The 71,867-nt window shown below is 45.0% G+C and overlaps 1 protein-coding gene and 1 non-coding gene across 4 annotated transcripts; one reads left to right on the forward strand and one right to left on the reverse strand.

Moving 5' to 3' along the window:
• Nucleotides 1-3,679: 3,679 nt before the first annotated feature.
• Nucleotides 3,680-47,389, forward strand: KY (kyphoscoliosis peptidase). Of its 3 annotated transcripts, XM_049775958.1 has the most exons (12): nucleotides 3,680-3,818; nucleotides 7,042-7,104; nucleotides 7,229-7,234; nucleotides 10,947-11,003; nucleotides 18,836-18,910; nucleotides 20,791-20,853; nucleotides 22,645-22,727; nucleotides 34,265-34,373; nucleotides 36,458-36,575; nucleotides 42,699-42,887; nucleotides 43,806-43,996; nucleotides 46,381-47,389. In XM_049775958.1, the coding sequence occupies exons 1-12, from the start codon at nucleotides 3,680-3,682 to the stop codon at nucleotides 47,298-47,300; spliced, it is 2,013 nt and encodes a 670-aa protein (XP_049631915.1). In that variant the 3' UTR covers nucleotides 47,301-47,389. The 3 variants fall into 3 exon arrangements, with proteins under 3 accessions (XP_049631915.1, XP_049631917.1, XP_049631916.1); XM_049775960.1 differs by lacking the exons at nucleotides 7,229-7,234; nucleotides 10,947-11,003 and having other exon boundaries at nucleotides 18,836-18,916; nucleotides 20,782-20,853; XM_049775959.1 differs by lacking the exons at nucleotides 7,229-7,234; nucleotides 10,947-11,003.
• A 13,298-nt stretch (nucleotides 47,390-60,687) lies between these two features.
• LOC126012913 (U6 spliceosomal RNA) lies at nucleotides 60,688-60,794 on the reverse strand. The gene has a single exon (XR_007497257.1). It is a non-coding gene; the product is annotated as a U6 spliceosomal RNA (small nuclear RNA).
• Between the last annotated feature and the right edge of the window lie 11,073 nt (nucleotides 60,795-71,867).

The raw sequence follows: 71,867 nt of genomic DNA on the forward strand, positions 1-71,867 counted from the left end.
AGTCACATGGAAATGTGCTTATCCAATAGAAAGAACTCATTATCCTCATTATTTCATACACACACCCATACCCACAAACACATAAACTTAGCCCCAAATAAACATTTGTTGCCAAGGGAATAAATCAATTTAATTGTGATTATCAGGATTAAATGCTGTGAATGCGTTCAAGGAGGGAGATGCACAGGTCCAACAAGATTACAAATAGGCACAATCTTTCTGGAAAGTAATTTGACATTTTATACTATATCTCAAGCCTTAAAATAGTTATAACCTTTGACTTGGTAACTCCACTTCCAGGAATCTATTCTAAGGAAATAGCCAGATACATGGTCAAAGGTAGAAGCATGCAGATTTTATTATCTAGTTATTTATAAAAAAAAAAAGTAGAAAATGCAAAGCAAACTAAAAAGCCCAACAAAAAATGTAAAAATGAACCATGACACAGCTGTGTCCCAGGTCACCCTATTCTGAAGTGGAGTTCAGACCCACATTGACTCAGAGTAACTTCCCAGTGTGGATTGACAGGTTTCCTGAATCCAAGTAGTGTGTTTGCAGTGCAGGATCAGTCTTACAAGTTATGTTAGCTTCTGGTATGGCTCAAAGGTAAGACACTCCAAAAACAAAGGGGGCAAGGCCAGCTTCAGATTAGAGGTAAAGGCACAAGTCTGACGCTGAAATAAAAGGAGAGGATCCCAAAGAGGCTGATCAGGAAGTGGTGACAACAGCAACCACTTCCAAGGTTGGTCAGCAAATCACGAGAAACCTGCCTGCCTGCCTGCCTGTGGAGAAGGCTTCTGGGGAGAGTTCTGGTTTCCCATTTCCTGTCCCCCTTCACACTGTATTCAGGGAAGAAAATGTGTACTGTGGACATAGACCTCCAAACTCAGCACTCAAGTCTTGGCAGGGAACAAGCCGGCTTCAGGAATGACAGCTTGTGTCGATCCCCAAGGAGTGAATGAAAGGCACCATGAGGTTGAGCATGGGAGACAGTAGAGATTGTTCTGGCAGGGGGCAGTTATTGGATGACAGACTATAGGGGTACAGCATCAGGATCCAAAAACCTCTGCCTGTGCAGAGGAGAGAACATAGCCCCAACTCCTGGGCTTCTGTGAAAGCAAGGCTCTGCTCTCATTATGATTTTGTCTCCCACATAGCACTGAGCTGTATGCCAGTAAGGAGGGGTCACCTGTATGGGGCAGAGAAATGTCTTCCTATGCCTGCAGGTTCCCCAAGGACAGAGAGATCTGGAGAATCTTGGGGAAGCCACAATCTTAAAGTAGTTTGGACACATCTTCCCAGATTAGGCAAGGCACCTGGGAATAGAAAGCTGCCCGGGTGCCTACAAGTTCCAGGGACTCGTGATGAGCCCCAGTCCTCACTTCCCAGCCAGTCTCTGCCTACCTTGCTGTTGTTTTAATATACATTAAAGAGTCCTAGAGTTGGTATGGGGATGGTGAGGCCTTTCTCAGCTAGGCCCAGCTCCTGGAGCCCCTTTGGCCTGGCTGATCTGAAGGTTGCCAGTGACTGGGGAGAAACGCACAAAGCAGTCAGATGAAGTTCCAGGAGTCAGCTAGCTTTATTTCACAGTCCTAACCTAATATATACATTTCCTCACATGGCATCTATGATAAGCCTTTTCCTACCACTTACTTCTCTACTTCTGACCTCTGTCTAGGCCTCAGTCTCCCTTTCAACTGCTTCTCAGGCGTCCTTGCTGACTAACTCCCCTTGCTGCTGCTGAATCTGCTGCTGAATCTTTCTATTGAATCTCGCTGTTGATTCTCACTTCTGCCACATTTCTCTAACTCTCCTTCTTATCCCCTCTCCCCCCAGTTAGCCTGCTGTACCCACCCATTCCAGGTGTGTGTGGTTCTGATCATTCGGGTGGTATAAAAGAGCAGTTGGGAGAGGGGATATCCACACCTTGCCAGTGTTTCCTGCGTGTGGAGACTCACCATCCCAGATGCCAAGGGAGTGGGGTGATGAGGGGGCAGAGAGGAGTTGAGGGGGCAGAGGAAATGATAATGAAGAGACAGAGGGGGTTATGGAGTGAGTGGGGATAATTGGAATCCAGGGGGTGATGAGGGACAATGGAGTGATAGGGGTACCAGGAGCTGGAGAAGGCTGATAAGGGTCAGGTGGGTGGTGAGGGGATCAGTGGGGGGTGAGGGACAATCTTTATAAGAAACCTTTTGTGAGCCCTAATCCACAGAAAAGCTCTGCAGAGTTTAGGGTGCTGCTATGTGGCCCTAGCTCTCCCTCTGATACCACTTCAGGTCCGTTCCTCACCCTTCAGACAAGTTAGGCCTTCAGCCACTACCTCCCACACACTCTTTTTAAAATAATAGTTTATTTAATGAAAGTAACCAAGTTGGTGATAGTTGCCTAGTGTAACAGAAGCCAAAACACCTGTTCCCCCATTGCTTCCCTTCCTCATCTTCTTCCTCCCTGTCTTTATGTCTTCCTTCTCTCTCCTCCCTAAGCTCTGGAGTCAAGGGCGAATCGGATACACCCACCTCTTCACTACTTGTATTTCCTCATCATTACCCCTGCACATTCTTATCTCGCCTACTGTGAGATTCCCAAGAAGAGCAGAAGCCCACGGGACGTGAACTGTGGACGGTCACCTGGCAGTGCAGGCCAGAGCCGTGCTGGGCATCCAGGCATGGAGAAGACCATGGGGTCCCCTGGGGTCACGCTAGCCTTCCTCCTTCTAGGAGGAGGTCCTAGAGCAAAGGCCAGTAGCCTTTGTAGGGATAGAGGAGTTAGAGGTTCTGAAGTTAGGGGTCCATATGCCATGGGCTGCAGGACAACTAAATACCTTGTAAACACTTCTGCGCCCTAGAGCCAAAGACAGCGCTGCTGGGCTAAAAATAGGCGCTTCTCAGGTCCGTCTCCTGACCGAGGCAGGCAGCGGGCCGCATCTCTCCAGCCTCCCCCTCTGCTGCCCAACCGGGCTTCTAGAAGGCACAGGGATGTTAAGACTTTCACTGCAGGCCACGCGTGTTGATACCTATGGAGTGTGCTCCAAGTTCCAGGCGGGGAGGCACAAAGTGTGGGCATGAGGGAGATCCTGGGCCCGACCCCCCACTATATTTCTCCAAGGAACTGAGGTGACAGCTTGCAAACACCACGGAGGGAGAATGTAAGGTGGGGCCAGCATCTCCCCAGTATTGGGCAAGAAGCACCAACTGGGCCAGTCCCTCTCCAAGGCTCCAGTCCCCACTCCCGGAGTTCCTTGCTCTGTTTTCCCGAACTGGCCTCCGCGAATGACAGACAGACAGCGCCTGGTCTGGTCTCTGTCCTTCGCGGTGCGCTCCGGGACCCCCCAAGCCCCCCACGCTGGCGGTGCCTGGCCGCGGCGCTGGGGCTGGCGACTGCGCGGCGGGTGCAGGTCGGGTCTTGGCGGGGATTTCCTTTCAAAGGTGACTTAGAGCTCTCCGGGAGGGAGCGCCCTGGCGGGCAGGCCCTAATGGCGTGTTTGGCAGAGTCAGCGGAACGCGGCGCCCAGCGGCGGGCGGCGGGGGAGCGCCCTCGCCCTCGCCCTCTCCCGCGCCCGCGCCCGCGCCCGCGCCCTCCCGACTCCCGCGCCGGCCCGCGGGCCGCTCCGGGCCATTTGAGGCGGCGGCAGCCTTGCGAGCGGCCACGCGCGGCGGCCCCGGAGCGCGGCGGCCTCATGGAGCTCCAGAAGGACAACCCGTCCGTGGCCATCGACATGCTGCTCATCGTGCAGTCCGAGAAGCGGCGCGCGGCCCACGGCCCCGACCTCGCCGACGGCCAGGACGAGCCGGGCGCGCTGCAGCCGCGCGCCGGAGGTAACGCGCGCCCGCCCCGGACCCGGGACCCGGGGCCCGACCCCCGGGCTCCCTTGCCTTCCCGACGAAGCCCGGGAAGGCCGGCTCGGTCCCCACTCTGCCCGCGTGCGCCCCGGGTATCCACAGCCACCCTGGCGTCCCGTAGCAACGCGCTCGCTCCTGCGCCCTGGGGTGGTGACTCGCGCGCGAGCCTCGGGGTGTTCCTGGCACCCGACAAGAGTCGACCTCCTCCCACCCACCTACTCTGTGTTGGGTGTGGATCTGGACGGGAAGATTCTCTGGAGGAAGGAAGGGGTCCTGAACCTCAGCCTACCTCCCTGGGCAGGCTCTGTGTGTGGGATGCTCTGTGCGGCTCCCAAAGGCAAGAAGACTCTTGCAGGTTGCAGAGAACTGGAGGGAGGGAGGGAGGGAGGGAGGTAGAGGTCAGCATGCTGAGTTGGGCTTTAAGAGGGGGGACTGACTCCCTTGGTGTTTTTGCACAGTTCGTGCAACTCCGGCCTCAGTTTCCCCCTCTCTGAAAAGGCTTACGACAGAAGGCATACGAAAAATGAAGGAGAGAAATTGAGGAGGGGTACACTTGAAATGGGCTCCCCCAACTCCTCCTATCACATCATTGGTCCTGAACATTCCCAGCAGGGACTGAGGCTGGTGGAGAAGTAGCCAGTGTTCAAGTAACTGTGTGAGGCAGGTTCCAGGCAGTAGATATGGGGTACGGGAGGTAGAAACCACCCCTCCAAAGAGTGAAACTTGTAGTAGGGGTCCTTGGGCTGAAGAAGCCCTGGGAAGCCCTGCACAGGTGGAGTCGGGGTGCCCAGGCAGCCGCTGCACTACTTTAGCAATGTGCTGGACAGCCGGACTGAAAGGGGGTTCTGTGTTCCCCTCTATTAGCAGCACCAGGCCCTCCTCCTGGCCTGAGGCCTGCAAGTCAAAACTACTATGTGTTCTCATTCACTGTACGACCTGTAAGTCATACTTATTCACGCCGTAACAAGTATTTATATGCTCGAAGAGCACCCACCTACCCATTGAGTTCAAGAGGGACTGGCTCTTCCAGCTGAAGCTGACCCAGGAGCTCCCTGTGACCTCTGTCTGGGGAATAGCAGAGCAAAGAGATTCTCAGTCCATACACTGCTTCTGGGCCCCTCCTTGGGGAATGGCCCAGCCGAGGAAATTGACAGTCCATGGGCCCCGTGATAGAAGTAAAGCTGGAAAGGTAGTCCAGGGCGTGCGACCTTGCATACCGCAGATCTAGGTTCAATCTGTGACTTCTCCTTTGGTTCCCTGAGCCCCACTAGGGGTGATCCCTGAGTGCAGGACCAGGAGTAAGTATTGAGCACAGTTGGGTGGGAGATAAGAAGGAAAAAAGAGGAGAGAAAGGATAGAGGAGTGAAGAGAGGAGAAGACAAGACAACGCAATAGAAGGGGAAAGAGAAGGTGAGAAAAAAGAAGAGAAACAAAGAAGCCCCTTAGAACTCCAGCCTGCAGGGCCCTTCATGGTCCATACTTAGGTTAGTTAGCCCAGGAGATTCATGGAGATTCTCCTCCCTGCCCCCATCACACCTCATTCCTAAGGACTCTGGCACTAGAATGAAGTAGAAGAAAGAGATACTTGGAAACACATTTAGTTGTCCGCTGAGCCCACATTTTGGGCCCAAAGCACTCCAGGCACTTTGGCACACTCATGACAATAGCTTGGTGAAAGAGAAAGCCCCTGCTCATGGACCCCAAGCAGCTACTTCTCCTTGGAAGCCCCTGATGATAGTCTCACAGTTTTGTGGCACTAGCGAGATATGTGTCACTCTTGCCCACCAGACTTGCACCACCCGGTAGGCTCTAGCAGGGACACCGCAGAACATTGCTAACTTCTTCAAGGCCCAGAATACAGATTACATGGCCCACTTCTAAGCAACACTCATAGTTCCTTCTCACTCCAGATCCCCAGCGGGGAAATCTTTCCTTGGCTCTGCAGAGCAGGGCCTGTGCTCAGTGTCAGGAAAGAGACGAGTGCAATTCTGAATACAGGTCAGAGCACTTAGTGAAACGATGACCAGGAGGCTCCTCTACTGTGTCCTAGTAGTAGGGAAAAAAATCAAGGGACAAAGAATCCAGGAGCATGCACTCCCATGTCCCCAGGATTCTGACTACAAACAGGTGTTCTTGCTCCATTACAGTCCAAGCATTTTCCCAGCCATGTGCTTAAAGCAATGGTCCCAAGACACTATATACAACTTCTCCCCAACTCTCCTGTCCTGCACCTGACCTGAAGGAACATAAACATCTAAGGAATTATTTTCTAAGTCAATGTGACACAATGGGGCATGAGCATGACCCTTCAACAGTCCCAGATGCTAATGCAGGAAAGAAGGGTAAGAAGGGCCTTGGGGGCTCTGGGTGAACTAGAGAATGAGATGGGGACTGAATACTTTGGAACAGTTATACACACACACACACACACACACACACACACACACACACACACACACACACACGTGCGCGCGCACCTGCAGAAGCTGCAACCAGGCAATTATCTGTGCCTCTTCCATACCAGGTCCTTGATTTTATTGCAGCTACTCCAAGTGCCAGAGTGTAAGCCAGCTCTGGACCAGTAAATCAACCTTACTGCACCACTTCTCGCTACTGTCACAGGTGGGAAGCAGGGTCCTCCAGTCTTTATTACCTTTTGCATTATCAGGTCCCAAGATAGAATGGGATGCGGATGCATCTGATGGGCCATTCCTGGACCTCATGTGCCAATGTTTAAGCTTAAAGGGAGGCTTCAAAGGCCATTGTTTCCTCAGCATCAGTTACGTTTGTGCCTCCCCACTACTACCACACATTATACCTCAAGACAAGTGAGAGATTCACCCTTCACAGAAATAGACAAAGTGAGTGGCAAATGTCTTCTGGAAGAATGCTCCCAGATTTGTGTGCTGGGAATGTGGGTGTTAAAAAAGGAGCATCTATTGCAAACCTCTCCGGAAGATCCTGTTCACCCACCTATCACTCTTGGAAATGAATGGTTTTACTTTCCAGTGTTGTATAATGTTGGGGTTGCATTCATCCACCTTTCACTCACACTCCCAGACCATCTTATTCTTAATAGCCTCCCTCAGAGGACACTCCACAGTTCCCTGATCACCAGATGCATTTGCAATGAGTGGTCCTTGGTTGATCAGGTTCTCTCTACCCAACAGACCCTCACACCAACCTTGTTATTTCATAGGACTCCAGAGTGTTGCCAGTGGAATCCAGAGATGGCAGAAATTAGAAGGAAACGACCCACATGGTAAATTATCTTTTTACTTTCTTTTACTTCTTTTTCCATCCCTGGAACTCAGCACATTGGAAGCTGGCTGGAAGGATTGAGGCTCTCTGGTTTGCAGATTGGTTCAGGGCATGTGATCACTCAGAAAATAGTGCCTTGGCCAAGCCTCCTAGGCCACGATGACCCTGGGTGAATTTTCTTGGCATCTAGTCCCCAGATATCCAGGAAGCTATGGGCAGAACAGTACCATAGACTCAACCACCCTCTAGGGAAAGAGGCATATAATTGGGAGCTGAGAAGGCTTAAGCACTCCTGCACGCAGGGAGCAATGCCTGCCCATCATGTGAAAATATTTCCAAACAGAGAGGACATGCCTTCTCTGCCCCCACACTGCCAGCTGCAGCTCCTGACATCGAACTGGCCAGGTTCTAGCTGTGGAAAAATCTACTTGGCCCCCACCGCCTTCTGGCGATAGTACAAAGACCTACCATGAGACAGCCCTGCACAGGCCCAGAAGGATTTCCATCAAGATATCTGTGGCTTCCTGCTATTTTTGAGACCCCCATAACCCAGCTTATGGTTTCTCTTCTCTCAAGCCTCTGGGGCAAAAGGGAGAGCAGAAAAAAGGAAGGGGGGGGAGGTGGTGTCTGTACCCAGCCTCATTGTCTGTCTTAGAGGGAGTCATTTATCCAGCGCTAAGGACAAGGGACAGTGAGAAGTATTGTGGGCATGTGCAAATGCTAAGAAGAATCATACCTCACTCCCCAGTAGTGAGGGCTCAGTCAGATTATGACTGTGTGAACTCAACATCAAAAAAGTGGTGCAAAGACCAACATGAGGAAACCTTCCCCCCAGGTAGTGAGCTCAGAGTTACAATAGAATCAGACTTAGTACTTTGTGTTAATAATAAAGTGAGGTTTGTGCTACCTTCAATTCACTAAATCAAGTCTATGCATACTTGCTTTGTAACCAGCCAGATGCAAACTGTTGAAACAGACACAGAACAAGCCCAACAAGACCCTTGCCATGCTAAATTGCTCGTTGGGGCCAGGGAAGTAGCACAAACCAAGGGAACATGTTCTGCATGTGTGGGACCAAGGTTCAGTCCTGGGCACTGTATGGTTTCTTGAATTCTACTAGGTATAATGCTGAAGACCCCAAGTACCACCAAGCCCTTTGTGGTCCCCAACTTCACAGAGTCCATAGAGTCCCCATCCTCTGCATTGTGCAGACCAGGTGGTCAAGTATCATAGAGATTGGTTCCCAAAAACTCTAAGCACTACTGGGAAGGCCCCTAAAATCAACAATAAAATAAAATAATCCTAACCCTAAGTGCCACTTACTTCCATAGTCTCCATACTCTGGAGGGGAGGCACTGTCTGCATCTCTGACCTGTGCATGTCAGGTCCAAGTTATCCTCAAGATGCTCCCTTGAGCAATTCTGAGTCCTGGCAAGTGGACATGTATGGAGGTATCTTCCTGTCCTTATTTCCAGGGACAGCAGACTTCCAGACCAGTTCTAACTCTCTAGAGCAGGGGTCTCAAACTCAATTTACCTGGGGGCCTCAGGAGGCAAAGTCGGGGTGATCCTTGAGTGCAAAGTCAGTAGTAATCCTTGAACATTGGGGAGTGTGACCCAAACAACTAAAACAAAACAAAACAAAAAAAGATTCCTCTAGGGCAGGGCCACAAAATGTTGTACGAAGGGTCGTTTGTGGCCCGCTAGCCGCGAGTTTGAGACCCCTGCTCAAGAGGTTGATGCCAAAGTGAGTGAAACTCTACTAGTGGATGTCATAATACAAAGCATACCTGCAGTCTCCACTCAGCCCTAGAGATACCCAGAAGCTCCTTGTGTGCAATTAGGTCTGCCTGAATGTGTGTGAGTGGTTGAGAGAACAGCAACCATGTCTGAGGATGATGGGAGATTCATTCAGGGACCCTTGGGCAGTTTATTTTATCCAGAAAGGATTAAAGTGTGCCAAATCTCACCCATTTTGATTTTGGGTTGGGCATAAGTTAAAGAAAAATAAAACGACACAATAACTATTACAGGAGTTCCCAAGAAGGCAAGTGGGGGTCTTAGGATGGTGTATGAGTTAATAAGATATAGATTCCTTCTTGCAAAGTCAGCTGGAGAGCTGAGTTTCAAGTAACACAGGGTCAGATTCTGACTTTCAGAGTTCTGGATCCAGGAAGAAGGGCTGGTTTCCTTAGACCAGTTGTAGTTATCCTGCAAATGGCACACTGGATGCCAAAATTAAAATGACAGCTTCTTTGTGAGTTTTCTGCTGCCTTGTGAACACCCAGCCTTGGAAACAAGGAGGCTTTCCTCTGAGAAGGAAGAGCATTGGTGGAAGAAGCATAAAAGAAGCACAGAGGAGGGGTCCAGAAAGGCACTTTTTCCACCACTTGCTGCCCTGTGAATTCTTGGGATGTTGGGGGAGCCTGGAGCATTTCAAACTTTTCTAAGCAGCAGGTGTCCTGGCTGAGCCAGACCCCATGCTTGCCTGGCACTGGGTTTGGCCTACTATGATTGGCTGCTCTTCCTGGTCCAGGCTGAAGTCTGCCTAGTAGCACGGTGATGCCACAGCTACAGGGAGTGCAGTGGTGCAGCCCCAGCTATAAATACCCACCACATCCCTGCCAGCCAATCATCCTCAGGGAGAATTCCCTTCCATATCCTGTTTCCTCCCTTCGCCAACAAGCAGACATGCAGCCAGCTGTGCCCATAAGAGGTGCCTCTAGGCCAGGATCACAGCTCAGCAAACCACATAGGCCTGGGTTGGCACACAGAGGACCTGGCCCTCAGCCCACAGGCCGTCCACAGTCTTGAGGGTCCTGGGTCTGGCTGCACCTGTTTTAAAGCATGGTCAGAATAAATTGGTATCTCCAGAGCAAAGTCCTGCAAGGGACTGGAGTCTAGCACAGTTCAGTGCCCTGCCAACCCACCTTGATTGGCCCCTGGTGGACCTAGGTATGGCAGGCATCAGTGGCACATCAGTTTGGGTATATAAGGACATGGTTTGGTTTGAATGGGACCATGATTGGGGACCTTTGGACTTCTGTCCAAAGGTTAGTGCAGTTTCTTGCTTTAAACCAGTAGGAGACAGGGGAGAAGCTAGTAGCCAGGTTGGTGGCTGGTAGGAACTTTGTGTCTTTCTAACTCCCACTCTACCCTCTGAAGCTGAGGTTTAAGAGCAGCTGCAGAAAAGACAACTCAATGATCTGAACACATGCATTGCATGTTGAGTTCAATTTCCACCTCTACCTGACCCTAAGCACTGTGCCCTCCCCCAATAAGAGCAATCTTAATGGAAAGTAGCAAGAAAGACGATGCTTCCCACACAAGAGAGAGGAAGCAGGAGCTTCCCCTTATGATAAAACTGGGCTTTAGCACAGTAGCCAGAGCCAGTACAGGCTCTGGAGGCCTCTTTGCACCCCTGAGACCTAGAAGACGATCTGGAGAGAGGGCCATGCTCTTGTGACATGAAACCAAACAAAGGGCCCTCCACTCCTAACCAGGGGTCATTAGATGGGGTCTGGTCGCAGGCCTCACCCTTTCCTGCAACTTAACGAAGAGCTGCATGAAACACTGCAGGAAGGGAAGCCCCCATTCCACATCACAAAGAGGGAGCAAACCACCAGTCATTCTATGTGCATTAGCGATGTGCAGTTCACTGATGGTGAAGTCCTGAGAAGTTAGAAAGTGGAGCAGTAAGGGAATAACACTCGGCTGTGCCATGTGCTTGCACGTGACTGTGGGAGTCATACATGTGCAGGGTGCTGAGTACATGCTCAGGTCAGGACCAGGGAAAGCCCCCAGGTCTTCCCTATGCAGAGGGCTACATCTTTAATGGGGTCAGTGGAGGAGAGGTCACACCTTCAGCTGACTCAGGTCATTATTTCCTATGACCAACAAAGTAAGGGGTCCCACTAATCATGGCCTCTTTCCAGCCAGACAGCAGGGTTCAGAGAAAGCTCAGGTAGAGGGAAATGGGGTGCTCTCTACTATGGCTGTCGGCACCCTGTAATATCACTGACCCCCCATTCTAGTCCACATCTGGTGCCAGCCCTGGACCAGACACCCACCAACCACTCAACGTAATGTAGCTCAACGTGACTCCACAAAATTTGCGCTTGGGCCAAGGATTGTACAGCAGCTAGGGCTCTTACCTTGCAGGTGGCTGACTTGGGTTCAATCCCAGGTCCCCCAAGCCCACCAAGAATCATCCCTGAGCTCAGAGCTAAAAGTAAGCCCTGAGGGGCCAGAGTGATAGCACAGTGGTAGGGAATTTTCCTTGCATGCAGTTGACCTGGGACAGACCCTGGTTTGATCCTTGGCATCTCATATGGTCCCCTGAGCCTGCTAGGCTGGATTTCTGAGCACAGAGCCAGGAGTAACCCCTGAGCACTGCCAGGTATGGCCCCCAAAAATTAATAAATAGATTAAGTTAGTAAGCCCTGAATATTTCTGGGTGTGGCCCACAAACTAAAAAGAAAAGAACTCTTGACAGCAATCTAGTGTAATGGGTTCTCTTACCCTCTTCATTTTACAGTCAAGTAAACTTCTGCATGGGTAGATTGTCCCACATGGCCCCCCAGCAACCAAGGTCACTGGATTCCCAATCATGTTGGAGGCCTCTTTCTTCTCAGAGTTCAGCTTCTGGAGACCCCGAGGCCACCTTGTCCTGTGAGGCTCAGGGCAAGCAGTTGTCACAGGACAGAGAGTGAGCTCAGCAGCTATCACAGTACACAGAGTGGGCTCGAGCCCCTCACAGAGTCAGATTCTTGGGGACCCTTCTCTGGAGGACACTTCCTGAACTGCAAGGAGAGCAAGCCTGGGAAAATGCTGGGTCAGCCTCCATTGCAGAGAGCAATCTTACGAGGGGCCCCCAATTCACCCTGGTCTTTTACTTTGGGGAGTCACTTGGCACTGAGAGCAGAGGTGGTGAGAAAAGTCAGCTGTGTGCAAAACAATAGGTGGAGCAGCACTGGCCCTGACACAGGCCCAGCAGAGAGCAGGCCAGGCAGGCTGGAGGGGAGTCTTAGCCAGAGTCTCCTGCTTCCAAGTGGGCAGCCTGCAAAGGGAGGCTGCTTTCTGGAGTCCACAAAGCAGAGCTCTGGGGGGTGGTTGGGATATCCAGTGGTCTTGGCTCTGACTATTGCCAGCCAGTCATGTGGGACAATGTACCCAAGTCTCAGTTTATTTGACTGTAAATGAGACTGGTAAGAGAACCAGCACACTGAATGGCTGCAAAGCTCAGTCTTGACCTGAGTTTTCATGTTAAATGGCTGATGGGTACCTGGCCATGCTGGCCCCCAACAGATGTGGAGGAAAAGGGGGGTTAAGGTGATGGCACAAAGACCAAGAATCTTGACTTTCATTGGTATAAGAAGATAGGTGTGGTGGGAACTGTGAGCTCACCAGAGCCCATATAGAGAACCCCTGTAATTTCTAGTTCCAAAGTCATTAAGGAACCAGGTTTCCCTAATGTCCTCCAGTACATCCTGGGTCCCTGTCCCCAAGCAGATGCTGGTCCCCTCTTCAATCAGACCACACTGGGGCCTGAGGAACCTGCTCTGCAACTGAAATCCTGAACCTAGCTCAGGGTCCCTCTCAGAACCTCAGGCCGGAGCTCTAGCACACATAGTGTCACCTCACAACAGTGCTGCTGAGCGATGTCAAAAAGGGTGCATTGAGCTGTCTATCCCACCACTACCCCACAGGCTGCCTGAGCGGAGCTCTGCCATCAGATCTCGAAAGCAGAGCCCCACTTCCCATGCCGAAGCCTCAACACTTCTCTTTGAATACCTCACCAGGGGGTGCCTAGAGAGGGGGATAAATTACATTTGCTGTAGCTGAGGTTTCCAGCTCTTAGCTGCTGTAGGGGGGAAAACCAAGGCAAAGAATTTGGTTGTAAATGTGGCTGCCAGCTATGGAGAGTCATTGAACACTGAAAGCAGGAATGCTGGCCTGAGGGAGGGACACACACACACCACTCACATACTCAGACATACATACACATATTCAGGCACTCACATACCAAGATACACACACACACACACACACACACACCCCAACACTCAACACACACTTGAATACACACACCCACACATCCATACACTCACTCAGGCCTGACAGTCTTGCTCATGTGGCCAGCAGCCCAAACTGCCCCTTCCAATCAGCCACTGTGAAGGAACAACACAATATCTTTTCCAACTTCACAGCGAGTCTCAGGAGCAGTTAAGCCTTTTGACAGATCCTGATTTAGACGTGAAGAGACTGGTAGAGAAGCTGCCAGGTGAAGATCGCACTAGAGTGGTAAAGGCAAGTCCCAGGCAGGGCACATGGGTGCTGGCCCCACCTACTACCTCTGCATTGCCCAGAGAGGAGGAAAGAGACAGGCCAGGGAGTCTAAGTGGTGTGGGAACCACTCCTCAGAGGCCCTCAGGAACGGTCACTAGGACCCTTCACTGAGATGACCAGACCCACATCCTCTGATACAGCATTTATTTGTGTGACATGTGGTAGAATTGGGGTGCAGAGCATTGAAAAAGACAGCTATAGCCAAGGACAAGTTGTAGACAGGGCCTCCTCTGGGTGGCTTCAGACCTGGAGAAGGTTTTATATGACAGCATTTAGTATATAGATATGATGGCATCATGTTCCTTTCTTTCTCATTGGCAATTGGCTGGATGCACTGTTTGTTTATTTTGGTTTGGTTTGACAGATTCAGTTTGGTTTGAGAGAGGAAGGTCACAGTCTTGTTACTTCTGGCTTTAGGCAGCAGGGACTAATCAGGAAAGCTGCTCACCTGGACACAGTAGGTGCCTAAAGTCTGAGCAGACTTCTGCCCAAGTGACCAAGAGAGATACTGCCTAGAAGAGGCTGGCATGGACTGTGGAGGCAAGTGAGTGACATTGGGCTCTGATTAGAAAAAGTGGGATACTATTTCCATGAGGGGCTTCAGAGACCAGGAAGTAGGCCTGGATGATGCTGGGCAAGCATGGGTCAGGAGAAGAGGAGGCATAGAATGGTAGGTTCAAGTCTTCAAGTTCTGAGGCTACCGTGACACCCACCCTGCAAAGGGCAGTAATCAAACTCATCTGTCCTTTAACAGTACTATGGCTGAACTGGAGAGGTTAGAAGTACTCATGTGGGGCTAAAGAAAATACAGCAGTTGGCCTTGAACACTTGCATTTGCACAAGACCAACCCAGGTTTGATCCTAACATTACTTATGGTCCCCCAATCTCTGAGAGGTCTGATCCCTAAGTGCAGAGCCAGGCCATGAGCACCACCAGGTGTGGCTCAAAAATAATAACAAACATAAAAGGAAGTATGGGAATATTATGAAATGTTGGGGGAAAGATTGGTGGTTCTTGATCATGGAACCAATGAGCTGCAACTTGTCTTCCTTTTTCACAGCATGTTGGACCTTGTAAATCAAATCCTTTGCTCACTCCCATGAAAGTCTTGTACAGGAAGATTTAGAAATAAGAGAGTGTGGACATGTTTCTTCAACTCTTTCATGAGGATTCTTGAAGCCAAGTACAGCTTGGCACCATGTTGAAAAACATCTCATTGTTTCAGGTGGAGGGCAGAATCCCATGCTTCATGTGTCCTGGGGAGACACTTGAAGCATTTTCTGCTGATGACAGTGGTCCATGTCTTCTGACCAGAACTGAGCTATGCTTTGACCTCTAAAAATTTTAAAGTCCTAATTATAAAGTCACTGGCTGATTTGTTTCTTGATAATAAATGTATTAGAAAATGCATTTCGAAATGAGGGTTAACCCCTTCAGAACAATGCCTTGGAGGCCATGATGTATCACTTAGAATTATTTTCTTTGGCAAGCAGAGCAAGTGTATGAAGAACACAAGAACGTGGAAAACAACTGCAGCCCATTTTGCAAACAGTAGGTTCATTTAAAAAAGACCTCAAGAAATAGGAAAAACAATGTGTCAATCAAAAAACAGGCAATTTGCACAGTAAGATTTTAAATAGCCTATAATTATATAACTTATATATGACTGTTTATATATATAATGCTATACTAAATAAAAATGTAAATGCTCTGATATGGCAATGAGCTATCATATTCATTTATAAAAATGTAAAGCATTAATTAAATAGTCAATGAGATCTATCTGTGATCTATTACAATAGTCAAACCACAATCAGTGGCTTACAGCTGGACTCAGCCTTCTTGGCTGAGCCACACTCAAGTCTGGCTGATGCTTTCTCCTGGCTTTGTGGCCAGTTGGTGGGGACCAGATGGCCTGGAACGGCCTTCACCTGAGCTGGATTTGCTCAGCTCTAGGCTGTCACTTCTCCAGCAGACTTACCTGGTGTCACTGTATGACCACTGTGGCCAGAATTACAAGAATAGTAGTAGAAATTACAAAGGCCTTTGAGTTCTTGGCTCTGGACTGGCTCTGCATCACTTTTGCCTCATGCATTTAATTGAGCAAACAGATAATAATGCCAGCCCCAATTAAGGAGACAAAAGACCTCTCATTGTAAGAGAATACAAAGTATTGTGGTCAATTTTGCAATCAAACACAACAGGAATGAGCACTATTGATATGACCATAAATGGAGAAGTCATCCATGGGGAAAGTTTACCAGTATATAACAAAAATTCATCAACATCTCCATAGCCTTTGATACCACAAATTTACGAGTTTGTGAAACAAGAGTTTTATCATGTGTAAAATGCTATAGGTTATTTAATATACTGGAGCACAGAGTCACTTATAATTTTCCAGGACTTGGGCTATTTTCTCTAAGTTGTAGAATTTGTATGTGTGTAGTTGTTTGTAACATACATTATTAATCTTTTTTCAGGCCACACCGTTTGATGCTCAGGGGTTACTCCTGGCTAAGTGCTCAGAAATTGCCCCTGGCTTGGGGGGTCCATATGGAACGCCGGGGGATCGAACCGCGGTCTTTCCTTGGCTAGAGCTTGCAAGGCAGACACCTTACCTGTAGCGCCACCTCACCGGCCCCAATTAGTGTTTTAATATATGTTGGGTCTGCAATGAAATGCCCCATATCATTCCTCATGTTGCTGTCTTGATTCAATCCCAACAGTGCCCAGAGTCCCAAAACTATCTCTGGCAGGGTTCACAGCACCAGAGAACAAACTCAGAGTTTCACACATGCTAGGTCTGTATTTTGTCACTTGAGCCATTCCTGCAGCCTGCTGGTTGGGTTCTTGATTCATAATTAGTTTGAGGGTGTGTGTTTGGTGTGTGTGTGTGGGGGGGGGGTCATGCTAATTAGAGATTTATCAACTCTTCTGGCCTTTTTTAAAAAACAAAACAAAACAGCTTTATTGATTATTTTCTGCACTGCTCTATTTCAAGACTCCTTTCTCCTGCGCCCCTTTGGTATCTCAATTAGATATTTTTAAAAAAAATCAAGAATTTCAGAGGGGTTGATCACTGCATTTTCCTGGCTCTATATTTAGAAGTCACTCTTGGTAGTGGTGTCTTGAATCTAATACAGGTTGGTCTTGTGCAAGGTACAAGTACCTGCTAACTTGTATTATCTCTCTGGCCCCAGATAATAGACTTTATAAATTTGCTGCACTCTATCCCCGAAGCTCTGGTCACTACATCTCTCTATTCTACTGGATAATTTCTTTTTTTTCTTTTTGCTTTCTTTTTTTTTCTACTGGATCATTTCTAGTGATCTGTTCCAAGTTCACTAACTATTCTACTATTTATCAAACTCAGAAAAAAGGTTTTTACTTCTCTCTTTCTCGGTTCTAAAATTTCCATTTGTTTCTTCTTTGTGTCTTCCAATTTTTTTTTTACAGATAAATCTGTATTTTACATTTTTTTCAGTCTATCTGCCTTTCCTTGTTAGAACATGATTATAATGGCTGTTCTGGAATGTTCTCATTACAAAAACTGTAGCACCAGGTGCCTGGCATCTGTTTATTTTCTTTTCATTTCCAAAGTGAGATTATCCTGGGTCTGCCTATGCTGAGTAATTGGGAATTATAATTTTGGCAATGCTATACAGATCTACCTTCTATATGCACCAGAAATGGCCAGGTGGACATGTTTGCCCCATCATTAAGTCCCTAAAGGCTACTCTGGTGTTTTAGATGGGATCCATGCATGTCTTACTCAGAAGTAACCTCAGTATTCCCTCATTCCTTTATAGAATTGCTTTCTTAAACTCCTTTCCACTTCACTACTATTACATCAGCCTGCTGGTTTAGTTGACTTACTATGTCAGACTCAGTGTTACCATTTTTTCTTATCTGGGACCAAATAAGTGAGAACAACAACAACAAAAATAAAAAACCGCAATGAGTATTTGTCCAAACACTTCTGAGATTGCAGCTTCTCTGGGTCTCACAGAGATTTAGGTGGTTGGCCATCAACATAACTTTTGCAATCTTACCAACATAATTTCCTGAGGACTAAGTCAGAGGATAATAGAAGAAAAAAGGGGGGAGGGATGATGGAAAAGGAGCCAGAGTGCACTTGCCTTGCACACAGCTAACCTGGGTTCAAAACCCTGCACTATATATAATCCATTGAGCACTTCCAGGAGTGATCTCTGAGCACAGAACCAGGACAAAAAAGGGAGGAAAAATGAATCAGTGAAGGTTTCTCCCCTCTCTCTAACTCAGCATTTACTTTTTCTCCCTTAGCATTTCCTTTTCTGGCCTTCGGGAGGTAGAATAAAGGCCTTTGCTGAATGTTAGGTTGAATGTTCCACAGTCCACAGAGGGAAAAGGGAATCCCATGCCCCCTATCCAGCAGAATAGGAGAGGCTTGGGCCCAGAGAGATAGCACAGCGGCGTTTGCCTTGCAAGCAGCCGATCCAGGACCAAAGGTGGTTGGTTCGAATCTCGGTGTCCCATATGGTCCCCTGTGCCTGCCAGGAGCTATTTCTGAGCAGAGAGCCAGGAGTCACCCCTGAGCAACGCCGGTGTGCCCCCCCCAAAAAAAAAGAATAGGAGAGGCTTGTTCAGTAGTAATCCCCACAATAAATAATATACACAGACATGAAGGATTTAGCAGGCAAGAAACTCACACTGCAAGTTGTTCACCCACAAGCTAGTCACTCCACCAAGTGGAAACACAAGTCTAGAGGGAAGCTTCAGCTAAGGCCTCCTAACTAGCATTTATTGAGATTAAAAGCAAAGCCCCACCCATAAGGAGTGGGGAAAAGCCAGATGAAAAAGCAATGGGGAAACAAGACCAATGAAAACCAATTAAGATACATATGAGGACTAACTCAAATGCAACCAATTGTAATAATTAAGATACATATGAGGACTAACTCAAATGCAACCAATTGAAATACATATGAGGACTAATTCATAAGCTTCTAATTGTAGGCCTTCACTTAGAGCATTGTTTCTTCACACGTAGTGTATACTTCTAGGCCTTCCAATCGTCTAGAAAATACCAGGGTAGAGAAGGGCAATGGAATCTCACTGCCAATTTGGTGATGCTTTTTCTTTCGAGTCCTCTCCAGGCTGCCCCCTATCACTTTGTTCATAGGGTTCTAGAAGATTTGTCCCAGACATTCTCTCTAAATACCTACCTGCTTTCTCCATCTTGCCTAGACTGAACCTCCTTTGTTTTCAGTGTGTTTTTTTTTTACAAGCATAACCTGTACACTCAAATAAGCGCTTTGAGGTCAGTGGCATTCTGCTGCCCTTACAGCTGCCTTCTGTTCCCATAGCTACTCAGCCTCTTCTCTCCTGTTCCTCTGCAGGGACACAGGTGACTGTGGAGATACATCCTCAAGACACCGTGCCACAGCTGCTCAAGAAGCTCTCCTTGACCAAACGTACGTATTGATAGGCCTGTTGCCATGCAGTGAGCAGACAAGGTGCACTGAGGGCAACTTCCTGGCCAGAGTGTAGCCAAGGCCTCCTCTGAGAGAAAAGGAGGTAGAACCCAGGCAGGTCTGCACCCTAAAAAGAGGCAAGAAACTTCTCCATCTCAACAGTCTCCATCTTTCAAGGACTGCTGAAAACATGCTGCCACATTAGGTGCTGCTATGGTATAGATAGAGGTGACCTTAGCAGCTATCAGCAGCACATGATCAGTGCTTAATTATATCCAATCCATGAGGATCCTTACCAGTGGAATCATTCTCCCCTTTTTTAGAAATTTCTTATTGATTGAGATTCTATAGTTTACAATACCATTAATAATGGTTTCTCGTTCACATCATTCCAACCCCACATCCATTATCAGGGTATCCACATCCTTCTCTCAAGGACCCCATACCACTCCCTCTTAACCACCACCCCACCCCACCCCTGATCAATTGTGCAGATCAATTCTTTCATTGTGTTGCTTTTAGCCCTTTTAGGCTACCTTGTATATCTCTAAGTTCCACATCTGAGAGAAATCATCATGTATCTAACCCTTGGCTTCTATTTGGAGTCACTCAGCATGATTTCCTCCAGTTCCATTAATGTTTCTTCATGGCCTTGATCTTTCTTAGAGCTGCATAGTGTTCCATTTTGTATAAGTACCACAACTTCTTGAGCTGCTCAGTCATAGTTGTATGATAAACCCAGACTCATCTCACCTTTATCTCCAACAAGTAAGACATAGCGAGATTGAGAACAGCCTGAGCACTACACCCTGCTGTGCTCTCAGTCACTAGATTTGCCCCTTCAGTGCCCTGCAGCACAGGCTGCAGGGCCCTGGGTACAACTCTTCACCTAGTAGTTTAATCCAGGGTAGGTCCTCAACTATTGAGGTCACACCTCAATTATAAAATAAAATCATGAATTCTATAGCCTTTAGAGGAGTGTGAGAAGGCTAAATATGAAGGTGAATCCAAAGCAGAAGCTGTGGGAAGGGCCCACGAAATACAATTATCATTGTGAAGCCCCATTTCAGGGTCAGAAGCAAGATTCAGGGCAAGCAGTGAAGGGCTGCAGTTTCTCAAAGAGGCCTGGAACATTGTACAGCATTCAACCTGCTATGGCCTACAGTGATCTGCAGAGGAGAAACCCCTCTGCATGTTCCTTCAGAGCCTCGAATCTTCCTCACCTGCTTCTACAGCTGCAAAGAAAGTTCCTCTCCAGTTTTCTGTAACCTCTAATCACTACTGGGATCACCTACAGTCCTGAATTCATAAGATCTATTCCCCTTTGAACCTTCCCAAAGAATCATTCAATAATTTCTAAGAGCAGAGAAGTAGTGCAGGATTTAAAGCACTTGCCTTGCATATGGCCATCCTTGGTTCACTTTCCTTTCACCCGGTCACTTGAGCACAGATTAGGAGTGGTGAACATTGCTGGGTGTGGTTTCCCTTCCCTTTGCCCAAATCTCTTGACTCACCTTTTCCCACTATCATGCTGCCATTGTCAATTCTTGACCAGGAGTCATGTAGCCATGAACTTGCAAATGTTTCCTGGAGTGTACCAAGATGGCACAAAAAATCCCTGAGGGTGGAAGCATCAAGGCCTGGCCAGCATCAATGAATAATTCAATGTGTTCATGAAATAGCTTCCCCAACTTTATGTTCTTTCCTGTCATCCTTCCTTGACTCCCAGTCCTTCCTCTGCTCCCCAAGAAGTCCAGGGCAAGTCTGACAGTGGTAGGTGGGACAGAAGCTGTGCAGAGGAGGGACACCATGACAGACATTTGTGCTTGCATCACTCTTTTTTCTAAAGTCTCTCTACTCTGTCCTTTGGGATAACCTAGGTTTACATGGTGATAAAAATGGAAACACAAGAGCCCGGCAGCCTGGAACAAAAGATGCCCATGGTGAGTTACAGGTTTTCTTGGATCTGCTAAGGCAAGTTGGTTTTGTCTCAGAAGCCAATTGTAGGCCTTAAAAATATCTCCCTAAGGCACAGAATTGGGAGTCTGGGGCCATTTGCTCTTTGAAGAGAAGAAGGGAGAGCAAAGAAGTAAAGAACTCAAATGGCAAATGTGACCCCAGAGCTCAAACACTAATAATACCCCAATACCAAAACATTCTGTGAGAGGAAACATTCAAAACAGAACTCAAAACTATACTGACAGCAGGACAGAAGTCAGAGGAAACACCCTAAGGTAGGGATGGAGGCCTAGGCTTAAAATCTGCTTTTCTCTCTCCCAGGCCATGTTGAGCCTCAATTTCTCAGTAGAGCAGATGTCCTCTTAGTCTGGGGTGGCTTGACATTTCTACCTATTGTTTTGTTTTAAAACTGAAGGGATTTTATTCAAGCCACTAGCATTTTAGACACATTCGTGCTAATTCATACTTTGGTCATATATTATCTATTCAGAAGATAAGTTTAATGAGGCACAAATCATGATGGGTACTTGGGGGACCTCCCAAGTAATGTTCAGAAGGCATGGGGTCCCCTACTAGGAATTCTCTCAGTCAGCTGGGCTTGCAGCTCAATGCAAGGGCCCTAAGATGTGCAGTGTTGGGGATAACCCAGAGTCCCTGGGCAGAGATCAGGCAGGTCCACATTAACTACACCCAGAGATATTCATTGGACATGCAATGCTCAGAATTCAAGCATCTTAATGCTTAGACCACCACTCTACTCCCTTATACCAGTCTTTTAACATTCAGATATTGCAATTGAAAATAATAAAAGGGAGAATCAGGGCAGGGGTTCTCCATCCCATTCCCATTGTCTATCCTACTCTTAAAAGGAGGCAGGTGAGTCTTCAGCAGACCTGTCGATCGGAAACTTGGCTGCCTGGGCCCACTTCCTGTCTGCTTGGATCCCCTAATGGACCTTGTCAGAGAAAGCCTGAGCCAGATTCCATGGAGGGGGAAGGCTTTGAGAAGTGGGGGTGTTCTGCAGAGGCCACCTCTTTAGGGAGCCTGAAAGCAGGGCCATGTGGGCCACACAGCAGAGGAGCAATGACTTAAGTGATGGGGAGTAGGACCCCCTAACTGAATGAGGCGTAGTGATGTGGTTTGCAGGAGAGGCTGAATAAGGGAGGCCACAAAGTATCCTGGGGCTGGTAAAAGGACAGAAAGTAGATACTGGAAATGCCAGGCACAGGGTGTGGCAAAGGGGGGTGGTCCTGCCTACTCCATCCTCCCTCCATCACCACATGCTCACTAATTTGAGTCTGGTGTTAAGTGCCCAGAGCCAGGGAGCTGTCCTGGCTGGATTCCATACCAGAAGGAGACGGGACCTTCTATCTACTACCCTAATACTGATTATGAGCCCACAGTTGAGTCTGGCTATATGCAGTCTTCCTCAAGAGCCTCCACATTGTCACCAAAGTCTTCCGACTCAACACACTTGGGGTACTTGTGGGGTCAAGCCTGTCTGAGCTCAATTCACCCCCCAACCCATATGGGTTCTACAGACAGACCAAGGGTTCCTATAAGTCTCCTGATGAACTAGAGACGCTGCCAAAGTTTCCAAAATGATGTGTCCAAAGTATGCCAAGGGAGGTAGCACCATCAGAGCTCAAATCTCACACTTTGGGATCAAAGTGCAGGTGGGTTATCATACCCCCCCCCCCAAAAAAAAAGACACCAAGGCTGGTTCCATAGGTGCAGAGCTTCACTGCTAACCATACATCTCTCCCTGTTTCCAGTCTACCCCTGGGATCGGTCTAGCCTGAAATCCCTGACTTTGGACCTGCAGCAGTTTGAGAAACTGGACACTTATGCAGCACAGGTAAGCAAGTCAGTCCTGGAGAGCCAAATCCCACCAGCCCCTCAGCTTGGAGTATCAGGAAGGCTCTGCAGGAATAGCTAAGGCCTTGCCAGGCTATCTGGAGATCGGGCTGAGAAGCCAAGGCCATTCTGACACCACATCCACACAGCTGCCCCATACCAGCCTCTGGGGCCAGAACTCTCTGTCTCCCCTGCACTGCCGGGGTGCTGCTGAGCCTACCAGCATGAGCTCCTAAAGAGGGAGATAGAGCTTTTATGACTGTCTGAGGCATGGAGCTGCCAGGCTGCCTCAAGGCCCAGGCAGGGCAACTAGGAGAGCAGTGACAAAAGCTGAGGAACATGGAGTGTGGTGACCAGGCAGGTGTCTCCTCCATGGTCTGGAACACAGGATGGAGGAGCCACAGCTGTGCTGAAGTTAGGGCAGCAATGCAATGTTCTTGTCTTTGCACCTACTGAGTGTGGCACAGAGGTAGGTGCCAGGAAATGGAGGCGGCTGAACTGGTGAGTCTAGAGAGTCAGGGAGAGGCAAAGCACAAACTGCCCTTGGAAGAATTGTGACAGGACATGGGTGAAGGGGATTAGAGTGCTGAGACCCTGCTCTCTGTCCTCATAGCAGGTGGCCCGTGGCCCATGGTCAGGCTTCAGCACAGATGCTTCAGATGATAGCAAGGACCTCAACCTGTCTCTGAGCAAAGTGTAAACAGGAGCCAGGCCAAAAGCAGCCAATTGATGGGGCATTATTTAAGGAGACAGTATTATGGGTGAGGAATGGAGAATATGTTGGAGAAAGATTGTCCCCTGAGGCCACTGCAAGCAGGGTGGAGCAGAGGGAACAAAACAGGAACATGAGGGCCACCACTCACAGGAACCCTGCCTGGGCCTCACCTAACCTGAGACCAGGATATCTGTAGAAAGGAGTGGAAGGGGCATAGGTGTGTCAGGAGGGTCTACAGAAAGAACAGCCAGTTGCTAATTATACTCTGAGCCAGAAGTCAGTGATGAAGGTAGGAACTAAGTCTAGGTATCACCGGTCGAGGGTATACTGTAAGATTAAAGGGAAAGGTGGTGGGAGCAAATAACTGGTGGGAGAAACCAGAGGGACCTACGATCTTTTCATTGCCCAAGAGAGGCCTAGAGTCAGGTGTGAGTGGTGGCAAAGTTCCAGGACAGAACAAAGAGGGCTGGGCAGGATGGGGGTATTATGTGGAGTAGAGCAGCATTGCTGAAATTGGAACCAATGGCCCATTTCTCTAAGAAATTGATGATGCTTAGGGTCACCTTTCCAGAAACAGCCCAACTTTATTTCCTCTTGAGGACCGCTAAAAAACCTCAGATTTGTACTTTTGTGTGTGCTTGATTAATACAGATAGACTATATAACAAAAATTTCTTCTGAGAGATTCATCCTTGGTGGTCAAGAAAAGGTTATTATTATTCATTCATCTAATGAAATATTTCACTTTTATTATCAAAGTTTTTTTACAAGTTTTACTGTGAATATTTAAAAGTTTGTAATTCCATAGTACTATTTAGTTGAATAAACCTTTTCTATTTAAAAAAATAATAAACCACAAAATATGCAATTTTAATCATTTTACAACTCATGTACAACTCAACAGCATTAATTATATCCACAGTGTTGTATAACCATCTGTTTGCAAAATGTTTTCATTTCCACAAATAGAAACTCTGCCCCCATTAAACCATAATTCCATATTCCCCTCCCCCAGTGACCTCTAATCTAGTGACCTCTAATCTACTTTGCAATGTTGCCTAGTTGAGATATTTCATATAATGCGTCCATTTGCATCTGGCTTTTTTCACTTAGCATCATGGTTTTTTTTGTTTGTTTGTTTTGTTTTGGGGTCACACCCGGCGGTGCTCAGGGGTTACTCCTGGCTCTCTGCTCAGAAATAGCTCCTGGCAGGCACGGGGGACCATATGGGACACCGGGACTCGAACCAACCACCTTTTGGTCCTGGATCGGCTGCTTGCAAGGCAAACGCCGCTGTGCTATCTCTCCGGGCCCAGCATCATGGTTTTAAGGCACACCCCTTTGTGGCAGGTTTCTGAACTTTCATAAACAACATCCCCCATATGGATAAATGGTATTTTGTTGGTTCCTTCATCTGTGTTGGACATATGCACTGCTTCCCACCTTGTGGCTATTGGAAAGGAGGTAAAGGAACATTGGCAAACAAGTACCCATTTGAATACCTCTTTTCGTTCCTGTAGGTACTTACTTAAGAGTGGGATTACTGGCTCATGGAGTATTCCCAAGTTTAACTTTTGAAAGACCCACCAGATTGCTTTCCACAGCAGCTTCATGCCTTCCCGTCCCACCAGCCCTGTGAGAGGGTTTCCACTCCTTACTTTCTGGCCAGCACATGTTATTTATTGTTCACCTTTGTAGCCAGCCTACAGGTGGGAAGAGATAGTTCTTTGTGGTTTTGATTTGCATTTCCCTTGTGACTAATAATGTTCCATGAAGCACCTTTTCAAGTGTTTATTGGCCATTATGTGTCTTTGGGAAAATAACTCTTGTAGTTCCTTGGCCATTTTAAAAACAGGTTATTAGTCTTTTATTGCTGAATTGTAGGTTCTCTTTAAATATTCTGGAGATTAATAACCTAACAGATATGAGATTGGCAAATATTTTTTTCTTCTCCTGTAAGTTATCTCTTCACTTTCTTAACAGTGTCTGTTTGGGCTAGAAAGATAGTTCAGCAGGTAGGGTGCTTGCCTTGTACATGGCCAACAAGGTTCTATCCCCTGCCTCTCATATGGTCCCCTGAGCCTATCAGGAGTTATTCTGAGTGCAGAGTGCAGAGGAACCCTTAAGTACTGCTGGGTGTGGCCCAAAATCAAAACAAAAATAATTATCTATTGATGCACAGGACTGGTTTGTTTTGTGATCAGCTAGTGTCTTTTACTTCTACAACTTCTGCTTTTAACATCAAATTATAAAATTACTTGCCAAATCCCAAATCCAAGGTGGTGGAATTTACCCCCTACGTTTTCTACCAAGAGCTTAATTTTATTAATTAATTTAACAGTTAAATTAATGTTATTAATTAAGCTCTTAAACATAGGCCTCTGATCATTTTGGAGTTAATTTTTGAACATGTTATGAGGAAAGAATCTCCAACTTCATCCTTCTGCATTGATCACCCAGTTTCTATTCCTTTGTTGTTGGTATTTTTATTTTATTTTATTGAAACAATTGTGATCTACAGAGTACTTCATAGTTGAATTTCAGGCATACAATGAGTCAGGGCCCTACGCACCACCAGTGTCAACCTTCCTCCACCAATAAACCCAGAGTGCATCCTATACCATCACCCTTTTCCCCCTGGCCTGCCAGTATAATAGGTCCCTTTACATTTAGATTGTTAAAGTTTAGGTCCCTTGATTCTATTATTGTTGACTTTGACTTGGATTTTTAGTTCTGCCCTTATTTATTTCCCTGCCAAAGCATCCAAGACCATTTGGCCCCTGGACCCCAAACTTCCTCTATTTCTTTTTTTTTTTAGTTTTATAGAAAAAATGTGGAATATGTGGTAAAATAAAGTCACCCATGTTCCAAGATCCTATGAAAAAAACAGGAGCCCCAATTTAAAAGAAATGAGATTAAAAAATACAATAAAAAGGTGTGTATTTGTGGCAGATTTTTTATTTGTTTCTTGCATAGGCACAGCAAAATATAGGGAAAATAGAAAGCAAAAAACCTTTGGACTAAAAACAGGGAGAACTCATCCATGAAGCAGCCTGGCATAAGACCAACTACAGGCTTCGGGCATACTAAGTTATCTAATCCCAAAGTCTTTCTCTATGGTCCCAGTAAAAGTTCTTCACAATCCTGGTTGTTGAGGTCAGTTTTCTGTAGTTAAGAGAGCCTTGTTTTTGGTACAGATCTTATGTTGAAGTTAGGATGACTAAGAGCATCTTCTGCTTTCATCTCACCATTAAGTGGTAATACATAGAACCCTGCCCTAAAAGCAGATTGTTGCTGTTACCAAGTTGTCAGGGTGTCATCTGAACCCACTCTGGAGCAAGTTGATGTCAGGGAAGCATTTGGGCCTTCCCTGACAGAAGTTGGTGCCTGGTACTGATGTGGAAAATTGTGCTGGTTCCATAGATGGGATCCAAGGTTCAGGGTGAATGACCAAAGTTCAATTGTCTCAAGTCTAAGCCAAATCTCTATGACAAGTGTTTAGGGTGTAAGACCCACTGCAATATAAAATGTATGTGTTTCTATCCCTATTATATAATAACTTGTTTGCACATGTAAGATTTCCCCCCATTTTAATATGCCTATGGAAAAAGGAACAATGCCACATAGTGTATTGTGCATATGGGGGTAAAAAATAACAAGCTAAACAATCCCAATACCTGGTAATAACATGAACTCAGAACTCAAGAGAAACTTACGGTATCTACTAGAATTTCCTACTAAACAGATCCCAAAAAAAAAGGAATGGGGAAAACTGCCACTACATAAGGAAATAGATAAAAAGAATTATACCTATTAAGGAAATATATCTAAAGAAATATTCTAAGGAAATACACATGTCTTCTTTAAGTCTTTTGAAATAGTCTGGAGGGGTATAGATTCCGGAACACAACTTCAGCCTGTAAACTGGTCTTGTGGAGTCTGAAAAATGGCTCCCAGCAATCACATATCAGGAAATGTCCTCTAGCTTGGTGCTTCTCAGAAACTGAATCTGATAGTGAGCAACAGTCCAAAGTGAAGGAATGTGGGAGGAAAAGGGGCCAATAAGAATAAATCAGCAGCAGTGACGGTAGTAGCTTCTTCTCGAGCTGAGGCAAGGTAGGCTAGGGATTTCTCTTTTTGCTTTGGGAGCTAGATGGCAGCCGGGTGGGGGAGGGGGAGGGGAATATTCCATTCCTGAGGAGTTAAGAACTGAGAATAAAAAGGGTTAAATGGGGGTAAAAACAGACCAGGGGCGAGAGTGAAGGGCTAAAAATGATTTGCAAAGTGATAAGTGAATGGGGAAAGAGGGGCTATATATAACAGGGGGAAGGATAATATACAACTTAAACAGACATTATGTATATTACAAGCTTACATTAGACAGAAATTGAGGTGGCCAACACATACACTCATCACACACATAGATAGACACTGGGGGTCAATCCATGGGTTACAGTTGAAAAGATGATCCAGGTGGAATGATTGGTCAGAATGGTCCTCCGAGCTTGCCAGGAGCGATTTCTGAATGCAGAACTAGGAGTAACCCCTGACCACCACCGGGTGTGGCCCAAAAACAAACAAACAAACAAAAAATAACATTTAAAATATAAAAATCCAGCAAGTCAGATGTAAAGGTTTTCCATTTCCTGGGCCAAGTTGCTTCTCTTCTCCCTGCTATATACTCTGGAGCTAATAGTGTTCAGGATAACTACCAATTAGACCATCGTGTTCTTCTAAATACCACATATAAATGGTATCATTCTGTAGTTATCCTTTTTTCAGACTTACTTCATTTAGCATAATATCTTCAAGATCAAACCATGTTCTACAAACTCCATGATGGCAGCATCATTCCTTACAGCTATGTAGTATTCCATTGTCTATATGTTCTACGTCTTCATGATCCACTCATCTGTTTTTGGGCATCTAGGTTGATTCCAAGTCTTAGCTATTGCACTGAGTGCTGCAATGAATAGCAGTGTTCATACATTCTTTTGGATGAATGTTATTCTGTCCCAGGGGTAAATGCCCAAAAGAGGATTGCTGGGTCATATGGCAGCTCTATTTTGAGTTTTGTGAGAACCCTACATAGTGTTTTCAATAGAGGTTGTATCAGGCAATACTCCCACCAGCAATTGAGGGGAATTCCTATCTCACCACATCTTTGTCAACAGAGATTGTTCTTTCATTGTGTGTTGTCTTGATTTGGATATCCCTAAGGATAAGTGATGATGAACATTTTTTCATGTGTCTATTGGCCATCTGTTGGTCCTCCTCAAAGAAGTGACTGTTCATCTCCTCTCCCCATTTTTGATGGGGTTTTTGAGTTTTGGGGAGTTAAGCTTTGTAAATACTTTGTGAGTACTTTGTATATCCTAGAAATCAGATATATTTAGTGCAAAATTTCTCTCCCAATCATTTAGTTGCCTTCCAATTTTAGTTCGTGTTTCTTTTGCCATACAGAAACTTTTTTAGCGTGATGTGGTCCCATTTATTTAAGTTTGATGCTATAACTCTTGCCATTGGCCTCCTATCATCATCAAAGACTTCTTTGAGGCCCAAGCCTTGGAATGTTCAACTTATGTTTTCCTCAGTGAACTTTATAAATTTGGGTCTAAACTCAAGATCTTTAATCCATTTTGAATTGACTTTTGTGTAAGGTGTAAGATATGAATAAATCTTTAATTTCTTACACATAGTTATCCAAGTGTTCCAACACCATTTGTTGAAGAAACTGCCTTTGTTTATATGCTTGGCTCCTTTGTCAAAGATTAGTTGACCATATTCTTGGGGGTTTGTAATTGAATATTCTATTCTGACCCATTGATCTGAAATTCTGTCTTGGTTCCAATAACATGCTATTGGTGGAGCTTCAAATTAGGTAATGATATGCCTCCCAGTTTCTTGTTTTTCAGTATTTCTTTTGCTATCCTATATTTTTTATGGCTCCACATAAATTTTATAATTGATTGCTCCAAGTCCTTGAAGAAGTTTGTCTGAATTTGATTAAGGATTGCAATGAATCTATATAGTAGTTTAGGTAAAATGATTATTTTGATAATATTGATTCTGCCAATCCATGAGCATGAAATGTTCTTCCATTTCCTTGGGTCTTCTTCATTTTTTTTCTGAAGTGTTTTGAAATTTTCTCAATATAGGTCTCTCACCTCTCTTGTTAGGTTAATTTCTAGGTACTTGTTAGTTTTTGAGCCTATTTTAAATGGGATGGACTTTTTTATCTCTTTCACCTCTGAGTCATTATTTGTATAAAGGAATACAACTATCTTTTGTGTATTGACTTTGTAGTTAGCTACTTTACTGTATTGGTTTATTGTTTCTAGGAGCTTTTCTTTGGACTCGTTAGGGTCTTCAATGTATAACTTTAGGGTTTTTCATGTATATCATCATGTCATCTACAAATAGAGATATTTTGACATCCTCTTTTCTGATTTGAATTCCTTTGATTTCCTTCTCTTGTCTGATTGCCATTGCTAGGACTTCTAATACTATGTTAAATAAAAGTAGAGATAGAGGGCATCCTTTCTTCATACCAGAACTTAGAGGAAATGCTTTCAGTTTTTCACCATTAATAATAATGTTGGCTGTGGGATTTTTATAGATAGTTGTTTCTATCTTGAGGAAGGTTCCATTCACACCTACTTTGCTGTGGGTTTTCATCATGAATGGGTGTTGGATTTTGTCAAATGCTTTTTCTGTATCAATTGATATGAACACATGATTTTTATCTTTTCTTTTATTGTGTGATGTTGATTGATTTGCATATATGGAATCAATCTTGCATCCCTGTGATGAAACCCACTTAGTCATGATGTATAATCTTTTTGATGTATTGTTGAATTCAGTTTGCTAAGATTTTGTTAAAGATTTTTGCATCTATATTCATTAGTGATATTGGTCAATAGTTTTATTTTTTGGTGGTATCTTTGTCAGCTTTGGGAATTAGCAAATTAGCTTCATGATTTAGGTATTTGGGGGGGGTTCCATATTTTCAATATTTTGGAAGAGTAAGGATTAACAGTAGTAACTCTACTCTGAGTGCTTGATCAAATTCACCTGTAAACTCATTGGTCCTGGACTTTTGTTTTTGGAAAGTTTCCTAATTACAGTTTCAACTTTCTTATTTGTAATTGTCTTTAAGTTTTCCAGTTCCTCCTCATTAAGTATCAAGAGATGATATTTTTTCCAGAAATCTATCCATTTCTTCTAGGTTCTCTAGCTTAATTGAGTACAGTTGTTGATAATAAGCTCTCATGATTTCTTGGAGATTCTGTTGTTATCTCTCTCTTTTCATTCTGATCCTATTTATCTGAGTATTTCCCCTTTTTATCACTGTGAGTCTTGCCAGTGCTTTGTCTATCTTCTTTATTCTTTCAAAATCCAGCTCCTAGTCTCATTAATTCTTTGTATTGTTTTTTTTGTTTCTATATTGTTGATTTTTGCTCTATTCTTTATTATTTCTTTTCTTCTACTTGTGTTTGGGTTTCATTGCTGTTGGTTTTTTGGATGTTTAGGGTGTCTCTTTAGGTTGTTGATTTTGTCATTTTCTTCTTTCCTAATGTAGGCCTGTACTGCTATGAATTTCCTCATAATTACTGCTTTTGCTGAGTCCCATAGATTTTGGCTTTTTTTTTCTTCATTATCATTGGTTTCAAGGAATCTTCTTTATTTCTTCTTTTATTTCCTCTTTGATCCAGCTATTGTTGAGCAACATGTTGTTTAGTCTCCAGGTGTCAGATTTTCTCCACATCTTTTTACAGTCAATCTTGATAGCTATGGTATTGTGATCTGTAGGATGATTGGTATAATTCTAATATTTGTGACTTTATGTAGGTTAAACTTGTGTCCTAGAATGTGATCTATCCTGGAGAAAGTTCTATGTGCACTTGAGAAGAATGTGTATGCTGCTTTTTGAGGATGAAATGCCCTGTATACATCCATTAGTCCTAATTCTTCTAGCTTCTCAGTTAGGGCTCTTATGTCTTTGCTGGTGTTCCCCCTAGTGGATCTCTCTAGTGGTGATAATGGGGTGTCAAAATCTTCCATTACTATCATCGATATGTTTCTTTAAGTTTGTATGCAAAAGCCTTCTTACATATTTTACTGGGTCTACATTTAGTGCATAGATGTTGATCAGAGTTAGTACTTCTTGGTTTATTGTTCCACTGATCAATAAGTAGTGACCATCTTTGTCTCTTAGTACTTTCTTAAGGTTGAATGCAGTTTGGTCTGATATGAATATGGCTGTCCCAGCTTTTTGTTTAGTTTTGTTTTGTTTTCCAATGGCTTGTATAATTGTTTTTTATCCTTTTACTCTGAGCCTGTTTTTATCCTTAATTTTTAAGTGTGTTTCCTGCAGGCAGCAGATGTCTGGTTTTGTTTTCTCATCCAACCTACTACTCTGTGCCTTTTGATGGGAGAGTTTAGTCCAGTGACATTTAAGGAAACTATTGACAGAAAGAGCTGTTGTCCCATTATATTGTGTAGGGTTGTTGTTAAAATTGGGTATTTTGTTTGTGTAATTGCTCTTTGAGTAGTTCATTGGGGTCAGTTTGGTTAGTGCAAATATTACAAGTTCTTTTTTTTGTCTGAGAATGTTTTTAATCCTCCCTCCCATGTAAAAGACTTTTGCTAGGTAGTGGACACTAGTTTGAAAGTTTCTTTAATTCAGTAATTTAAATATGTCATTCCACTCATTTTTTCATGGATTGTTTCAAGTAGAAAAAGATATGCTTTGCTTCTTATGTTTTTCCTTTATACTTGAGGCTTTTCTTCTGTTTTTTTTTTTTGTTTTTTTTTTTTGTTGTTGTTTTTTGCCATTTGGATTACAAGTGTTGTTCTTAGTGATGTTCTGTTAGGGTCTATTTTTTTTTTGGCACACTTTTTGTCTCTTGGATTTGTAGAGGAACCTCTTTCCCAAGAGTGGAGAAGTTCTCTGCTATTATTTCCCTCATTGCCTGTTCTTTCCATTTCCTGTGTTCTTCTCCTTCCAGTATTCCTATAATTTGGAGATTATTTCTCTTGTCCTTATTCGTTAAGTAACTTATATTTTCTTCCAGTATTTGACTCTCCTTTTTTTTTGACTTCTTTATCACTGCTGACTTGTAATTTGTCTTCAAGTTCATCTATGCTATTCTCCACCTGTGTAATTCTATATTATGGCTTGCTAACATGTTTTTTACTTCCTTCAGTTCCATTTGTATGGATTATCTCATCTCCTAAAAGAATTCTTCTTTGAGTTAGTTAAATTGTTCATCTATAATCTTTTTAATTTTTCAGGCTATTGACTCCCTGATGTCCATTGCTAAACCATTAAGTATTGCTTTAGGTCCTCATCTGTAAGGTTCAGGCAATTGGGTGGACTTGGAAATTTGCCAAGATTTCTCTCCAGTATCCCCTACTGTCAGTGTCTTCCTTAGCTTCCCCATTGATCTTTGCATTTAGTGGTTTCCAATGCTGGGGTATTAGAATGTTTAAAAAAGTGAATTATTTGTATGAAAGATAACTCAAAGTATATCTTCTTTTTTGTTTTGTTTTTTGTTTGTTTGTTTGTTTTTGGGCCACACCCGGTGGCACTCAGGGGTTACTCCTGGCTATCTGCTCAGAAATAGCTCCTGGCAGGCACAGGGGACCATATGGGATACCAGGATTCGAACCAACCACTTTAGGTCCTGGATCAGCTGCTTGCAAGGCAAACACCGCTGTGCTATCTCTCAGGCACCAAAGTATATCTTCTTTAGAGGTTTTTCTAAACTAGTAAGGTTTTCTAAATATGATAAAATATTACATACTGGTTCATTGATTTGTTCAGCTGGGTTTTGGGCTGTAAAATTTTCTAAGAGAAAGAAGTGCTAGATACAATCTATCAGGAACTATATGATATAAATTGAAATGACTTCAGTTTGGGAAAAGGAGGGCTGAAGGGAAGGAGGGAAATTTCAGTAATGGCACTGGAACCCAGAAGGAGACTGAGGGAAGATTGGAAAGAAGGCCCCATTCATGCTTTGTTGAGAGGATTAGAATAGGAGTTTCCCTGTTTCCACTCAGACATAGACCTGACTGTCTTCAGGGGACAGTAGATCAGCAATAGTAGTGAGACCTGGAAGAAGGCTAAGAAAAGACCCATAAAGACAGCTCCATTTGCATGTGAGGTTCCCTATTCCCTCCCAGACACAAACCTGGCTGGCCCCAAAGAGTAGATGATCAGTGATGGCACTGATATTCAGAGATAGCTGAGGGAAGTTATCCCTTTGTTAAAGAGACTGTTCCTTCCTTCCTTTTTGTACTCATATCCTTGTCAACAGCCATTGGCTATGGATATAAGGGCTTATTTGTGAACTCTGTGCCATTCAGTTTTCATTATCATTGCTTTGCAGTAAGTTTTGAAACCAGGAAATGTGTCACCTCCAACATTGTTCTTTTGAAACAGAGCTTTGCTATAGCCAAATGAGTTTGTGAGGTGGCTTGACCAATCCTGTAGAAAGGGACTGCTAGAATTCTGATGGGGGTTATGCTGCATCTGTAGGTAGCTAGGGCTGCTGCTCTCCATGAACAGAGGCTGCCACATTTAACCAGGGGCCCACCTGACTCACCCCTGGGAATTCAGAGAAAAAGATGAGGCCTACAGTTAGCTCATGAACCAGCATACCCATTTGGTCCAGCACCCTCTGCCTGGGGTTTCCCTCAGCCCAGCCAGGTGCTTTTGCCCCCCCCCCAATACTCCACTTTGCCTAGAGAAAGAGCCACACTGGCTGCCAGTGGCAGGGCCCAGGGTCCCCCAGGATACAGCACATTACTTTCCTCCAGGTGACAGTCAAGAGTGGTCTTGATGAACTGGTGAGTGACCTGCTCCAGGAGGCCCACAGTGACCTGGAGCGGGTACGTGCCATCTGGATCTGGATCTGCCATCACATAGGTAGGCTCTTATACTTCTGACCCAGGAGCTGGGACTCCTTTGACCACTGTGTATATGTATGTGTGTGTGTGTGTGTGTGTGTGTGTGTGTGTGTGTGTGTGTGTGTGTGTGTGTGTGTAGGGAGAATGGAGTTTAAGGAGATGTGTGCCAGGGCTAGATGGATTAAAACTCACGGAGAGGAGGCAACCAGGGTGCTGGGAGAGGGATCCCAGTTTCTGCCATAGGTATGGCCCTCCAGATGGCAGTGACTGCCCTCTGTCCTGGTATCTTGGTAAGCCCAGCACATGGGGATGAAAACTTAAAACAGGAGGGAATGTGAGGGAGGATATTAGAGGCTGTCCAACTCATTGACATTTGTTAGTTTCGAAAGGTGATGCCTTTTGACTTAGTGTCCTAGGAAATTTTAGGTTACTTCTTACAAACAAAATCAAAGGAATTTAAATTACCCAAAGTTAAAGGGGAGATCACTACAGGAACAACAGATATTCAAAGGGTAATCAGAGACTACTTTGAGAAACTCTATGCCACAAAACATAAGAACCTGGAAGAAATGAATACATTTTTGGACTCTTACAATCTTCAACTGTTGAGTCAGGATGATCTAGCATATCTAAATAGTCCTATCACTCTTGAGGAAATTAATCAAAATAATCAAGACTTCCCAAAAACAAAAGTCCAGGCTCATGTAGATTCACTAACAAATTCCTTCAAACCTTTCAAGAGAAAATACTACCAATCCTTTTCAGGCTCTTCCAGGAAATTAAAAAAACAAAAACACTCCCAAATAATTTCTATGAAGTTAACATCACCCTGATACCAAAACTAGACAGAGATGCTGCATAGAAATAAAACTACAGGCCAATATTCCTGATGAACACAGATGCAGATTCTCAACAAAATCCTAGCAAATAGGATCAAAGGCCTCATCAAAAAGCTCATACACCATGACCAAGTAGGTTTCATTTCAGGATGCAAGGATAGTTTAACATATATAAATCAATCAACATAATACACCATATCAACAAAAAATAAAAACCATATAATCACATCAATAGATGCAGAGAAAGCATTCAGTAAGGCCCAACACCCATTCATGATAAACAAATTTCTTAAGATTGGAATGGAAGGAACTTTTAAAACTCAATATAGTCAAGGATATCTACCACAAGCCAATGGCACCCAAGATAGTCCCTTGAGCCCCACCAGAAGTGATTTCTGAGCACTGAGCAGGGAATTAGCCCTTTGAACAACCAGGTATGGATTCAAAACAACAAAAGCAGTTACAATTCCAAAGATTTCTAGTACTGGTGCCCCAAAGAGCAGGTTTTCCTCTGATGTACTCTCCCTGTCCCCACTTTGGCCAATTACCTAGCCCCATCACTAGGGCACTGGGCCTGAGCACAGGAGAGCCCCACAGGTAATTCAGGTAATGCCCCTTGAAGCCTACATGGTGAATGGGCTCCTGTGTTTTCGGGGGTTGGGGAGCCCCAATCTCCTGGGGGTTTGTTTGTTTTCTCAGTGCATCAGTGAGGGCTGCCACTTAGGGATTAATTCACCTGACAGATGTGGGAGTCTTAGAGTCAGAGACACTGAGGGGGACACCTCCTCCCCCACCTCCAGGGAAGAGAGTCAGAAAGACATACTGCCTCCACCCTGGACTATCTTGTTACTGATCGGAGCTGCCTCTCACTGTGCCCCTTGCTAGTCGGTGTGAGACCTGCTGAGACAGGAGAGCCACCTCTGTAAACTTTGCAGACTGAAAGTGGGAGACATGTGAACAGAGCACCCCATCCCTGGCCCCGTCTGGGTTCTATCCCCCTCCTGACAGCAAGGGGAGTTGCTGTGGCAAGACCTTACACAACCCCCAACTACCTGCACCTTAAGGTGTTAGTTCTCAGGCTGGGTTTCATTTCCATTCAGCCCAGGCAGGATGGTTTCATCCAAGTGTTCCACCAGGTCAGTGGAAACCAGAATTTGGTACTGAGATGAAAGTGGAGGATAGAGCAAACAGAGAACATTGCCCCCACATTCTGCACCCTCCTCCCAGCCCCCAGCTCCTCACAACCTCTTTCTCTGCTCTGCAGAATACGACATCAACGCTTCCAATGATAAGGACTGCCGGGTCTTCAAGCCCACCGAAATCTTGCGGACCCAGAAGGCCAACTGTGACGGCTATTCTGGGCTCTTTGAGAAAATGTGCAGGTATGAGAGGGGCCAGGCAGTGCCCAGATAGACCCTCAGATCATCCCTTTCCCCAGCCCACTCCAAAGCACTGTACCTTTCTGCCCATGAGCAGGCCTGAAACCTGAGTTTATAACTCTGTCCTGGAATTCAAGTGAGTCCTGAAAAGGTCAATTTTTCCCTTTTTAACACCAGTGTAATTGACTTTGTACCATCTGCCTGCTGTGTGATGCATTAACATAATGGCAGATGAATGCACAGAGATAATTTGGTTATAAAAGGGCCCTTTTCCACCTTCTTCCCTCTCTGTGCAGCTGAAGGTTAGAGAAATTGCAGCTTTGGGGACAGGGCACAGGAACTGCTTTCCCTAAGGAGAGTGAAAGACTGGAGGTTGGGGAGGGATATGCCTCCCCAAAAGGAAACAACAGAACCTGGACCCCAAAGACTTGTCAGCTACAGAAACTAAATAGTGGGGAACAGCACCTCCCAAGACTTGCCGTGAAACCAGGAGAAAGCTCTGCAGGCAGCTGCATATGTGACTGAGTGGAGAGAGAAAAAGTTGTGAGAACCATTTATATTTGAAGGTTTCTTTGCTGGTCATCATGAAGCTTAAGCTGGAACAGGGGACCCACAGTTCCCACAGTTTCCTGGGCCTCCTCGGGTGCAGGCAGCCAGTCCTGAGCCACTTAAAAGTGAGGCACCCTGGAACAAATGTCCTGGAGGCACTTGAACCCCAGATGTCCATGACCAGGATATGCCTTTGTAAATGTGTGGCTATTGATGCATCCTGATCCTGACCTGCCACCCAGTGCTGCATGTCCAACTCCCACCCCACCCCGCCTCAGTGCCTTGCTGCCTTCCCACTGTCTCTCCTGTTGTTCCCTTGCACCACCTCCAAGCCCACTCCAGGCATTAGGATGCACCATGCCAGCTCCACTCCCACTCCCACCAGACTCTTCCTGCCATATTCTGCCAACCACATCTCCAGACCCAAGTATCCCTGTGCCCCTCAGTCTCTCTGAAACCCAGTCCAAACCAGTGCCCTGTACAGGTTCCCCAAGAATCAAGGCTTCCACTCCTCTGTGAAAACCCACCTCAGATATCTGTCCATCACCCTGGCAGCAAGGTCCTGGCCCCTCCAGCTCTCTGCTCCCACTGCTGCTCCCTCCCTGAGATGTGGCCACACTTGCTTCTATCTTCATTGACATGCTTAATATTTTATAGCTTTTCAAAACTAAAAAAACAAAAAGACAAGTTAATCAAAGATGCTGTATAAAAATGCACAAAAGTCAGTAGAAGACCATGTCCCAAGTCTCGCCCTTTGAACACAGCATAGAGTCCTTTGTCCAATACCTGTGTGGCTTTCTGGGCCACAAACCCATACTTTGCTTCCACATAGATGGTTCTCTCAAATCCTGCTGTGGACTGGACTGTGCCTTTTCATGAAGGACCAACCTTCCATCTGCTCTCAGCTCTGCTAGTGCCGCTCATCTCTCAGACCAGATTGTTTTCCTCACTCTGAACATTTGAAAGCACTCAGCTTTTAAGGATAGAGTAGATCCTTCATCCAGTAAAGCAATCTCAGATACAGAGCCAGAAAGCCCTCCCAAGTCCCTGTCTCCATCTTTCACATCCCATTAACTAGGTTTGCTCCTTTGGACAGCACCTGAATTGTGGGAGCTCGGTTTCCCTAAGATTCTATTAGTTGCCGGGGCCAAATGAGAATGTGCACTTCATAGTAGGCTTACCTGGTGGCTTGGTTTGATTTTTAACCTGCTTGTCTTTTTGAGAACTGGAGGTTTTGTTTTGCTCAATGGATCTTATTATAAACCCTCTCAGACTCAGAAAATTGTCACTTACCTTGAATATAACTGTCAGCGCCAGCCTGGCCTGGTGTTAACAACAGCCAAGAGCTGGCCCCACTGGGTCCTGACAGTGCCATCGTCTTTCTGCCTCATTTAAAGTCTCAGCTGACCGCTGTCACATGCAAGACTGGCCCCTTTGCCATGCTGTTTCGTAATTTCCAGAAGTGCCCTGAATTTCTTTTCCTTCTCCTTTTAAGATCAGTGACCCCGTCCATCCCTCACTCAACTGTAAATAACTGTGAAGGTTCTGCACATTCACTAGCCAAGTCCTTAACTGCCCAAGCCCTGAGCTTCACTTACACTAACTACTAATCACTTTGTGGAGCTGGGCAAACTCCTTATGGATTTGTGCCCCAAACAGCCATCATTGCTTGTGCCAGCTTATTCTGCCTCCATGTGTTGGCCTCATTAAAAGCCAATTTAGTAAAGGATGGTTGGTGGGGATTCCAATATCTCAGGGATATCATTCCTTTGCCCCATCCTTCCCTAGTTACTTCAGTAAAGAACTTCAATTGTGAGAGCTGATGCCTGCTCTCCTGTCTTCTTTCAGCCTGACTTCCTCTCAGTAAGCTTGCTACCTTTTCTTTGCTGCTTGTATTGTTCATAGTGCTTTGTTTCCCTGCAAGGAAGCAAGCCTAATTCCCAGCCTCCCAACACTGAGTCAGCCCCAGTCTGTTCCCTGCCCCCCACCTCTGCTCCTGAATTTCCAGGTGCAAATGACCAGTCTGAGATTTGATGCTTAGGGACTGACTGTCACTGTCACTGTCACTGTCAGCCTGTTTCTGTCCAGCTTCCGGCCCTTCTCCTCAGTGACAGACCTCATGTACCACGTGATCCCTCAATTGCTCACAGTCCCAAGGCATGACTGCCCAAATAAAACCAATTCTGACACATCAGCCTCCCACTGGATAATACTCTCAGAGCAGGGCCACAGCACTGCCCTTCTTCCACCTGGAAGGGGAAGGGGCTAGTACCATGCTCAGCCCCTTGAACTGTTCTGTCCTCTTACTGCAGAACCACTGCTGTCTATGTGTCCCCTTTCTCACCTAATGGGGAGATAGTCCCTGATGTCACACCTGAAGAGACTTTCAGGAAGTCACTGCTGGGACTGGAGTTACAGAATTGGACCTAACAGCAGTGTCGGGAAAGGAGAAGGAGACAGATAGCTGAAATATGAAGATGATGTGGACAGAGGGAAAGGAAAGCTTAGCCTTGACTGTGCATGTTAAGTATATATAAAATGCTGGTTTCCACTTAGAATTTCCCAGGACTTCAGAACAGGAGCTAGAGTACAGTGGGTAGGATGTTTGCTTTGTACCCAGCAAGCCCAGATTCTAGCTCTTGTATCCCCTATGCCAGGAATCTGCCAGGAATGATCCCTGAGTGTAGAGCCAGGAGTAATCTTTGAACACTGCTGGTGGTGGCCCAAAATGAAAAAATATATGAAATTACAATATACAAAAATATAGACATGAAAGTAGGTTTGACACTATAGCCCACCTCCCAAAAAATCATGCCCCCCCTCTCTCTCTCGCTCTCTCTCTTTCTCTCTCTCCCTCTTTCCCTCTCCCTCCTACTGTCATCACTTCCTTCTGTATCCCCAATGCTGTCATTCATCCCTGCAGCAAGCATCCTAGTGAAATCTACCAAGAACTATGCCTTGCACAGCCACAGGACAAATGCATTTTGTGGCTGTATGTCTAGGACTTCTTCTCCCATGTAAAAAGGTGGGGCTGGAGCAATAGTACAGTGGGTAGGACACTTGCATTTCATACGGCAAGGTTCAATTTCTGGTATTACATATGGTCTCATGAGCCATGCTAGGAGTTTCTGAGTGTAGAGAAGGGGTCTCAAACTCGCGGCTCGCGGGCTGTTTGCGGCCCTCCGTACAACATTTTGTGGCCCTGCCCTAGAGGAATTTTGTTTTGTTTTGTTTTGTTTTATGTTGTTTGGGTCACACACCCCAATATTCAAGGCTTACTACTGACTTTGCACTCAAGGAACACCCCGACTTTGCCTCCTGCGGCCCACAGGTAAATTGAGTTTGAGACCCCTGGTTTAGAGCAAGTGTCCTCCCTTTGAGGACTTGAGCTGTAGGAGATAGAAATATCTCTCACCCTTTTCCCTCTCTCCAGTGCTCTCCCAGATCTTCCAACAGATTGTTCCTTTCTAGTGCTCACTTTCCTAGCTGTGCTTATCACTAACATTTTAGTAACACTTATGTTCCAACTAGGAGCATAAAAGCCAGGGCAATTTATGTGAGGAATAGTATATATTTTTAATGATTATAGTATATATATAATGTATGTTCTATATTTTATATACTTCACATGTATAATACATACATGTAATGTAATCATCACCTTGGTAGCTGGCACAGTACATAGCTTGACACTTCATGATCGTTCAAGACCAGCAAATGGCCAGAGCCATCCTGACTACAGCCAGAGATATGGGCATTATTAAATAATAATAATGCTTTGCTTTACATCCGATTCATCTTGCATGTTTCGCCAGTAATGAAACCTCCTTGCAGCATGCAAACCATAGACAAACAGCTGGTACCTTTCATCTTTCTCCTGCCCCAGGCATTTCCCATGGCCTCCCAGCTCTCTTCCACATGTCAGAAGAGAATTGGTCCCAGGAGAGCCCTAAATGCCAGCCTGGCAAGGTCACACTGGAGTGACCTTCGGAGATAGAACTGGACACCCCACATTCCATATATATGCACTCTCTCCCTCTCCAGCCCCCTACAGCTTGTGAGCGACTGTCACACCTGCTCCTCAAATAGTTCTCAAACTCTTCATCTCTGCTCTATGGTGGAGGAAAGGGTCCCCCCACCACCAGCATATTGCCTGGGAAATAGCCACCAAACAAACAGCCCCATCCCCGGTAAGACAGTAGTGCCTGCTTCTTTTCACTAGGCCTGGAGGCTCACAGCCCATCCACAGCCCATCCTGCTTACTTCCTTCCAGATCCTAGCTCTCCTCACCAGCCCACCTTCCTGCAAAACAGCTGCTCTTCCAGCACCCTAGTTCCCTGCACCCCAACTCTACTCTCCACTAACCCTACTAAAGCTGCTGTGGGCAGAAATTCTAACCAGAAAGAAAATGTACTCAACAAGAACACGACTTAAAGTCAATTTTATCAATTTTTTAAAAGTTTTGTGGGGGGCCCGGAGAGATAGCACAGCAGTGTTTGCCTTGCAAGCAGCTGATCCAGCACCAAAGGTGGTTGGTTCGAATCCTGGTCCCATATGGTCCCCCGTGCCTGCCAGGAGCTATTTCTGAGCAGACAGCCAGGAGTAACCCCTGAGTAACACCGGGTGTGGCCCAAAAACCAGAAAAAAAAAAAGTTTTGTGGGGCTGGCATACTAGTACAGTGGTAGGGCATTTGCCTTGCACATGACTGGCCCAGGATGGACATGAGTTCTATCCCTGGCATCCCATATGGTCCCCCAAGTCTGCCAGGAGTGATTTCTGAGCCCAGAGCCAGGAGCAACCCCTGAGCATCACTGGGTGTGGCCCAACAACAAAAACAAAAACACCCCAGCATGGTGCCCAGGTGCTACCCTTAGACCAGGAAAAGGCCTTGAAGCCTGGGTGCATTTTTCTGAATTCAGAGTTCTTCCTTTGGCCAGAGGCATTGCCCACAGCCCAAGTCGTCCTGGGAGTTTTAACTTCAAGCTCCCAGGTTGGAGCTTTCCCGGGACTTTCATGGCCTCCCCAAATGTGTTCAGACTATAGAAAGAAGTTTCATCTGGGAGGTGAGCCGCGCAGGTTAGACCAAACAGAAACCCCAGCATTCCGCAGACTGGTCCGGAAAGAACAGCTACAGGAGATCGCGAGCTTGCGATGATGCTGGTAGTGGCTGTGCCAATGACAGATACAGGGCAGACCAGCCAGTCCCATGTGTGCCATGGGATCCCTGTTGTGTCTCCTGAATCACTGGTCATTCTTGTGTCTGTATTCCTAGCTTTTCTAGAGACAGCTTCTCTGGGGCCGGCCTCTCTCCATCTACACCTCCACCAGAAATCATCCTACTGTCTTGAGGAGCTGTTCTCAGCACAACCGGCTCTAGAGTCTGGAGTAGGGTGTCCTTCCTGGAGCAATTCCATGCCAGGGAGGGTTCAGATAAAGAGGGGGCTCCAGCCAGTGTCCCTGTCCTGTCCTGAGGCTACAGCAGAGGACAGGAGACCCAGAAGGACTGACCAAGGGCTACCCAACAGAGATGGGGGTTGGCCCCCTTGCACCCTCTCTCAGGGCCTATCTGCCCCCAGGATCGCGGGAGTCCAGTGCCTGACCATCCCCGGCTACTCCAAGGGCTTCGGCTACCAGACAGGGCAAAGCTTTTCTGGGGAGTTCGACCACGCCTGGAATGCCGTGTTCCTGGATGGCCGCTGGCACCTGCTGGACAGCACCTGGGGCAGTGGTCTCGTGGACGCCGCCACCTCCAAATTCACCTTCCTGTGAGTGCACATCTCCCCTCTACTGACCCACAGACCCTCTGCTGGCCAGCAGGCAGAAGGAGGCCATGAGAGGACAAGGAGGGGAGGAGATGGGGCAGCAGCTGCTTTCCCCCTCATACCTACATTGTGTGAGCCCAACCTTCTTGATCCCCTTGCACCCCACAACCACCTATCCCCTCCACTCCTGCAGGCCTCTTTTTCTGATGTTAGAAGCCTCCAGAATATCCTATAGTCCTCACAAGTGTGCGTAAACATGCATGTGTATATATGTGGGTATATGTGTGCACACATTCTAGAGGGATTTCCCTTTGGTCTGTATTCCTCGAACCCATTATTACATATAATATATTATATTATATTACAGTGCAGGGAAACTAATTCTTCCTTCTTCCCTGTTTTCTGTGCTTTCTCTGCTTTAGACTGAAAGTGACCTCATATGTGGTGTTCAGGACAAAGAGGTCATGATGAGGGAAGGAAAGGCAGGAGTCCTTGAACCCTGATTTTATCTGTCTTTGGATCAGGAGTACCTCCCAGCCCTATCCCTGATGTGCAGGGTTCCAGAAAATGAGAGTATCAGCTGCTCTGGAGTTTCTGTCCACTCACAGAGGCAAACAGGAAGCAGATTCAGGACCCCCACCCCACTTTTGTGGTCTGCCAGGGTCTCTTCCATCTCAGGAGAACATCCCCATCTTTATCACTCACCTGCAGACAGATTACCCATCATGGGACAGTCTTCTTCCTGCCCTCCCCTACTTGACAGCCATCCCTGCTTGCAGGGGTGCAGGAAGGGGCTCCTCTGAAAAGGGATCTCCTGTCTCAAATACTCCTGGCAGCAGACATTCATTCTTCAGGGCCCACTGGAGATATTGGTGAAAGCCTTGAAGGAGCACCCCCAGCTGAGCTGCTTTCCCATTGCAGGTACAATGAGTTCTACTTCCTCACTCACCCCGCACTCTTCATCGAGGACCACTTCCCTGACAACAAGAACTGGCAGTTACTGAAGCCCCCCAGGTCTCTGAGGCAGTTTGAGAACAGTGTGTACCACAAGAGCGAGTTCTACAACAAGGGGCTTCTGAGTGTCCACCCGGATGTCCCCATGATCAGAACAGGTACTGACCCCATATCCAACCTGCGTGCGCCACACTTTTTGCCCCTTCCAGGTGTGGGTCCTGTGAAGGCTGTCAGACTCGGTGAGCAGGTGGCCAGGCCAGGAGGCCACAGGGACAGGAAGTGACAAGCATCCCAACCTCTATGGGCCTGTAGGCTATAGACTGTGGGGTGCCTTAACTTCCCTGGGGCTCCACAGCCAGCTGTGTTCCCACATATCCTTGCAAAAAGGAGTCTGTGTAGGGTGGTTGGAGCAGCTAGAGAAAAGTAGAGAAGGCCCCTTACACATGAGATGACTTGCTCAGAGGGGTGACCCAGAGGGTCACTGTGAGAGAAATTTCTATGTGGGCACAGCTCCACTTTTCATGGGGAAATACCCCTTATCTGGTGCTGGGGCATGCCTCTGAGAGTGCAGGCTGCCCAGCTCTTACCCGCTCCCCAGGGCAGGACTTAACTTTATTCCTAAGGCTACATGAGGCAGGACACCCAGCTGAGCTGTTCTAGGGTGTACCTGGATGACCTTCCTTTTCCATGGGACCATAGCTGCAAGGGGTGATCTGGAGGAGGGGAGGGTCCAGTGTCCACTTAAGACTGTGTCTTTTATATTTCCTCAGTCCTGCCATTGCTCAGGGACTGGACGCCTGCAGGGTTCAGCACACCAGGGTCCAGTCACATGCTCTTCAACAAAACTGTTGTCTGAACCAACTCTATCATCAGGGAATCTGTGTGCTCCCAGGATGCTGAATTGTGGCTGTTGGCTCAGGGGACAGAGAACTTCTCACACTACCTCTCACAGTACACAAAGCATTCACAGCAGCCAGTACCCAGAGACTCACCTATAGACCTATAGAACTCACAATACCCTCAGATTCTCAGCAACCACAGGGCCCCATCCTGTGGGGTCAAATCCCTCACCACCCACACAACTTTCAGCACAGCAGGGAGGACAGGTATCTCCAGCATGAGACTAGCTTCCCTGAGGAGGTCGTGGGCCTGAGGGAAGCTTCCAGAGACACAGCCTGCCTGAGGCCTGACAAGGCTTCCCAGCAGCAAGAAAGCTGAGGTCTGGTCCTAGTTTGTGGTAAGCCAAGAAGGGAAGGAAAAATGTGAAGCCTGGATCCCCCAAGGATGTGCAGCCACCTGCAAGGCCAGAACACCAGTTTTCACTGGCCCCCAGCTTGAGGAGACCCTTGGTGGAATCCAGGAGTGATCAGGAGGCAGTTTTCACAATGCTCTGGACAGCTCAACACAGGTTGAATTGTACGGGCCTCCACACCCTGAAGAATAGTAAGTAAGAGCACCCCACTGAGGCAGTTCAGCAGAGAGAGGAAGATAGAAGTGATTTCTACCAGGAGAGAAAAGGGGAGAGCCAAGGAGGAAGGAGAGAGACTGAGGGTACCTCATTAGCTCCCAGATACTGCTGGGTGTGCCCCAGGTGGTCCCTGGCACTGCAGGGCCTGTGCAGCATCTCAGCTCTCGAGATAAACTGGCCCAATTGAGCAAGAACTGCCAGGAGGGGGGGCCCAGTCCCTAAGCAGGCTCTCTTGGGAGACCCAAAATGAGAGAGGCCAGACAATTCTGAGTCAACTGCTTTAGAGGTGACCCTGGGTGACAGTGTCCCATGAGTAGCTAAATGCAGTATAGACAAAGAAATAGCATCTGGCATAACAAGCCTGTCTGTGAGTGCAGCAGAGGAATCCCCAGATGTCCCCACCGGCAAGTTTGCCACCATGCTGCAGGAGCAAGACGAGCCGCCATTCTGGGAGGAAACTTGGGCAAGGAGGGAGTCCCTAGCCTGAGCACAGTGGGGCTGGAGGCACCTGGAAACAGCACCAGCCAGGGCTTGGTGAGGCAGAGAAACGTGGCTGCCCCTAACCCGCACCCCTACCCTGCTCTGGAACCAGGTGTCATGGCATCTTAGCTGAGACATAGGTGCCCCCAGCAAGCACTGTGAGAGCAGAGATCCCCTAGCTTTCAGTTGGCAGGAAAGGAGACCCCTAGGCAGACTGGGGGTGCCTGTGCTGTGCTGTGGCAGGTAAGGGGGGGTCCTGAGGAGGCAGCTCTTTTACATAGGGTATATCCACTGTGGGGAAAGAACCTGCACCCCGAAAAGGGGCGGGAGGGGCTGATGCAGTTTCACAGCAGTAGGGCGTTTGCCTGGCACAGACAGGATCGTGGGTTTGATCCCGGGCATCCCATAGGGCCCCCCCCCAAAGCCTGCCAGGGGCGATTTCTGAGCGCAGAGCCAGGAGTCGCCCCTGAGTGCCGCTAGGTGTGGCCCAAAGAAACCCAAAAAAGTGGGTGGAGGTGGCTGCCAGCCAGCCTTTCCCGAGGCAGCCCTCGCCCCACCCCGCTGAGTCAAGCTCCGTGTCCGTCCCCCCCGCAGTGAACGGCAAGGCCACGATCACCGTGCAAAGCCGCGCGCCCACCGCCTTCATGTTCCTGCTGGACGGCAAGCAGGAGCACGGGCTGCTGAGCCTGCGGCGGGACGGCATGAAGCTCGACGTGTTCCCGCCCGCGCCAGGCCCGCACAAGCTGCAGCTGCTTGCCCGCGGCCCCAGCGACGTGTACAGCGCCGTGCTGGAGTTCGCGCTGCTGTGCAACTACGTGGACCCGGGCGCGCGGCTGCCGGCCGCGCTGCACCAGCCCGTGGGCCCCAGCTGGCTGTCGGAGCAGCTGGGGCTCACGCGGCCCTCGCACCACGACCCGGTCATCCAGGCGCGCGACGGCCGCTGCAGCGTGAGCTTCTGCGTGGCCGACGACTGCAGCGTGCTGGCCTCGCTGCACGGCGACGACGACGGCGGCGGCGACCACGACGAGGGCGAGGACGCGCGGCGCCGCCACGTCTTCCAGCTGCGGCGGGAGCAACGTCGGACGGAGCTGCGGGTGCGGCTGCCGCGCGCCGGCGCCTTCGCGCTCAAGATCTTCGTGCGCCAGCGGCAGGCGGCGCCGGGCGACAACTTCGCCTTCGCCTGCAACTACCTCGTGTGCTGCCGCGACGCCGCCGTGCGCTGGCCCGCCTTCCCCGAGAGCTTCCGCGACTGGGGCCCCGGCGACGAGCTCCTGGAGCCGCTCTCGGGCGTGCTCCCGGCCGACCGCGACGTGCGCTTCAAGCTGCGGCTGCCCGGCGTGGCGCAGGCCCTGGTGAAGGCGCACGACACGCGGCCCCTGGCCCTGAGCGCCGACGGCTACTGGGAGGGCAGCTGCAGCACGGCCGGCTGCCAGGAGGTGCTGGTCTTGGTGCTCGAGAACGCCAACCACAGCTTCTACTCCTACATCCTCAAGTACCAGGTGGGATCCCCATGAAAGGCCGTCGCCCCCCTCCCCAGTCCAGGGGACAGAGGCCAGCGAGGCCCCTTGCCTGCCAAGCCAACGGTGCTATGTGAACCCGAGCTCTTGTGAATGCGGCCCCTCGCCCAGGCGCCCCCTTCTTGGCTCAGGACTTCGTGGTCGTGGGTCCAGGGCCCAGACTCGGTGCCCCCACCCCAGAGAGGGCCCCTCCAGGCCACTGCTGCTGTGCTTCTCCTGCCCGGCTCCTGGACCACAGGACCGAAACTCTCACTGCCTCAAACCTTGGGCCTCCCTTTCCTGCCACATCTGTCTGCCCCTCGCTAGGGATGAGGGGCAGAGGCCGATGGCCATCGATCTGGTTCCCCTTGCCCCTCCTGCGAGAATGTGGGGGCTGGCACCGGAGTCTGAAGAAATAAGGCCCCAGCTGTGCCTTCAAGGGGGCTGAAGAACATCAGCGGGAGGGAGGTGAGACCTGTGCCTGCAACAGGGAGCCCCAGGAAGCGTGCTTACAAAGGGGGAGATGCTTCAGTGAGGGGCCTCTCACATGATGGGTTCTGCTGTCCCCAGGCGTCTCGGGCAGTGAAGTTACAGTTGGGGGAGGAAGGTCTTCCAACTGCCAGGAAATAGCTTTCCTGAGCCTCTATCTAGCCCCCTCCTTCTGTGACCCCACATACCCTCAGAGCCGCCTCTGCACAGACAGTTCAGGGTCCTCCTTGTGTCCAGAGGTTCCTGGGCCATGTTACCAAGGCCACTGGGAAGGCTGACTCTGTCTGAGGAGGCCAGAGGCGCCCCTTGCGCTATAGCATCAACCAGCAAGGCCCAGGCATTGACCTCCCAGCTCCCCACCCCAGAGCTTAAGCCCGGCTCTCAGCAGCCCCAGAGTTTCCTGGTGTCCCTGCACTTTTGGTGTCTCTCATTAGTAGCATAGTTGCATCCACTGTGTGAAGGCCAGGGCCTCTGGCTTCAGCAGTTTAGCTCTGGTGCTTCCTCCACCCCAGGTCCCCTCTATGGCCCAGAGACAGGATTCGAGAGTGTCCATCTTGCACCAGGTCGGGGTCCTGTATCTTCTCTCCCAGCTACCCTGGCCTGATCCAGCATCCTCTGTAGGGTCTGCTGCCCAGATACTGGGCTACTCTGTCGTTCACCGCCTGAAAGATGCACAGAGGCCCTGAAGCTGCTCCATAGGAGAATAAGCAGGTTTTACAAGCTGAGAAACACCTTTTCTAACACCCTTGATTGTAGCAAATATACATCATCAAAATACAAAGTGGCTCTTAATCACTCAGGCCACTGCTCCTGCTGCTGAAAGGACCCCAGCCTTGTAGGCTCTGTAATTCGTTCACACTTTCTTTTGCATGCAGGGGATGCTCTCAGCAGCAGGATCTGGCCTGAGAGCCACTGGGGAGACCTCTCGGTCCCTGCTGCCCCTCCACCCTAGCCCCTTAACCCATCCACACCTACCCGCTTAACCTGTGTCCCCTCTCTTTGTAAAGACAGCTGAGGACACAGACAGAAAAGTACCTGCGTTTTTTTGCGGCTGAAGTAAAAACACATGAAATAAAATGCAGCCTTCATGAATTTTTACATGCATGCTGCTTGGGTGGAAATTGAGATTTGCCTATGGAAATCACTTCCTCAAATTCCCATCTTTGTTTCCTGGGTAGGGAGCTGGGAGGTGTGGCACGGGTGCCTCCTGGTGGCCAGGTGCGGCATTCCCCTGCTGCCAGTCTTCCTGGGCTGAGTGCTGCCAGGGGTTAAAATTTTAGGCAGGATTCCAGAAGCGCTTCCTGAGATGTTTATGTTAAATTCACTGGGTGCTTTCTCGTAGCTTCCCGACACTTTCTCATGTGTACTCTGTCTTTGCCACACACCAGCAATGAGGTGAGCCTGTAGGGCTGTCTGGCATGATGAGAATATAATGGGGTTGGGGTTAGTGGTTCGCCAGAATTCCTGCCTTGAACAAGGGAAACTGACCGCTCTGCCAGTGAAGGATGAAACGTGAAAGAATTTAGTGAGTTGATCAGCACCTCTGAGGATGGTAAGGTGAAGCCATCACAAACAAGAGGTGAAGGAAAAAGGGAAGGGGGATGAGGAATCCTGGGGAGCAGAGAGGTTAGGGCAGGCTGCATTACACTTAACCTCTTTCCAGCTTTTTTTCTGAAAGTCCCTGCAGGGCCGAACATCATTATCTACCAGAATGTGGTGCTGTGAGTTTCCCCAGATGTCCCCAAGACAGACTCTGCCTACCCCTGGGAGTTAGAGTACATGAACAGCCTGAGGCTTAAGGGCTTGAGGAAGACATAAAGGACAAGGTCCTGGTATCAGCAGGAAGATGACTTTCCAAGAAAGCCCTTGAAGTTCACTCCTTCAATGACTTGGGGAGAGGGATGGTATCCCTGAAGTTTAGGATTCAGGGGGCCATTGTTCTCTCTAAATCGGTTAGTTTCTGATATAACCTCAATCAGCTACAAGAGAGGCAACTGAAACAGTGTTGGCCTGCTCTTGGCCTGTGACTGTCAGTGGCTCTGGGTTACATGGCCTTTCATGGGGACAGAGGTTGGAAGAGATGTGAGGGGAAAAGTCCTTTACAATGTGTGTGCCAAGGTGTGTGGGCTGGGTGCTGCTGAGTGTTTTCCCCACATTGTTGCTCGTGTTGTTTTTCAATAAAATTTATATTCATTTTTATCCAACAATGTAATTATCGATCAATTCTTATCACTGTGCTCACAAGGGGAAGGAAAAAAAAAACAACAACAACAACCAGAAAAGCTGCTTTTATGTTCAAAGAGAGCCCTTGGAAAAAAATCAATGTCCCGCTATAGGTATCTGATGGCAAGATGCAAATGGGATGTCAGGCAAATCGCTTGCTCACATTAAAGAAAGCGTAATTGGGTTTGCTTCAGCCCAGCTCTGCTCACTTGCCTTTGAAGAACATGAAGGCAGTGTGTCTTTCATTGAATCTTGTTTAACTTGAAATTTTTAAAGTTAATCCTAACTTGGTTTTAATGGGGGGGAGGGGGGACTATGATAGATGCCTGTAGTCTACTTTTTCTGTTGTTATGAATGTACTTAATACATTTTTGTTGATGGTCAAAAAACATGCAGAAAATTTCTAGTAGTTTCCCTAAATGTTAATTCCCAATTAACACATTTAAGGAGGTAAAAGGCAATATAAAAATACAGGATACCTCAGAGAAGCCAAGGGAACCAGGGAGACCATCCTCAGAGCTGGGGTATAAAGGACAGAAAGACCTGGAGTGTCTGATCTTGTCATGTCCTTCCCATGCAATCTGTACCTTGAGACTCAGCCACCCAAGCCAAGTCTCCTGGGTGGACCCCACTATAGCAGCAAACTTAGGGGAAGTTAAAAGAAAATATTCTCATCTTAGGAGGATGCTTCGATTGTTGAGAGGAGTCAGGACATCCCGACCACACTGGATGGTGACCTCTAAGGCCCCATCTGTAGAATTTGCAATGTTGCATCTCCCATGACAGCTGCTGGCAGGCAGTGAATCATCTGTGCTAAAAGGCACCCCACATTCTCCCCCCTCCCATTGGGTAAAAGGTTCCAGCCACAGGACCTGACATGATACTTCCTATCTTCAGTTTTACAAGCAGAAATAATGGAAAAGGAATCCTAGCTGGCAACAGGAAGGCTCACTCTGGGACATGACCACAGGCATCCAAAAACACCGAGCAAAGTGACTCAAGCTTCGCCTGTGTCCATGAACCAGCAAAGTCACCCCCATTCCCAGTTACCACAGCATGGTTCATGGTAGGACCAGATCCTTCTCATCTGTTCTATCTGTGTCTTTTATCACCTAGATGGCACTGTTTCAGCAATCTGGGCTGTCACTGAGATCTTTGTCCATCTCTCAGCCACTCTGTGCTGTTGAGATGTTCCATGTTCCTCAAATGCACCCTAAGACTCTTTGTAGTGTCAAAAAAAGGTTTGAATGAAACCTTATTTCTTCTTAAAAAAAAAAAAAAAAAAAAAACTTGTGTGGGCAAGAAGGCATCATCTATTCCAGAAGCTGGTGAAAAGATAGGTCTTTCAACCAAAAATGGTCTGATGATGAAGAAAGGAAGGTGTTCAGTCACCTCATTCTTTGGACTCTGGAGAGGCAGAATGTTGAGGCCTTCATCCCAGTGGTGGAGGGATAGATCTTTCCACCACAACCGGATGACACCTGGGGAAGGGTGAGTGATGGAGCCTGACCTAACGAGAAGAGGCCAAGCCTGATGAATCGAGCCACTGTGTTTCACAAATGGTTTATCTCAACCATGATCATGTGCCAGTTAGGTTTCTGGGGATCTTAGAAAGGTGTATTGTCGGTGTGCAACCATTCCTAGAGAGTAATTTGTAGAAGGTAAAGTAAGGGCAGTCTCAGACAGAGGGAAGCTTACATAGGGATTCAAGGTTCAGCAGCCTAGCAGAAGAGTCCATAATTGGGCAGAAACCATAGATTCTAATGTGCTCACCATTGATGATAGTGCATTGAGGATGCCTGGAAAGAGCATGACCTCAGTTCAAAAACTTTAGTCCAGCAAACACGAAGCTTTGTTGTCACTCCAGTCACTTATCCACACTGAAAAACAAGCAACTTCCTGTATATGTGGAAGAAGTGAAATTATGGCCAAACCGTGGTCCCACAGAAGAAGAGAACAATGGGCAGATGCATCAGTATAGCATGTTAAACTATTTTTTTTTTTTGGTTTTTGGGTCACACCTGGCAGTGCTCAGGGGTTATTCCTGGCTCCAGGCTCAGAAATTGCTCCTGGCAGGCACAGGGGACCATATGGGGCGCCGGGATTCGAACCGATGACCTCCTGCATGAAAGGCAAATGCCTTACCTCCATGCTATCTCTCCAGCCCCCAGCATGTTAAACTATTTGCATTTATCAAAGTTAGCAATTTAGCTATCAATTAAAACACTGAAGCATCAAGAAACTATGAGATATGTGGGTAAGATATATATTTTTAAGAAACTGCAAAATGACATGCAGAAAATGAAAACTATTTTGGAAAATGTTCTAAATTATTAAGAAAGGAGCAGAGTAACTAATAATGTGTGTGGTGAGGTCATATTTTAAAATTGTAATTCCTCTGGATTACAAATCTTGAGTCTTTTTAAGAGAATTTATATTTTGTACTGGTCTAATTATTTTTAATCTGAAATATAAAATTTTAACAATATAAAATTTTAACATGAAACATAAGCACAGTAAGAAACATAGCTTCTTTATTTAATTTTGGTTCAATGTTTCAACTACAAGTTTTCTTTTCAAATATGACTAAATAAATAAAAAAGGAATGCTCATTAGTCTTGGGCATTTAAAATAGGCTGAACTTACCTTCAAAGGACACAAATCAAATTCCTGGTAATCTACAAATTATCAATTTAAGGTGTTTAGAAGTAGGGACTTTTGTTTCTTGAGTTAGTTTTGTTCACCTTTAATAGTTATAGTTTATGGAGAGTTGTGGCACAGGCAACCTTCAGGAGACTCCTGCAGAGGGTAAGACGCCCAAGGCCATCTTTTAGATCATTATGCTGAGCTGGCCTTCTCATATCTACATCAGCCAACCTTGATGTGACAAGTAGAGTATTTAACACCTGCTCTGTCCTCGACCAATCCCCAGGAATTCTCTTTGAATAATGGAGTACCCCAAGTGGAGATTTCTCCAATATTGTTGTGTTTATGCAAAAGAGCAGGCTAAACTTATTTAGCAGTAGCAGTCTAGCAAGGTTCAGGATGGAGGTAGAGAGAAATACTATTTTTCTGTAGTTGATTGAATTAAATGTGTTCTAGTGGGCATAACTTAAAGCCCACTCCTCTTGAGTAACCTGTGTGGAAGTAACTTGATTTGAATAGAAGTAAGAAAAAGTAACTCAGAGTTGTGTTTATTAGAGTAGCATCTATTGCTTCAGGGCCTGATCGGTTTAAGTAATATTCCCCTGTCTAATTGATCTCATTCTTTACAGATTGAAACTACAGATCCCAACCTGTTAAGGTAGTAAGATAGGGCCTACAGTCCCTTGAAGATGGACCTTCACCCACTATCCCTTTTAATGACTCCTAAGGTTGTAAAATTTTTAGGAAAAATATGGAACAGGAAGGTTATTAGGAAAGCCTCCAAGGGAATAAGGGCAAAGAAGGGTCATGGAAATTCAACAATCTTGGCCATTGATGTCTGTCTATCCCAGAGGGTAGGGCAAGTAACAAGAATTAATGGACACTGACATTTAAAAAGAATGGGTGATATAAGAAAAGAAGGAGCAAATATTGTGGCTTCTCCTAGAAATGTTAAGGGTAAAATAATTAACACCAGATGTAAAAGGCAATTCTCTTGGATTCAGAGAAGGAATGTGCCCTGGACTACAACTCTTGAAGTTACAGGAACCTTCTCTCTCCTCGAGGTGCAGAATTATAAGGACCCCCTGCACATTCAGCTGACTCAATTTTCAGAACCAGAACAGAATAAAGATCATCTTGATGTACCAGCTGATAGCAGTAGCTCCAGGATGGCTGGCAAAAATGAATACCTGATTTATTTGTGGACTATACCTGGACTTATAGCCAGACTGAGGGGGAGAGGGGATATGAGTCAAGCTGTCACTTCAGGGGTCCCTCTCCTAAACTTTGTTTTATAACTTTGTAAATTGTGCCTTTGCTTAGAAATTTCAGTGCTTTGGCTTCTGTACTCTGCTTGCTTAAAGAAGTTGACTGCTATTGTAATATGTTAATCCCTAGACTCTTGAACGAGAAAGAATGTTTCCTCCCTATAAACTAGAAAAGGAGGGAGTGTTGGACCCCAGAGCCTGTGGCAGCTTGAAAGTTTACTCACCCCTTCTCCCTTCCTTCTCAAATATTGCTCCACCTTGAATTCCCAGGCCAAATTCCAAGAAAATTAGATGTTTGTATCACAGAGTAGTGAAAGTCTGTCTGTTTTTCGGCCCTAGTGCTATCAGACCAGATAAGGGGGAGGAGTTAGGACTTTGAGGAAATTAAACTGTTTGTATTAAAAAATAAAATGCTTAACCTACTAAAGCCTGATAGCTCTATATAAGCAGCCTGCTAGTTTTATGTAGGGCCTTTCTCTTTTCTTTTATAATATATTTATTTAAACACCTTCATTACAAACATGATTGTGATTGGGTTTCAGTCATATAAAGAGCATCCCCCTTCACCAGTGCAATGTCCCAAATCACCAATGTCCCAAATCTCCCTCCTCCCCACCCCACCCCACCTGTACTCTAGACGGCTTTCTACTTCCCTCATTTATTCACATTGTTATGATGGTTCTCAATGTAGTTATTTCTCTAACTGCACTCATCACTCTTTGTGGTGAGCTTCATGTCATGAGCTGGAACTTCCACCCCTCCTCTGTTTTGTCTCTGAAAATTATTGCAAGAATGTCTTTCACTTGTCTTAAAACCCATAGATGAGGGGCCAGTAAGGTGGTGCTAGAGGTAAGGTGTCTACCTTGCAAGCGCTAGCCAAGGAAGGACCACGATTCGATCCCCCGGTGTCCCATATGGTCCCCCCAAGCCAGGGGTGATTTCTGAGTGCTTAGCCAGGAGTACCCCTGAGCATCAAACAGGTGTGGCCCAAAAAACCAAAAAAAAAAAAAAACACCCATAGATGAGTGAGACTATTCTGCGTCTATCTCTCTCCCTCTGACTTGACCCCAGCTAGCAGGAATAAACTCCCTTTTGATTTTTATATTATCAGAGGTGGTCTTTGACTCTCAGCACCAGTTAGGTTATCTACTCGGACCCTAACATAATATATTCATCCCACACAGATTTATACTATTATAATCAATGTTACCTAAACTATTATAAAATCATTTTTTGGTTTTTAAAAGTGGGATTTCGTTTTCTTGAAAACCTGAAGGTCTCCTCAGAGGCCTAGGGAGCACACCCCCCAAAAAACTGCATTCTGAAGCTGCCCAACCACTGAGTGAGTACAGTCTGGCTGTGGGGGTCACCAACCAATAGCAGAGCTCTCTGGCCTGTGGAGGCTCCGCCCTGCTGTGCCTTTGATCACTCTGAGGACTTCAAGGGAAATCTATCCTGTGCCTGTCTTTGTTTCTTGAATGCCTGAAGGTCTCCTCAAAGCCCTAGTGAGCGCACCCCCAAAAAACTTTCAGCTAGAGGCAGTAGAAGAGTGTGGTCACTCTGCTTTGCTTTGCAGCTGCGCACTCTTTCTAACCAATGAACCCCACCACAACACGCAGGAAAAACCACACTACTAGTGGGACAATGAGGAAACTTCGCAGGCAAACACCACGCACAGAAAATGAAGATGATAGCGCGGATGACCTAAAAAATTACAACCATCTGATTAACCTCTCGGATAAGGAACTTAAAATAGAAATATGGAAGATGTTTGTAGAACTCAAAGAAAGCATAGATGAATCTGAACAGAACACAAAGACAGAAATCAGAAAACTCCAAACTGAAATAACAGATCTGAAAAACACGGTAGCTCAACTGAAAACCTCAGTGGATGGCCTCTACAGCAGGGTAACAGCAGATGAGGACAGAATTGGTGTGCTGGAAGATGAGATGCAGAAAAACTCAACACAGCAAAAGAAATTGGAAAAGAACCTTAGGACAAACGATCAGGCAATGGAAAAAGTACTCAAGTAATGTGAACAGATGAAAATAGAAGTCTTTGATAAACCCAACAGAAACAACATAAGAATCATTGGAGTCCCAGACTCAGGTAGGAGATCTCCAGGAAGAATCAACTGTCAAAGACATCATCAAAGAGATACTCCCAAAGTTAAATGTATGCAATCAAATCCTGCATGCCTGAAGAGTACCAGCTAAAAGAGACCCAAAAAAAAACACCCCAAGACATATCCTCGTCACAATGACAAGTCCCACAGATAGAGATAGAATACTGAAAGCAGCAAGATCAAAAAGGGAAATTACATTCGAAGGAGCATCCCTAAGACATGACACAAGAAACTCTCAAGGCCAGAAGACAGTGGTGGGATATTGTGATAAGACTGAATGAAATGAATGCCTCACCGAGAATACTGCACCCAGCCCAACTCACGTTTAGGTTTAAAGAAAGAATACATAGCTTCATGGATAAACAACAGCTCAGAAACTTCACAGATGAAAAACCAGCCTTAAAGTAAAAACTGACAGGTCTACTCTAAGACAAGAGAGACCAACAAACACAGCAAACTTACCTACAAAGATGACATTAAATCCTATGACAATCATCTCCCTCAATGTCAATGGACTAAATTCACCAATTAAAAGACACAGAGTGGCAAAATGGGTCAAAAAGATGAATCCAGGGCCGGCGAGGTGGTGCTAGAGGTAAGGTGTCTTCCTTGCAAATGCTAGCCAAGGAAAGGACCACGGTTCGATCCCCCAGTATCCTATATGGTCCCCCCAAGCCAGAGGCAATTTCTGAGCATGTAGCCAGGAGTAATCCCTGAGCATCTAATGGGTATGGCTCAAAAAACCAAAAAAAAAAAAAAAAAAAAAAAAAAAAAGATGAATCTAACCTTCTGCTGCCTACAGAAACACACCTGAATAGTCAAAACAAACATAGACTCAAAATCAAAGGTTGGAGGAAAATCATCCAAGCAAACAACACCCTTAATAAAGCTGAGGTGGCCATATTAATATCTGATGACACCAACTTTATACTCAGAAAAGTGGTAAGGGACAAAGACGGACACTATGTACTAATCAAGGATATGTGCAACAGGAAGAAATCAGACTATTAAACAAATATGCACCCAATGAGAGACCAGCAAATTATCTAATACAGTTACTGACAAATCTGAAAAAAGACATCAATAATAACACAATAATGTGGGAGACCTCAACATGGTCCTATCAACACTTAATAGGTCAACCAGACTGAAACCCAACAAAAACATACTAGCCTTGAAAAAAGTAATGGAAGAAAGAGGACTAGTAGATATATATAGGACACTCCATCCCAAAAAATACTGGAAACACATTCTTCTCCAATGTACATGGGTCATTCTCCAGGACAGACTACATGCTGACACATAAAACATACCTCCATAAAATCAAGAGGATAGAAATCTTGCAGGCTACCTTTGCTGACCACAAGGCTCTGAAATGAGATGTGAACTACAAAGGCACACAAAAGAAAAACTTTAACAATTGGAAATTAAACACCCTGCTACTGAACAACCAGTGGGTCTGAGATGAAATCAAAGAGGAAATCAAAATTTTCCTGGAAACAAATGACAATGAAGACACAAACTGCCAGAATCTATGGGACACAGCAAACTCAAAAGAGTCTTTACTCAAAAGAGTCTTTCCTTAACACTGAGAAGATTTAGACAACAATGACCTGCATACTGGACAGGGCTTTCTGCATTGCCCTTTAATTCTGAGTTGAAATTAGACGCCACTCCGCACCATCCTGACTTCAATGTAGGATATACAGATTCCAGGACCTTCAATACAGAAACAGGATATTAACAACAGAGACAGTGAAAAATGTAACTGTATGGGCACTACAGACAATGACCAGGATTGGACAAACTAGTTTGCCTGGAGCCTAGAAATGGTCTTAAGTCAAGAATCTTCAGGGGTAAGATCTCCTTGTACTTAGGCCAAAAGTTTTTCCTTTCCATGACCCCCATACTTTGGTGGGCCCATGCAAACAATAATTGCCACTCTAACATTGTTTATACAGTGCTCCTTTGACTCTAAACCTTTAAGAAACCACTAGTAAAAATATCTGAAACTGCAAAAAAAAAATGGTTTACATTAGTGTTAACATATATGCTTTTAGTTAAACTAGCATTCTGGGGATAAAGGAGGAAGAAAGGGATGTATGCTTGGGAACAGGGATGAAGGGAGGACAACACTGGGGGTCATGGATATTCCCCTGATTCAATATTAATATGTACCTAAAACACTACTGTGAAAGATGTAAGTCATTATGATAAAAAAAAATTGTGTTTTATTTAGAAATGTTCTTTGACTTACATGCATTATTATATTATGTTATGTTATGTTACTATATTATGTTATGTCAGTTTACCTCAATATGTTAATCAATTTTGTCTCTTGAATAAATTCTTACAATAAAAAATAAAAAAAATAAAGAAAAAAAATCACAAAAAATTGCATTAAACATTTGCATACCCTGAACGGAACTGCTCGGGGTATACAAATGTTTAATTCGATTTTTTCTTTCTAATGCGATTTTTATTGCGATTATTCGGTAAGCAAATAATCGCGAATACTGCAATATTTGAAGGCCAGCCCTGGGCCACAAAATGTTTTCCGGAAGGCCACAAACGACTTGCGGGCCGCAAGTTTGAGACCCCTAGGCTAGACCATTTCTCACACTCAGACACACAATAGATGAAGATCCTTCAGCAGAAAGATGGCTGAACAGGATGGAATATGGAGGCCTAGTTTCAAATTATGGTGCTGAGCATCTAAGGAAGCAGTCCTCCAGCACAGAGCCAGGAGTAGCCCCAAAACATTGCCAAGCCATGCGCTCACAAAAAAAGAAGAAAAAACATGATTCTTCACACATACTATATGATCCATAAATATGTGAACTGAATGTTAATTTTTTCTGTTCAAAGGGAATATTTCATCACTAGATTGATTTAATTTCTGTTGACTGCAAAGACTTGAATTACAACCTCCTAATGAATCATTTCCACATTTTCCCAACTAACAAAAACTATGCCAAGTACGGGCATCTTTGCCCCGTGGGTAATGTATGTTTACAAGGAGAAAGACTTGGCCCCCATCGGGAGTGCTCTTGGTCTGCATTCAGGAAGATTCAGAACAACCGATCAATGGAAATGGAAAGAATCAGGACAACCGATCAATTGAAGGAGTGTCCATCTCGGGGGGGGCCCAGTTCCCTCAGGACTGCAATTGCTTGGTTTCTGTGATGAAGGCAGGCACGGCTGACTGGTTCTATGACACAAAGCATCAGCCATCATTGCACACTAGCTGTGGGGAGACCCCTCCAGGACAGCAGGGGGCACCGGGAAGAGGCAAACGCACAGTGCAGAGAAGTGGCCACAGGCCTGAATGCCAAGGGCAGTGGACTGTGTGATGAATGGAGTGCAGCTGCTCAGAGTGAGGAGCCTCTAGAAACTCCCCTATGAACAAAGAATGAGGACAAATAAAAAAGAGCATTTATCTAAAATGAAATGCCCATGGAGTTATAGATTGCCCAGTGGACATGCTGCCGCTGAGTATAAGCTTTTGTTTGGGTGGCAACAGCTAGGGATTCAAACGTATTATTTCTTATATACTAAAAAATTGTTTGATATTGGTAAGATATGGGCACTGACATCAGGCTCCCCAGATCTCTTTCTCACTGAATGGTGAAGTCACCTGCTCACGAACTAAAGCCCATTCTATCAGTAACAGCTTCAAGTGAGTTTTATTTGTTTTAGTTTGATTTGGCTTGGTCACATCTGGCAGAGCTCAGGGATCACTCATGGTGGGGCTTGGAGAATCATATAGGATGCCAAAGATCAAACCTGAGTCAGCCACATACAGGCAAATGCCCTACTGACTGTATTATCACTCTAGTCCCTCACTTGACTTTTTTGGGGGTGGGGGCATACCGGGTGACACTCAGGGATTACTCTTGGTTATGCGCTCAGAAATCATTCCTGGCTTGGGAGACCATATGGGATGCTGGGGAATCTGTCCCTTTGGTCTGTCCTGGGTCAGCCGTGTGCAAGGCAAACGTCCTATCACTGCGCCATCACTCCAGCCCCTCACTTGGCATTTTTAAGTTTCAGCAAGAGTGATAAAAGTCTGTTTTAAAGAGAGGTAAATGTCTTTCTGGAAAGCTGGGTTCTGAGTCTCTATTTGACCAGGTATTGTCAGGCTTACCGTTGTGGTATGATTATGTTTCACTCTGTCAACACTGTGCTAATTTAGGGGAGTCCTGTTGCTGGCTTAAGACCCCACTTTGCAGAGCTGGGACCCTGTTTGAAGGAATCTTGTTTGTGAGGGTCAGGAAGGTAAACTTTAGGAATATGAAGTAATAAATAGTACAACAAGTAGGAAGTTTGCGTTACATATTGCAGACCTGGACTAAATCGTTGGCATCCCATATGGTCCCCCCCAAGCACCACCAGGAGTAATTCCTGAGTGCAAAACCAGGAGTAACCCCTGGACATTGCTGAATACTGACCCAAATCCAAAAAATAAAATTAACTAACAAACTTTTAGGTCAAGCAATGGTTATCAGAATTGATGGTGAAGGAAAGTAAAAAACAGATAAAAGGGGTCAAATGTATGTTCATAAATGGAATTAAGCTGTTAGTGATGAATGTAATACATAGATACTGACATATATCCTAAGATGCTTTATAAAATAACTTCAATAAATTTTTTAAAATATGGAACACTTCACGAATTTGCATGTCATCCTTGTGCAGGGGCCATGCTAATCTTCTCTGTATCATTCCAATTTTAGTATATGTACTGCCAAAACGAGCACTCAATAAAAATATTTTAAGTGTCAAAATGTTCATTGGTGTTCATAAATTATTTTAAATAGTAAGAATAGTAAGACAGCCCAGAATCCTTATCACACTTAGTACTTCAAAACTTGACTGCCCGGCTTTCTATCTTCCAAGCAAAGATTTGGGGATTCCTCTCTAAGAAAACTAACCAGCCCAAGAAACCTGGCTCTCGGGCAAAAGTGGCAGAAACCAACAAACCACCATGGGGTACAAGTAACAGGTGTAGTGGTTTGAATCCCCAGTGATTAAATCCCTGGTATCTCATCTAGTCCCCCAAGCACCTCCAGGAGTCAGGATTAATCCCTGAACATTGTTGGGTATTGTCAAAAAAATTTTTTTAAATAACTAAATAAGAAACTTTTATTATGATCTATGTCTGTGCACAGTTTTCTCATTTTCCCCCTTTCTAATTCCCATCCCTCGAAGTGGCAGTGAGACAGAGTGACTTATTTCTTATAAGTGCATAAAATGTGGCAGAAGTGACAGTACGGGATTATTTCTCCCTTTGCTTCTTTCTTAAATATGTGGAAGTGGCTACTGGTGAAGTCATCACACTGGCACTTTCTTTATGGGGAGTTTTTCAATTTAGAATCAGTTACTCTCATTTATTTATGGACTCTTCATATTGTCTCTTCTCTTGTATACTTTTTGGTGTTCTGTACCAAAGCAATTTATCCATTTTGCTTAATTTTTACTTTTATTGGCAAAGTATATGTTTCTTTGGCTAGTATTTTAGGCTCTGATATTTACTTGTAATAGTGATGTGATTTCTTTATCAGCCTAGCCAGAGGGTTAATTAATTTTGTTAATCTTTTCAAAGAAACAATGTTTGATATTGTAGTCTCCATTAAACAATTTCTAATTCATTAATTTCTGCTTTTTTGGGACATTTTTTTTAACTTCCTTATCCTTTCTTTGCCTTTGTTATTTTGTCTCACATCTTTGTCTCTGTTTTCTTTGGGGGCATCTCCAGCAGTGCTGCGGAGCTAATTGGGCCACATCTAGTGGTCCCAGGAGACCATTTTTACCAGAGTTCAAACCTGAGATTCTGTGCATGTGAGGCATGAGTTCAAATCCTCTGAGCTTTCTCTTTAGCACCTAACTCCTTAAGATTTACATGTATATGATTTATTTTCACAATTTTTTCTAAAAATGTGCATTTAAAGCTATAAATTTCCCTTCAAATAAAACTTTAGTAGCATTTAATTTTATGTGTAGTTGTTTAATTTAATTCAGTGCATTTTTTATTTTTTGTTTTTGTGCCATGCCCGGCTGTGCTCAGGTGTTACTCCTGGCTCTGCACTCAGAAATTGCTCCAGGCAAGCTCGGGGGACCATATGGGATGCAGGGTATGGAATCCAGGTCCGTCATGGGTCAGCCACATGTAAGTCAAAGGCCCTACTGTTGTGCTATTGCTCTGCTGCCCCTTTTTTATTTTCTAATTTAAATTATTTTTAATTGCATGTTTCTGGACCAAGAAGTGGTTCAGTGCTAGAGCATTTGCTTTTGCCTGAATGAGCCACTGGGTTTAATCCCCTGCACCACATAGTCCCTTGAAGACTACTGGTTTCAATCCAAGAGCACCAAGTGAAGAGTGCACCCCCAATCAGAGTCACATGTTGCTCATAAAAAAAAAATACCAACATGCAAATAAATAATTTAGCTTACATGTTCATTGTCTAATTTTTCAAGTTTGTATTATTAAATTTCTCTTTTAAGTAAAAAAAATTATTTTTTTGGTTTTTGGGTCAAACCCGCACAGGGGTTTACTCCTGTTCTATGCTCAGAAATCGCTCATGGCAAGCTCAGGGGACCATATGGGATACCAGAATTTGAACCACCATCCTTTTGCATGCAAGGCAAACTCCCTACCTCCATGCTATCTCTCTGGCCCCTTAAGTAAAAATTATTTTAAAATTCTATTTTAGCTTAATTCTATTATTGTCAAGGAGATATATTATTTTTACAATATCTTGAAACTTTTCTGCCCATGGGTCAGTGCTACTGATTCATCTAAGTCTCCAATGGTCAAGGATAGCATAAAGAGGGGGGTGCCATAACCCCCAAATAAGAGGTCACTCACAGGCTTAACTCTGGTCCATCCATCCTCCTTCACAGAGAGCTATGCTCAAGTGAGATAAGGTTACTTTTATGACCATTGTGTTGTTCCCACTCCCCAATGTTTATGCTTAACTTAACTTCCTAGCACCTCACATCCTTGACTGCCCATCTCTGGTGTCCTGAACCCCCTGTGTTACCCTGAACATAATCCAGTTCCTCTTCTTCTCATATAAGCATAGTTAAAATGGAATAAAGTGTCTCTGGTAATCAACCTGGGACCTGTTCTTTACTGGTCTTTAGCTGAGGGGAATGTCCTCAGTCCTCAACACAACAAGAGGAGAGAAACTGTCTCTGGCCAACCAACTGGGTCCATGGTTGACACACAAGTGTAGGTATACAATACCTTGAAGTTGTTGAGCCCTTTTTATGGCCCAAATTTTGTTCAATTAATAAATTTCTCATAAGAGTCCCATGAAATTGGTTGTACATGGGGGCCATCTTGAACTTCCAAGCTGCTGCCATGAACCACCCTGCCCAAAAGGGCTTCTGACAGCACATTAACAGAGCTGTTGATCACCATAAATCACCCCACCCAGAAGAGCTCCTGATGGCACATCAATAGAGTTGAGAAGGTCCCGCCTACAAAGGGCAGAGCCAAAGAAGCCTAGCAGCTCCATTTGCTTTGTGGCCACACACATCTCTTATGTCAATGAACCCCAGCAGAACACAAAGAAAACACCACACTATAAGTGTGATAAATGAAGAAACAATACAGGCCTCCACAATGCATAGAGAATGAAGATGGCAGCTCTGATAACCCAAAAAGTGCCAACCATTTATTTAGACACTCAGATAAGGAGTTGAGAGAAGAAATACGGCAGATCCTCATAGAACTCAAAGAAAGCATTGAATGAGCTGAACAAACTACAAATAAGAAGAGGATATAAAAATAGAAATGAAAAAACTCCAAACTGAGATAACGAGACTGAAAAACTTGGTAGACAAAATAAAAACCTCACTGGAAAGCCTCTCCAACAGAGTAATCATGACTGAAAAAATAATCAGTGAGCTGGAAGATGAGATGCATAACAACTTCATACAACAGAAAATATTTAAAAAGAGCCTTAAAACAAATGATTAGATAATGGGAAAAATCCTCAAAGAATGTGAGCAAATAGAAATATGTCTTTGATAAGCTCAACATAACAACATAAGAACATTGGAGTCCCAGAGACCCAGGAAGAAAATTCCCAGGAAGAATCAACAGTCAAGAACATCATTGCAGAAAAACTTCCAGGTCTAAAGACTGCATGCAACCAAATCCTGCTTGTCTGAAGAATACCAGCTAAAAGAGATCTGAAGAAAAGCACCCCAAGACACATCCTAGTCACAATGACGAGTACCACAGATAGGGATAGAATACTGAAAGCAGCAAGATAAAGAAAAACTACATTCAAAGGAGCATCCTTAAGATTTATAGCAGACCTGTCACAAAAAAACCCACAAGGCCAGAAGGCAGTAATGGGATATAGCGAAGATCAATTAAATTAATGCTTTCCCTAGAATACTTCACCCAGCCAGATTCATGTTCAGGTTTGAAGGAAGCATGCATAGCTTCACGAATACACAACAAAAACCTTAAAGACTCAAAACCAGCCTTAAAAAAAATGGAAACGTCTACTTTAAGACAAGATATACCAAAAGACACAATAAAGTCCTACATAAAGATGACACTAAATTCTATAACAATTATCTCTCAACGTCAATGGACTAAATGCACCAGTTAAGAGGCATAGAATGACAAAATGCATCAAAAAAGCTAAAACCAACTGCTGCCAACAAGAAACACATCTGAGTAGTCAAAGCGAACAGATTCAAAATCAAAGGTTGGAAGACAATCATCCAAGCAAATAACTCCCTTAAAAAAGCTGGGGGCCGGGCGGTGGCGCTGGAGGTAAGGTGCCTGCCTTGCCTGCGCTAGCCTAGGACGGACTGCGGTTCGATCCCCCGGCGTCCCATATGGTCCCCCAAGAAGCCAGGAGCAACTTCTGAGCGCATAGCCAGGAGTAACCCCTGAGCGTCACAGGGTGTGGCCCAAAAACCAAAAAAAAAAAAAAAAAAAAAAAAAGCTGGAGTGGCTATATTAGTGTCAGATAACACAACTTTAGACTTAAAAATGTTATAAGGTACAAAGATAAACATCTCATAATAATCAAGAGATATGTACAACAGGAAAAAATAACACTTCTACACATATATGCACCCAATGAGGGAACAGCAAAATGTTTAATACAATTGTTGGCAAATCTAAAAGAATACATCAAAAACAACACAATAATAGAGGGAGACCTCCACCCCACCTTGTCAACTCTTGATAGGTCAACCAGGCTGAAACCCAACAAGAATATACTAGCTCTGAAAAGATAAATGGAATGAAATGGAAGATATATGTAATATATATATATATATATATATATATATATATATATATTACTCCACCCCCATAAAACAGAATGTACATTCTTCTCCAATACACATGGGTTATTCTCTAGGATAAAACGCATGCTATAAGAAAACATAAAAAAGGGGGCCGGGCGGTGGCGCTGGAGGTAAGGTGCCTGCCTTACCTGCGCTAGCCTAGGAGACGGACCGCGGTTCGATCCCCCGGCGTCCCATATGGTCCCCCAAGCCAGGAGCGACTTCTGAGCGCATAGCCAGGAGTAACCCCTGAGCGTCACCGGGTGTGGCCCAAAAACCAAAAAAAAAAAAAAAAAAAAAAAGAAAACATAAAAAATAACATATGCTGTACTTCGATAAAATTAAGAGGATAGAAATTGATTGTACAGACTACTCTTACATCACTTTTTCCTTTAATTATTTTTAATTCATTTTTATTTATTTCTTCCTTTATATATAGGTATGTGTGTATATATATTTGTCTTGTCTCTTCCTTAACTTCACCTATTTTGGTTCTGCTTGGTACAAAAACCTACAAGAAAAAGTCTTGACTGGGATAGAAGCTCAGGTTAAAACCAGGGCACAGAGATGATGGAGCCTGACACTCTCACCCCAAAATGCACCAGCAATATGATATGGCAAAATCCCTTTCTACAAAGGCATACTAAATAAGGGAAAATTTTACATATAGAAACAAGATCTTATCTACTATGGATAAGAACTCGTATATTTTGCAATACAGGGTGCCTCCCACCTTGAACATATGTCATTTGGACCCAACTTAGACTTCATCCAACCTTGACCCATAGATCTCAGACATAGAACCAACACAGTTCTCTGCAACAGCTCCAGAAACCAAAATCCCTCTGGGACATTCTTAATATGACTCTAACATCAACATTTGCCAGTTTTGATATGACATCCTGACAATGAGGAAAAGGCAACAACTTGATCTAAGAGCAGGTTGTCTTATCTCATCACCTATTGATAAGATAAAATCAGAAGACATGTCATCCTATAATCTGTGCAAAAAACCAGGATCGCTGAAACCCAAACACAATCATGTATGTAATCAAGGTGTTTAAATTATATATATACACCAAGCCTAGGTTTTGGCCTACAATCTGTACAACAACCAAGAACGCTAATTCCAGAGGTCTGACTGAGACGACTGCAACCGAGCAGAACTTCTGGAAACATAATGAAAGACTCTATCCTAAGCTTCATCCTAGGATTGGTGCAAACAGCAAGAGAACCAATTACAGAAGAATGATTAAAACAACAGTGTTGGAACAGAACTTCTAAAACCATAAAGCAGGGGTCTCAAACTCGTGGCCAGCGGGCAGCAAACGGCCCTTCATACAACATTTTGTGGCCCTGCCCTAGAGGAATCTTTTTTTGTTTTGTTTTGTTTTAGTTGTTTGGGTCACACCTCCCAATGTTCAAGGCTTACTACTGACTTTGCACTCAAGGATCACCCTGACTTTGCCTCCTGCGGCCCACAGGTAAATTGGGTTTGAGACTCCTGCCATAAAGAAAGACTCTATCCTAGGTTCCATCCTATGACCTGTGCAAATACTAAGATCTCTGGTTACAGAGGCCTGATTTTATCATCCATGACTGTGCCTTTGCAAAAGTAAATATTTTTTTATTTTAGTAAATATTTTAGTAAATATTTTTTATTTCTTTTTTTTTTTCATTTTATTTAGGACTCATGATTATTGCTTGATTGTTGTCTGTATTACGATGGTGTTTTTTAAATTTATTTTGTCATTGTAGTTTTTGTTTTATTTTGTTGATGTTTTCTTGTTTGTCTGTTCTTTTTTTTTTTTTTTTTTTTTTGGCCTTTTTGTGATGTTTTTCTTCCTTATCCCCTACCTTCTCTTAAATTGATATTTATAACCCTCTATATGTACCCCTCCCAGATGTTTTTGTTTGATTTTTGCTTTTGGGGGGGTTCTTGTTCGTTTGTTTTTTTGTTTTGTTTTGTTTTTATTCTTCTTTCCCTTCAAACAGAACCAAACAACTTGAATCAATCTTGTTCTGCCTCATAAATTGAGGGGGTGAAATGGATGGTACCAAGATCAAACAGTTGTATGAACATTGAGTAGAAAAAAGTGATCAGTTTTAAACACCAAATCCAAAGCCAACAACAACAGAATCAATACCCATTCTGCAACAAACTAGACACAGAAGGAACCACTTTTACTAGCAGCACGGGGTGCAAAGGAGGAGGATATGGGATGCATGCTGGGAACAGGGTTGGAAGGAAGACAACACTGGTGGTGGGAATGCCCTGGGTTCAATGCCTCTATGTACCTAAAATATTGCTGTGAAAGATTTCTAATCCACTTTGGTCACAATAAAAATTATCAAAAAAAAAAAAAAAAGAAATTGAAAAGACTACCTTCTCAGATCACAATGCACTGAAATTAGAAATGAACTACAAAGGGACACAGAAGAAAAACTTTAACACCTGGAAAATAAACAACTCACTACTTGACAACCAGTGGGAGGAAATCAAAGAAGAAATCAAAAGATTCCTGGAAACAAATGCAAATGAAGACAAAAATTATCAGAATCTGTGGGACACAGCAAAAGCGGTAAAAAAGGAAAATTTATAGCTTTGCAAGCACACATCAGAATGGAAGAAGGGGCCTACATAATTAACTTAATAACACAGCTTATAAAAGGCATTCCCTTTCGTACTACCAATCCTTTTCAGGCTCTTCCAGAAAATTAAAGAAACAAAAACACTCCCAAATAGTTTCTCTGAAGCTAACATCACCCTGATATAAAAACCAGAGTTGCTGAAGAAAAGAAAGAAAGAAAGAAAGAAAGAAAGAAAGAAAGAAAGAAAGAAAGAAAGAAAGAAAGAAAGAAAGAAAGAAAGAAAGAAAGAAAGAAAGAAAGAAAGAAAGAAAGAAAGAAAGAAAGAAAGAAAGAAAGAAAGAAAGAAAGAAAGAAGAAAGAAAGAAAGAAAGAAAGAAAGAAAGAAAGAAAGAAAGAAAGAAAGAAAGAAAGAAAGAAAGAAAGAAAGAAAGAAAGAAAGAAAGAAAGAAAGGAGGGAGGGAGGGAGGGAGGGAGGGAGGATGGAAGGAAGGAAGGAAGGAAGGAAGGAAGGAAGGAAGGAAGGAAGGAAGGAAGGAAGGAAGGAAGGAAGGAAGGAAGGAAGGAAGGAAGGAAGGAAGGATGGAAGGAAAACTACAGACATGCAATATCCCTGATAAACAGAGATGCAAAAATCCTCAACAAAATCCTAACAAATAGGATCCAAGGCTTCATCAAGAAGCTCATACACCATGACCAAGTATGTTTCATTTCAAAATCCAAGGATGGTTTAACATACATAAATCAATCAACATAATATAGCATATAAACAAAAGGAAAAATAAAAACTTTATGATCATAGATGCATAGAAAACCTTTGATAAGGTCCAACAGCTATTCATGATATAAAAAAAACGACTCTCAGCAAGATGAGAGGGCCCAGAGAGATAGCATAGTGGCGTTTGCCTTGCAAGCAGCTGATCTAGGACCTAAGGTGGTTGGTTCAAATCCCGGTGTCCCATATGGTCCCCCATGCCTGCCAGGAGCTATTTCTGAGCAGACAGCCAGGAATAACCCCTGAGCACCGCCGGGTGTGACCCAAAAACCAAAAAAAAAAAAAAAAAAAAAAGAGAATGGAAAGAATTTTTCTCAGTATTGTCAAGGCCATCTATCACAAGCCAATGGCAAATATTATACTTAATGGAGACAAACTAAAAGCTTTTCCTCTAAAATCTGGTACAGACAAGGCTGCCCTCTCTCACATTTCTATTTAACACAGTACTGGAAGTACTTGCCATAGCAATTAGGCAAGAAAAAGATATCAAGGGCATCCAGATAGAAAAGAAAGAAGTCAAGTTCTCACTGTTTGAGATGACATGATACTATATTTAGAAAACCCTAAGACTCTACCAAAAAGCTTCTAGAAACAATAGATTCATATAGCAAAGTGATAGACTACAAAATTAACATGCAAAAATCAATGGTCTGGGGCCGGCGAGGTGGCACTAGAGGTAAGGTGTCTGCCTTGCAAGCACTAGCCAAGGAAGGACTGCGGTTCAATCCCCCGGCATCCCATATGGTCCCCCCAAGCCAGGGGCAATTTCTGAGTGCTTAGCCAGGAGTAACCCCTGAGCATCAAACGGGTGTGGCCCGAAAAACCAAAAAAAAAAAAAAAATCAATGGTCTTCTTATACACCAAAAATGAAAGAGAAGAAATGGCCATTAAAAAATCCCACTCACAATAATGCCATAGAAACTCAAATACCTTGAAGTCAATTTAACTAAAGAAGCGAAGGACCTACACAAAAAAATTACAAATTACTGCTTTAAGAAATAAAATAGGACACAAAGAAATAGAGACACATACCATGTTCATAGATTGGGAGGATTAACATAATTAAAATGGCCATACTCCTCAAAGCATTGTACATATTTAATGCAATTCCTTTAAGGATACCCATGACATTCTTCAAAGAAGTGGATCAAACACTTCTGAAATTCATTTGGAATAATAAACAACCATGAATAGCTAAAGCAATCCTTAGGAAAAAGAAGATGGGAGGCCTTACTTTTCCAACTTTAAATTGTACTACAAAGGGGCCATCTAGGTGGCGCTAGAGGTAAGGTGTCTGCCCTGCAAGCTCTAGCCAAGGAACAACCGCGGTTCCATTCCCCCCCCCCCCCCCGTGTCCCATATGGTCCCCCCAAGCCAGGAGCAATTTCTGAGCACTTAGCCAGGATTAACTCCTGAGCATTAAACGGTGTGACCTGAAAAAAAAAATTGTACTACAAAGCAATAGTCATTAAAAATAGCACGGTATTGGAATTAAGACAGACTCTCAGATCAGTGGAATAGACTTGATAATTTAGAGAATATTCCCCAGACATACAATCAATCTTTGATAAATGGAAAAAAATGCAAAATGGAGCAAGAAAAACCTCTTCAACAGTAGTGTTGGGACTGGTCAGCCACAAGCCAAAAAGCGAACTTGGACCTCCATCTAACACCATGAACATAAGTCAAAATCCAAATGGATTAAAGATCTTGATATCAGACCAGTAACCATAAGACATATAGAAGAACATGTAGGTAAAACACTCCATGACATTATGACTAAAGGCATCTATCTTCAAGTAGAAATCACCCCTGTCCAGACAAGTGGATGCAGAGATAAACAAATGGGACTACATTAAACTGAGAAGCATCTGCACCTCAAAGGAAACAGTGACTGGGATACAAAGGCCACCCATGGAATGGGAGAAACTATTCACCCAATACCCATCAAGATAAGGGATTCACATCTATGATACACAAGGTACTCACAGAACTTAACAAGAAAAAAATCTAACCCCATCAAAAACTGGGAAGAAAAATATGAACAGACACTTCCTCAGAGAAGAATTACAGGTGGCCAAAAAGCACATGAAAAATGCTCCACATCACTAATCATCAGGAAGATGCAAATCAAAACAACAATAAGGAACCATCTCACACCATCTGGCACACACCAAAAGAACAAGAACAATCAGTGTTGGTGAGGCTGTGGGGAGAAAGTAACTCTCATTCACTGCTGGTGGGAATGCTGTCTCATCCAACCTTTTTGGAAAACAATATGGATATTCCTCAAAAATACTGGAAATTGGGCATGGGGTTGGGGGAGACCCCATGTGGAAGGCCTTCTCCCTAACTTGGGTGCACTGGGAGCCTTGATAGGCCCCCTGCCTTCCCCTCTTCTGCCTCCGGCCTCCAGGCCTTCGGGGGTGGCAGCCCAGCTGGCCAGAAATGGTTGGTCCTAACTTGGGGTGTGCTGAGATTTGCTCGGTTGCACTAAGTTTGTCACTGGCAATTTCTGACCTCTCTGTATATGGAAAACCACTGTATGTATTGAGTATTCCTTATCTCTATGTTATGTTTTGTGTATCCAGAATGTCCATTTTGTATTCTGCCCTTTCCCACACCCCTACAAAGCTCATTTTTACTCCTTAACTCTCTCACTCCCCCCCAAACATCACTAACCCACATTACTCTTTAACTTCAGTACTGCACAATCCTTATCACAGACCAAGGCCGGGCATTGTGTGTGACAACCCCAAATTGTTTCAAAAGACATAAAGTGGACACGTATTTCTTTCAAATATTTTGTGTTTTTTTCTCTGACAGCTATAAGTCTTACTAAATATTCTCTTATACAGTGACGATCCTAACCACTTTTTTTTATCTTCTCTTTATGAGCTGTTCAACAAGGAATTTTGGTGAAAGAGTCCCCCAGTTTAAAGCTTATGATTGAACCATGTCAGGGGGATTATTGGACTTGTTCTTTTGGCCCCATATGTGGCATTGCTCCTTTTTTGCATAGACACATTAAAATGGGAAAATACTATATATACATACAAATAATATCCTATCTAATAGAAATTGGAACACACAAATCTTGTAGTACAAAGGGACCTTACACCCTGAACATTGACATAATGACCTG

The sequence above is a fragment of the Suncus etruscus genome, chromosome 6, assembly GCF_024139225.1.
Source record: "Suncus etruscus isolate mSunEtr1 chromosome 6, mSunEtr1.pri.cur, whole genome shotgun sequence".
Classification (NCBI taxonomy): Eukaryota; Metazoa; Chordata; class Mammalia; order Eulipotyphla; family Soricidae; genus Suncus; species Suncus etruscus.

Bases quoted from the DNA above. Each gene is read 5' to 3' on its own strand.
- KY (XM_049775958.1), top strand. From the start codon at position 3,680: ATGGAGCTCCAGAAGGACAACCCGTCCGTGGCCATCGACATGCTGCTC. The intron at 22,728-34,264 runs GTAAGCAAGTCA...ACTTTCCTCCAG, and splicing joins TGGACACTTATGCAGCACAG to GTGACAGTCAAGAGTGGTCT. The intron at 36,576-42,698 runs GTATGAGAGGGG...ATCTGCCCCCAG, and splicing joins CTCTTTGAGAAAATGTGCAG to GATCGCGGGAGTCCAGTGCC.